Here is a 61982-nt window from a genome sequence, read left to right as displayed (position 1 = left end):
CTGATATACAGTGCTAATGGACTAACTGCAGGCTGCATTCTTCACCTCTATGAAAGACGGTCATTAATATGAAAAGTTTGACTTTCCCATAGCACTGCAGCCAACACCACCAAGTGTTCCTGTTTGTTGGCACACGCCTGTGAGCACATTGTAACATTTTCTGTATCTGCTGCTGCTGTGTAAATGAAAAGCAGTAACAGGACAAGCTAAATGCTTGTTGAAAGACACAGACACTTGCCAACAAGGAAAAAGAGATGTGCTGGAGGCTAGATTCAAGGTTTCTATGCCCTGGTGACAAGCAGCAGCCCAGAGGTGTTTGGATTTGTTCTCTATTGCCGCCTTCTGGCTGAGCAGGCCCAGAAAAACCAGCCGACAAAAACTCCTGCCTGTAGCCCAACTCAAATCACAGGTATTGCAGCACCGCAGCGGGCCCTGTCAGCTGGGGGGGTGTGAGCCTCACATTGTGCTCAGCCTGGAGGGCTGCTCTGCCATGGGAATTCCATGGGAAATGCAGCCTGCTCTCTTGAACTCAACGGGGCTATTCCAGCAGTGACTCCAGGAGTCAGTTCTGGGATATTTGTGAGGCAACTGTTGCTCCTTGGAATATGGTTATTTGCATTTTGTCCAAAGCTGAGTTAGGTAGGTCAAAAGCAGAAAATAATGGCTCAGTGCACAATGTTGCTGTAAGTATTCTTCTGATTATCTAGAAGGTATTATGATCTCCAAACCAAGAGTGGAATTTTGTCGTTGGTATATTTTCCTGAAAGATGTAGATTATGAGATTCACACTTCACAGGGGTAGCAGATTTATGACTCGGAATAGTTTTGGGGACAATGTGAGCATGACCATTTTGCATTGTTAAAACAAAACTGGGAGAAACCTTTCAGGGGCTGGGCTGTCAGGTCCAGTGCCAGCCTGGGACTGAAGGCCAGAGACCTCTGACAGAGCAACAAGGTCTTAGAATAATTTTGGAGCTGTCATTCTATCAAATCCTATCTCTATGATCCCAAAGTGTAGCTTCCCCTGTACTCGGCCACACCTTGAGTGCTGCGTTCAGTTCTGGGCTCCTTAATTCAAGAAAGACATTAAGGTATTGGAATGAGTTCAAAGGGCAACAGAGCTGGTGAAGGATCTGGAGCACAAGTCCCACAAGTGGCTGAGGGAGCTGGGGTGTTTATCCTGGAGAAAAGGAGACTCAGGGGAGACCTCATCACTCTCTACAACTCCCTGACAGGAGGGTGTGGCCAGGTGGAGGTCGGGCTCCTCTCTCAGGTGACAATGATAGGACTAGAGGATAGTCTTAAGCTGCACCACGGGAGGTTTAGGTTGGACATTAGGAAAAATTTCTTCACAGAAGGGGTGACTAAACGTTGGAATGGGCTGTCCAGGGAGGTGGTGGAGTCACCATCGCTGGAGGTGTTTAAGACTGGACGTGACAGTGCCATGGTCTGGTTGACAAGGTGGTGTTCAGTCATAGGCTGGACTCAATGGCCTCAGAGGTCTTTTCCAGCCGAGTTGATTCTGTGATTCTATGTAAAGCCCTGCCCAGGGCAGGCAAGGCAGCGAAGCTGGCTCTCAGACAGGACACCCTCGCCTGGGATTAGATTTAAGAGCCCTAGCAGCCGTGAGGCGGGAAGCGCAACCCTCGCCGCCCCGTGGCACAGGGAAGCCCAGGATGGCTACCCCCGTCCTCATTCCTCGAGCTGCCTCTCGGGAGGCCGCCCCCGTCCCGCCGCCCGCTCGGGGCCGGCCCTGCCCCCGCCGGGCGGGCGGCGGAACGGAACATGGCGGGGCCCCTCCAGCCCGCGCTTCCCCGCCTTTCCCCGCGGCGGCGCGCATGCGCGGTGCGCGACGGCGAGGCCGTATCCCTCCGCGCGCCCCTTCTCCCTCGATGTGTGTGTTAATAAGGTAATTCCCGCGCCCATGGTAAGTGCCCGGAGCCCCTCCGGGCCGGCCCGGGCCGCCCCGCGCCGCCTCGCGCCCGCCCGCGCGCCCGCGGCCGCCCAGCGCCGCGCGGGGCCGCGCCACTCCCCTCCGCCCGCCGTGTCCCTCCGCCGGGCGCGGCGCGGACTCTCGTGTGGGGCTCTCGGCCTGCGGAGCCCCGACTCGGTGCGGCGGCGGCGGTGGCGGCCGGGTCGGCAGCACGGTAAGGGCCCGTCCCCGCGCCCCGTCTCTCCCTCACCCCCCCCGGGCCGGCCAAGCCTTTCCAGGTCAGTCTGCGCCTTTGTATAGGGCCCTGTTACCGGATGTGGAAGTTGATCTCTTCGCTGGTAAAAAATAATTCCACTTCCCCCGGAACCCGGCGCCGCGGCTCCCTCCGCAGCGCCCAGCCCAGCCAGGATTTCCTGTCGGGGAGAGCGGGCGGCCGGCCGGCCTTCCGGGGACCCCGCCGCGCGGGGGGCGCGGGCGGCGGGCAGGGCCGCGGCGGCGGCCTGGGCGGCCCGCGGGGCCGCGGCGAGCGCGGCGAGGGGCCCGGGGGCCGAGGGGCAGAGCGGGGCCCGGCTCGTCCCGCGGCTCTGCCCGCCGGGCAGCGCAGTGAGGGCCGCGTGGGGACGGCCCCGGGCCCCGCGGGGGGCGGGTGGTCGGTCCGTGCCCCGGCCCGGCGCCCCCGGGGCGGCGGAGCTGCGAGCCCAGGCTTGGCGCCAAAGGTGCTCTGGGGAGAGGCGGCTCGGGCGGGACGGCAGCGCTTCCCCGCCGCAGTGCCCCTCTCCCGGAGTCTGTAACTCGTGCTTTGGACTCTTAATAAAGCGTATGGTGGGAGTATAAACGTGGGATGAGGTGTTACAGTGTGGACTCTTTTTTTCCTATTCTCCCCGGTAGTCAAAGTAGTTTCCGTTGGTGGGGCACTGGTGAAGTCCCCTGTAGGAAGTCGGCTGCGCTTACAGTTCTTGAAGCATTTGTATGTTTTCCTGTAACCTGCTTACTAAGATAGCTTACGTTTAGTGGGAAATGCTGCATAGTAAAGTTAAATATAGAGTTGTGAATGCTTGCCCTGTAGTTCTTTAGCCTATTTGCTTTTAAGTTATTCATTACTTCTGAAGTATTACTGAGACTAAGCAGTTTGGTTGAGCTGTGTATGCCCACAAAAGTACTTGTAAGGGAACCTCAGTCTGCTGTGTGAGTGAGGTTAAGAGTGTATATGGCAGATCAGCACACACTACATAGAGATGCTTGTTCGTGACCCACTTTCTTTGCTGAAATCACTTTGTTTTCGAGTTGGGTTTTTTTTAGGCCTATGTGCTAGACAGAAACTGTCGAGGAAGAGTCCTTCTGATATAATGGATGCTGTAGTTGGAAGGTGGATGACTTTTATTTAACGGTATTTCAAGTTTCAATTAATCTGAGACATCCTCTTAAGGCTGTAGTACAATTCAAAGGCTAGATCACAAGCACTTAGATCCTTCGTGTTGATTGTAGCTGCTGTAAAGTAACCTTTTTGGTATCTAGTGCCAAACTTATTTGTGAAAGCTTTGTAGCTTGTTGGCAGTGCCAACACAAATCTTGGTGCCAATGGTTCGCCCTTGTTGCATAATAACACTCTTTAGGTGTTGCAGATAATGACCAAATCTGTGCTCTCCTTTGTAAGGAGACGACTTTCCTACCATCTGTATTATTTAAGGGACTTGCATTGTTGATGAAAGCTTATTTAAATCAATGTATGAACCTAATTGGAGGACAGACCTGCATTAGTAAGGGCTTGAATGTCTTCTCCACTACGCTATTCAACAATGTTTGCTTTTCTCAGATCAGGTATTTTTCATCTGGTGCATGTCTGACATGAAGGTCATGTTGCTGTTGGAACAAACTAGAGAGAAGTTAATTAAAAAGTCATAGGGGAGAGCTGAAAGCACTGGAATTAAAGCTGATTGCGACTGACATATTAGTGTAATTTTCACTATCATGATAGAAATGTGCATAGTCTAAGCCTATGATATTTATATTAAAATTTGAAGTATCACATGTGAAATTATTGTCAAAGTACATTTGATTCCCTCAGGAAACAATACATGAACTTTTTGAGCTTATCCCATTCAAGTTGCTGTAATCGCTGCTAATTGATGTGTACAGTAAAATCATGCCAGAGTGTTTAAGTGATGCTAACTAGTATATGCTGTGTTTCAAAATATTGTTGACCCTGGTATGGACAGGCACATAAAATTAGCTAGGAATGGCAATTCTGAGTTTCTGCTGTTAATGTGTGATGTTGGAATTAGTACGATGATGGCATTTCTGAAGGTCAGGTCTGGGGAAGCAGGTTAATTTTTGTAATAGGGGAAAGAAGGACATTCTGAAAGGGCATTCTTTTTCCAGATGTAATGGATGTGAGAGATGGTGAGTCTCCAGCAATTTTCCAAGTACACTTCTTCCATGTATCACTTCAGTAGGGAAACCTCTTTAATTAGCCTTTAATGGAACTTTGTCCTGGAGTTTTTAGGAATGATTGCAAATCCTTATTAGGCAGGTAGGTGGGTTGCATGGAGCAGTCCATGCTCCTCTAGTGGAAGGATGTCTCTTCCAGGAGTGTACTTAGTACAAACACTGGCGGTTGCAGGATCTCTGGGTCGGCAGATGTTTTGCAGCAGCTGTTTTGTGCCTGTTGATTTTGACCAGCTGATGCTCAGCACTCAGTGGTAGAAGAGGAACAAGGCTGGGTCCAGGATCCTTGTGGCAGGACACCAGTCTGAAAGATGCTGCAACATTTTAAGCCAAACTTAATTTTTCTTTGGATCGCAGACTTTGCTGCTCCGTTGTCTGTAGGCTGTGGTGTGGTAGCCCAGGTATCCCAAGCTGCATGTTTTTCAGCTCCACTTGCTCCCCATGGAGCCCATTTCACACACAGTTCCACCTAAACTCCTGCTGAGTGCTATTATATACCCCTCTGATATATCATCTTCAGAGTTTTATAGAATGTATAAAAACTTAGATCTAAGATGGATGCAAAAAAGTAGTATGATTTTCTATTGTACTGAAGTAAAATAGCAATAATACTTTGATATAAGTATTAATTACCAGTTACTTGTGGCATCTGGCTAATGATACTGTACAGAATGCATTGCAGTAGTGAAATGTGGAAGTTCAGGAGGTCCAAAGAAGTCCAAAGCCAGCAGAAGCTCTCCCCGATTTACTCAGTTGTAGACAAAACCCTCTGTTCACACAGTTGTGTAGGAGCTGTTAGAAGTCTGAAAACACAATCAGATTGCCATAAAAATAACTATAACAGTCTCAAAACTATTTCAGAGCCAGTGATGTTTTTATTCTCTGAAAGAGTCCTCATGTAAAGTGTTACACAGGTGTCGTGCTGGCCAAGCTAGATGGAAACAATACCGGAAAGAGAACCCTCTAAGACAGTTCAGTAGAGTTCATTGTAACACACTGTGGAGTAGCAGCAGAGTCCTGCTTTGAAATGGTAATCTCATTTCAATTTTAAATATCTAATTGTATTACATATATAAAACTTTGCTTGTGATAGTGTCACTGCACTATTGTAGTGTTACTAAATGATCTCACTACAGCAGCTGAAAAATTTTTCTGGAAAGGGAAATTCTCACACTGCAGACCCTTCTTGGTATGTTCCAGTCACAGCAGCTGGAGGAGTGTGGGGCATGTTACAGAGGGGTCTCTTGACCTCACAGTACTGGTCCTTGGAACAGTCTCCCAAATAGAAATGAGCTTTGGGCTGACTACTCCTGAGAAATTTTTTGAATGCATTGGTTAAAAGTGACTGAATGTGCATGAGTTTTGTTGGAAAGGCCTCTTCGTTTGCTGTTGTTAGTGCAATAGTGACATAATGGGATTTTTATTATTTTAGTTGAACAGTGTAATTTATCTTTCTTCCACTAGATGGCCCAAGCACGCTTCCAAATACCCCATGAGAACTGCAACTTAATTAATTTTTAAAATAAATTCGTGTGATTTTAACTGAAGTTAAAATTCTGCATCATGAAGCATATACAGACTTTGGTGATGCTTTGTGCTTGTTTAAAATACAAGCACTGTATATCAACGGAGAGAGCGTTGGTTAATGTAAGTAATACGTGGTAATGAAGGTTTATGTTTTTCCTTGATTAGAACATTTCTTATTGAGTGTAGTACAAGGCTGTTTATTTTTGCATTGAGATGAGAACTGGTGTACTGGCACTGACAGTGTGTTCAACGGTAATTGTTCAGAGAGGCTCTGAAACGGTGTTGATCTCGGGCTGCAGTTTGTCCCTGACATCTCCTGGGAGTGAGTTGCTGTATTTTGCAGGCCACCATAATTTTGGTTTTTTGGTGACTTGATTTTTGCTACATAGGGTTTTTGTAACAACTTTGCAGGTTGTTTCACTGGTGTACAGGTGTGGTCAGTGGGTTCTGAATAGGTGTGTTGTTAAATGTATGGACTGTAATTTAATGAATCTATTTTTGTTGTGTAATAGACATCAAGTATAAGCTTGTTATCATGACTGTCTTTTTGGTTAGTGGAGAAAGAAAGGTGTACACTGAAGGCAGCTCTTGCTGTGAGTGTGGTTGGACACTGGAATGAGGCTGAAGAAGTGGTGAGATGTTCATCCATAGAGAGACATTCAAAACGCAACAAAACCAAGCCTTGAGCCAGCTCAGGGTCCCCTCCAGCCTCAATTATTCTGCAATTCCAAAAGGAGATTTTATTAGTTGCTTTGCTCTACGGCTGTTTAAAACAAAATTAAATACATGGAAAAGGGATAGTTGCCTTTCTGAACTAGTTCATAACGTCAGTATTTTGCATTTAGTTCCAGCTTTCCTTTTGCTTCTGAGGACCTTGATGTGGTGGTATTAGACCAACAGAAAAAGTATGTGTGTCTGCATATGCTCTTTTCCTTCTTAAATTGCAATCCTCAATGGGGGGGGGAAAGAAACCATATAAAGGGAGTGCTATATTCCTTCATTTCACTGCTGCACTTGCCAAATGTCATCTCTGTCCTGTTATTAGTTTATATCGTTATTCCCAGTGTCTCTCTGTAACAGGGATGATAGATTGCCTCTTTTTCTTTTCCTCAGGATCTTTCCTAGATTTTCTCTTCTGCTCTTCAACAGCAGTTGTCCCTTCCTCTGCATCTGACTGTGATCCTATTTTTCATTCCTTTTCCCATTGTCAGTATTTGTCCTGTCCTGCAACCTTCCTATTTCTCTTCTCTTTTCTGACTGGAGACAAATCAACATGTCCATGTGTACTAAAAGGATGGACATAAATGGAGTATTTTGGTGAAAGGGATGGTGCTGCCTGCAGTCAGTTCTATAGACAAAGAGGTATAATCTGCTCTGATTCATGGCCCTACTGATACATGGTGAAGTTCTCCATTTGCAGTATTTTGGTCTTCCTTTCTAATTTTTTCCAAAGTCCATAGCTTTCAGTTTATTGAGCAAGGGACCACACAGAGTTTGCCAGTTGAGCCAGAGAAGTTTTTAAATACATTGTTTTTGTGATATATGTGTATGTTTAAGAGGATTTCTTTCCAGAGGTGATATATTCTACCTTTGTGTAGGAAATTGGCTGCGTGGCCTTCAACTGCTGTTATGAGTAAAACAGACTTTACTTTGCATGTGACTGGAAACTAAACTGATGAAAGCAATTCCCTTCTTAGCAACCTGGTAGTGGAAAACATAGCTATAGGACTAAAATGTTAATGATATATCTTGGTTAGCAGCATGTGTTAAGGTTTAGTTCAGATTTTTTTTACTGAACAAATTTAATAGCGAGTATGAAATAGAGTGGGTTTAAAAATGTGTATTTCTAGGAAATCTTTGATGTAACAGAAAGAGATAGGTGTCATTTGTCTACCTGTATTTTGGCATGCTCTGTATTATATGGAACTTGGCTGTAAGAGGATGTTATCTAATCACGATGGGAGGGTTTTTCAGCTGGTATCTGAGTCATGTCTCAAAACTTTGCTTGGTAACTACAGACAGTTGAAGCAGGTAGTGGTATTTGTTTTCAGTCAAACACTTCATACATCTGGTGTATGTATGTATGTATGTAGTACAATAATATGCTTGTTGTGTTGTTTTGCAACCGGGAATACAGAAATTATACTTTAGGGTGAACAAAAATAGTGATGGACGAGATGTCAGGAAGGTGTTGTGTTTCATATCTATCTCAATGCGTTTACATAGTGGTACCTCTTAAATGCGTGTGGGCATTTTGGGTGAGCGGATGCAGTGCCTCTGGGTATGTGACATGGCAGCCACGATGTTGTAGTACCCTTTGAAAGCTGGACAAAGCTGCAGAAGGTTGCAGAATCAGGTGAGAGCTTCTAAACCACCTTCTGCTATAAGAAATGTGCATCCAGTTCAGTTTAAAATTTAACTTCACAGCTGCTGTGGTTACAGCATTGTAATACTGAAATCTCCACCCCAGTATCAGTTCTGTTTGGCTGGCAAAAGTAATTCTAAAATCAAGCTGCTTATTGTGATCAACAAAGCTCGTTCCCATGGCTGGAATGCCAGCTCCAATTTTTTAACTTTTCAGAGTAGTTCAGAAATAATAATTGAAAAAAAGAGCAGCATATATGCACTTAAAATAGTATTAATATTTCTGTTTTGCCTTTATATTCCTGTATGTCCCTCACTAGATGTCACTAGTAGATTTGGGAAAGAAACTTTTAGAAGCTGCACGAGCAGGTCAAGATGACGAAGTTCGCATTTTGATGGCAAATGGAGCACCTTTTACCACAGACTGGGTAATGAAAACTTTTGCAGTGTTTGGTAGATCATCTTACTTTTCTCACGTGAAGAAGAAAATAGTATTGTTACTATTATGCATTTATATTGCAATTCTTCTTGGAATTCTGCAGTCACATCATCTAATGTCTAATTTGAAATTAAAATTGCCTGTTTCTTCATATAACCTCCTACTGATTTTAGTAACAGACTGTGAATGAGCTCATTCTGGTGACTTTTAAGATGAACTTTGGAGTTGTTAATGGGAGAAAGCAATAATCATCATCCTAGTTATTGTGTTTATGCATTTAGTATAGTAAGAGGTCTGAATTATGAAAGCAGTCCCAACTGCCTAATGTGTGCAGCTGAGAGTTCCCTGATACAGGGGCTCTGAGTTGTCTTTCAGAGGTGCATATTTTTGAATAGGTTATATAGAGAGGTCAGGTACCTAAAATTCCCAGGGTATTTATAAGCTCTTAAGAGCCTTAATCTGCTTAGTGACCTAACTTTCAAATTAACTCTGTTTTGAGGAGGAGATTGGACTTAAGTGACTTCCGAAGGTCCCTTCCAATGTTGATATGGTGTGACCAACCTTAAAAATGGGGTTAGGCCCCTTGAAATGTTACACTTCATAAAGACAGAAAAATCACAGAAAAAAGGAAACAACAACAAACTTTCCCTACTCCTCTTCATATTCTGTAAAAGCCCCAACTGCTCCTTTCCTTGAGACTGCAAGGGAGAATGATTTTTAAGTGCTGGCTTGACACCTGGGTTTGATAGCTCCAGAATAAGAAGAAATACTTCATACTGGCATCTGTTAAAACTCCACATTTTCTGTTACATTCCAGCTGGGAACATCTCCACTTCATTTAGCAGCACAGTATGGACACTACTCAACCACGGAGGTGTTGCTGCGAGCAGGTGTAAGTCGGGATGCCAGAACCAAAGTGGACAGAACTCCATTACATATGGCAGCATCAGAAGGCCATGCCAGCATAGTAGAAGTCTTACTTAAGGTGAGCACTGCTGAAACAAGTCTGAGATGGGAATATTGCAATGGTTTACAATCAGATATTTGCAATTTTCTTTTAGTCATGAAACTAAGATTGAAATTACATCGACAGTTGTACTGTGTGCATTGGGAGCTTTGTTTTCCTGTTAAACTGTAATTTATTTTAGCATTAAAGTCATCAGGATTTCAGGTGAATTATTCACTGCTATTTCAAAATAAGTCTACTCCCTAATTTGACATTGTGTTTAGTAAGAGATTTTAGAACTGAGATATGCTTTAGGAACTCTTTAATCCTTTGAAGTAAATACTTCATTTGGTAGTTAGATTGAAGTACTTTTAATGAACTTGTAAATGTAAGATATCAAGGCATTCCTGGTGGAGAAAGACAATTTTGGGCTCCATTCTGGTCAGATACTTCTAATGACATAGTTTATGCAATGATCTTGTTTGTAGCATGGTGCTGATGTCAATGCCAAGGACATGCTCAAAATGACTGCACTTCACTGGGCCGCTGAGCATCACCACCAAGAAGTTGTAGAACTCTTGATAAAGTATGGAGCAGATGTTCATGCTCAGAGTAAATTTTGCAAAACAGCATTAGATATTGCAGTAGACAACGGGAACGAAGACATTGCAGAAATATTACAGGTAACTTTTGATTCCTGTACTTGATTACACGTCATAAACTAAGCTTTTAATATAGCAGTTGTGACACTATATAATGACTGATAATGCCAAACTCCAGTCTAGTTGACTACATGGAGATGAGATTAATGTTAGTAAACATTGCTTGGCTGAAGAACATTTTCATCACCTACAAAATCAAGGATATGTATCCTTTATTTTCTTAAATTTCAGTGTTGTAATACACAGAACAAGGTGGACTCTTCACAACTGAGGTGTAAAAAATTAACTCCCTACTCTGACAGTATGTTTTGACTATACCCTGGTGTTCAGTTAGCTTCCTATATGGATATTAATCTCCTAACAATTGGAGATCAAGACAGGAGAGAAGAGATGACAATTTTTCCAGAAGCAGAAAAGCTAGGATTGAATTGTTGGAGAAGTGATTGTGATCAGGATTGTAATAGATACTTCTATGGAAATGTGTGCTCACTGTTCAATACTACTGTTAAAGGCAAAATAAGTGATAAGCATTATTGAGAAAATAATAGAAAGCAGATGAAAAATACCATTATGCCACTGTATAAATCTGTTGCTTCCCTGCATCTTGAATTGTCTGAACTTCTGATCTGTCCCTTCAGCCTGCTCTTCATTGCAGAAAGGGTAAAGAGAAGTTAATAATAATTCAAAGAAAAACAAAAAGGACGCTGCCATGTACATTTCATAGCAATTGCTGAGCTGTCAGAGCAGATTTTCATGGCCTGTGTCTGCCCCAGCAGTCTTGGTTCTTCAGGCTTCTGGTTTAGATATGTGAGCTTGTGTATCTGCAAAAGGGCCTTGTCTTTATGTGGTCCTCTTTATTTAGAGTAAATGGTAGGGAGAAGTAGTGGTGTGTTGTTACACTTTTTGTCTTTAGATTTCTGCCAAAAAACCCCCGTTTATGTACTTGGAGACGTGACATGATGTGTGTGTATTGCATGAGTATAATGAGAGAGATCCTCCCTGTTTGTGTGGAATGGCAGTAATTGTAGCTCTTACACAAGGTAAATGACTGCTTTTTTATACCTGCAGTTGGAATGATGTGATTGCCTTTGTGTCCTAGATTGCAATGCAGAACCAAATCAACACAAACCCAGAGAGTCCGGACACTGTGACGATACACGCAGCAACACCACAGTTCATCATTGGACCTGGAGGGGTGGTGAACCTAACAGGTCTGGTATCTTCTGCAAATACATCCAATGGAACAGGTATTCAGATGCCTCTAGGATAGCCACTAGGGTTTTATGCTTTGATTTTCACACTTAGTGAAAAGCTTTGAGGAAAAACAGTGGTAAGAATAGTTACCATGTTCCTCTTCAGTGTTTTTTATGTGTTGTAAATACATATGTGCCTAAAACAGCAATCTTCACAGAGCTAAATTATCAGAAGTTGTACTTGCCTAACAAACAGCTTCAGAATAGCACCTAGGTTCAGCAGAGTGCTGCTGAAAATTGAGTGTGTGTTAGAAGCTTCAGTGCAATAATAATAGAAAAAGAGACTTTAGTGGTTTTAAATTTATCAGCTAACTGTTTTTCATTCTACTAGATGAAACAGGAGTGTCTGCTGTACAGTTTGGAAATTCATCAACATCAGTATTAGCTACGTTGGCAGCTTTAGCAGAAGCATCAGCTCCCCTGTCTAATTCTTCGGAAACACCAGGTTAGAAAGCATTTAACCTAATTTAATAATTAAAAGTACATAAAATTCAACTTTCCTGTGGCACACAAAGTGGTGTGGTAAATAGTGCTTATATGGATATAGGTACAAGAAGAGAGCAAGGAATGAATAATGACCATATTTATGGGGCTGTTTTTCTTTTATATAGAGTAGCTTCACTTTAGACAAAATCTCCACTTTTCCTTCAAGGTTTGAAGAAGTCCTTGCAATGTTTCCTTCCAGAACTAAAACCCCAATATTGAATTTGAAACAGAAAAAGATCAGAGCTGTTTGCCACAGCACCTAGTATTGGCACTTGCAGCTGGGAATTTTCTGTGACAGTGGTCTTTCTTACTGCTGAGCCTGTGCTTGGAAGCCAAATCAAGTTCAGTACACCATCACTTATTCATGTGGGACTTGCTGTTTTGGTTTACTGAATAAACACTCTGTGAATGTTTAAGCAGTGCTATAGGACAGTGATCTCTGAACATAAAGATCTTCAGAAGACAGTGACTGCAGTCATTATTTAAACTACAGAGTGATTTTTCTGTGTATGTTATATTGTAATTAATTTAAAAGATGAAAGCTTCAGGGTTTTATCTGCCTTCTCTCATCTTGAACCTCACAACACAGGTCTATAGGGTTTTAATTTCATCTTGGTAGATAGAAAGCACTCTATTGTCTGTTATTTTAATCAAAGGCTTTGCTTTTACCCTGACAAATTGAAAATAAAATACAGAGTTAGTGTGCTTGAATTTCTTTGATTGTGTTACTAGTGATCTTGCTCTTTGTCTCAGTATCTTGTTGTTTTAAAAAATAAGAGTGGTAGCACAAGACCTGAGTTGCAGCATATAGTGCAAGCTGTGGCATATGAAGTTATATACATAAAATGTTTGTTTTACTTTTTAAGCTTAATCTTTCTTTTTCAAATCTGTAAAAATGTCAGCTTTAGTCTTGTTTCATACTTTATATAATAAAGTTGTGGGTGTGTTTGAAGTACTGATGCAGTACAGACAAAGCTCTGAGATTCTGTAGAGGTCCTTCAGTTTTTTACCATCTTAAAAACCGTTGTGTTAAGCAGAGAAATCTGGGCTGGGTCCTGATGTATGGGTGGCAAGGCATTGGTTGAGAAGTAGTTTCAAGGTAGTATTTCAGGTTTAATTTTTTTTTAATTCCTCTATTAGTGTAACTTAGTCCAGCTTATTTATTTATAAGTAAAAGTTATTTGTGTTCTTAAAAGTAGCTCTTCTTGCTGCCATGTTAATACGGAACCCAAAGCATCAATTTTGAGTGGGGTATATCTATTAGCAAAATGCAAAAAAAAAATTATTATATTGAGCAAGGTAGACTAGGACAGTGTTGCATGTATTTTTCATAATGTGAGTGCTTTATGTTGGTCTGGTGAAAGATTTCTATTAAAATTTAATACACAGTAATGTATTAATTGAGGGAGGGTCAAATTTAAAAAGTTCTGGAAGAAATTTTTTCTCAGTTGTACCAAAATGCATTTGAAATTACAAAGTTTAATTTATAAACTGACTTAATTTCTTCCCTAATCTGTTGATAGTTGTGGCCACAGAAGAAGTTGTGACTGCAGAATCTGTGGATGGGGCCATTCAGCAAGTTGTCAGTTCTGGAGGTCAGCAGGTTATTACTATAGTTACAGATGGCATTCAGCTGGGTAACCTGCATTCCATTCCAACCAGTGGAATAGGGCAACCCATCATTGTGACCATGCCAGATGGACAGCAAGGTGAGTTCAGACTTGTATGATTCCAGATTGAGGAACAGATTGATTCCAGTTTTAGTTACAGTAATAATAACGACTTGTTAGGTGCAAATAGCTTGGACAATTTTGTGTACATTGAAGAATTCTTATACTACAGAAGACTCAGACGTGAGCTACTGCAGTTCAGTGGGTTAACACATGTCAGCTGAGTCTCTGCATTAGAAGAGAGAATGGAAGAATTACTAAACTGTATGGAGGAGAAATGGGACATTTAAGGAAAAAGTGATAACTCCTTGCTTTGCCTTCAATAAGTTTGATTCTTGCAAACTTGTTACGAAAACTAGAAGGTGGAGTAAAATGAAGCCTTCTTCCAATACTTATGCTGTTGCCTTGCCGGAAATACAGTGGGGAGGTGAGGCTTGGATTTAGAAATCTGATGCATGAAGCAAGCTGTGCAAGTCCCATGGAGTGTGTTCTTAACAGGACAAATGTCAAGTTTTAGAGCAGCAGTGACAGAACCAGTGAAGCCAGGGTGACACAAATGTTCCTGTTGGGCCATATGTACTTTGTAGAAGCTGTTAGTGTGATAAGTGCTATTTTGAATGTGTATGTTTTGGGTGATTTCTTTTAAGGATGCTCTGTCACCACTACTTAGATAAAAATGTCTCCTCTGGTTTCTTCATAAGAACTGCCAATGTGAAGCTTGGAGAGTTGTACACTGGAGACTGTAGATCTCAGTAATGAGGAATTTTAAAATTCTTTAGTAGTGTACAAGCAGCTAAAATTTTAGTAAATTTTCACCATACTGACTTTATAATGCACTTTATTATATAACTGTGTTTTCAGAAGGAAATGTCTCTGCGTTTTGTTGCTGTTATAAAAATTACTTAAGTAATATGAGTTTTATATAGTGCAAATATTGTTTGAAATAAATATGTTTACACGTACAAATATGTCTTCAGTATTAACAGTCCCAGCAACAGACATTGCTGAAGAAACTGTGATAAGTGAAGAACCGCCAGTGAAGAGACAGTGCATTGAGATTGTTGAAAATCGTGTGGAGTCTGCAGAAATAGAAGTAAGGAGTATATTACATGATCTGTGTTAAACAGTGTTCAGCACTGAGTATCTGGTTGTGGTTCAGCTTAATTTCTGTGTTACCACAGAACGAAATGTGTGAAACAATAACTTGTTCAGTCTCTCCTGTTACTGAAAGTTGTCTTTTACAAAGTTGTAAAAAAAAAACAGGAGGGCTGTTTGCTTCATCCTGTGGTCATGCATGTAGAAGTGACACTTGTTTAAGTATGTGATAATGTAATTTTTTTTGTTTTTACTCTACGGTCACTGACTAGTTTTTAAATTTGGGCACCGATATATTATCGAGTGACTTGACTCTTTCCGCTGGGGATGAATGAGAGAACTGTATCCTCATCTTTCTGTTACAGCCACATGCTTGTCCTGATTGTGAGATCATATTTTTAGCAATGTTTCCTTTCCATTCATGATATCTAGATAACTGTTGATGGAAATGTGAAACAGTAAGATTCTGTGTTTGTCTATTTTTATCTGTATGTCATCCCCTGCCTTTTTTTTTAATTGCGAAGCAATTTACTGTTACACAACTTCGCACTATCCTTTTTTTTTTTAAACTATAGTGCAAAAGACCTACAACTGTGGAGAGTGCTTTTCTTTTTATATGACAAATAGCTGTAGCCGTTCAGTTTAAAAATGTAGCTTTTTTTATATTAGACACAATAGGTCAACCATCTCATTCCTTCTCCTGTTACTTCTAACTGTGCTGACCAGTTTTGGTCAAAACGTTATGAAAATTGCTGTCTGCTTTGACTAGACTGTAAGTTCTCATTTTGTCAGCTCCATGATATTTCGTTTATCTAACATTGTAGTCTCCAACTTCTGTTCATATTATCAAATTGTGCCTAATTGAATACTTTTTGTTGTACAGTGTGTACTATATGTTATCCATATCTAATAACAATAATTACCATCTCTCATCTCTTGCTTTCCCTGTCCCTAAGTTGTCTCATCAAATACTTTTGTCCTCTGCAGCTTTGTGGTCATTACAGATTATCCTGACAGTTGAAATTTTCTTGCTGCATTTTTTAAAGTGTATGACTGTTACAATAAAAGCATTTTTTTGCTCACACTTTTAAAAATCTGCCTGAATTATTCGTAAAGGAAATTATGTTTCCTTAAGTATTTTAATAATTCTGTTAGGCTAATTTAAAAAAATACAGATTAGTTAAGGAATAAATTGATCTGTTCCTGATTAGAGATAGTTGGTATAACACTACCAATAATTCTTTTAAGGGGATTACCAGTTGCAATTTTGTATGTTGAACACATTTCTCAAATATAAAAAGAAGTTGCTTTAAATGAGTTATTTTGCCTGTTACTTTTAAGTGCAGGTTTTGATGACTGATCTTTCCCTGCCTGTACAACTGGAATTGCAGATCTCTGCCTCTGTGTGGAGGACAGTTAACTTTAGGGACCTTATCGTGGTTCACAGGGGTATGGTGCTACCTTGCTTTGGTAGCAGTGACATTAAAGAAGTGCACGTGAAGTCATTTCACTTCAAATTTCTTTGTCACAGGCAGTGGTAGATACTTGAATTTGGAGAGAGTGGGCCCCCTCTCCTCATTAAATTATTTTTAAAATATTTTAAAATATAGAAATAAAGAAAACCTTAATTATTTGGTTTCTTTGCCTCACACTGATTCATTCCTTTATTTCATTATAAAGAGTTAATTCAAGGCTGAATCCTTTCTTCAGCTGTTTTAAATTCATAGTGTGTGAACAGTTAACTGTAGTTTCAAAGTTTCTGTAAGTTGAAAATCCTCCCATTCATGTGAAGTAACAAATTTTCCTGTGAAAGTATTGTGAAATGACTAAAGCGGTAGTGGTGTTTTTAAATTCTCTTTTCTGGCTCTGTTAAGTTCAAACATTTTGGCTCATTTTGAAGAGTGACAGTTTTCCTAAGCAGTTGGATATTTTAAACATGGGATGGCAGCAAAAAAACCCTGTCACACAGATACTCTGTTTTTCATTTCATGCATAATTCATTAATGTACAGTGATTTTTATTTTCATTCTTTAATTTGACTGTTTTTCACATGATGTATGTTTGAAAGGTGACACACACGCATTAGAACCAGGACAATAATTTCATTAGACTAAAAAATAATCATAAACTAATTCTCCTAGTGAATTCATGTCCCTGTTTTTTTCTGTTGTTCAAAAGAGTGGTTTGGTTATTTTAGTTATGGGCTTTCCTGTTGTCAATATTTAGACTGTTAAGAAAAGTTACATGTAATGAAGAAAATTCCCAGATAAAATGGAAGATTGCTTAAGGGCACTGAGGATCCTCTAATTTGATTTTTACCTGGCTAGGTGTTTATATGATACTAAAGGACTTCAGATCTTTAGAAAGCTTTCAGTTGTGTTCTAAAGAATGTCCCAAGAACACTGTCTGGGTTTGATTAAACTAACATCAGATACAGTCCTCCCTATTCTAGATGTCAAAGTTAAGGAACCACTTTTCACTGAGTTCACTGTAGATAATTGCTCCCCTGCAAGCATTGAGTTCTTTCCACTGCCATCACACAATATACTTGGCCTCAGTTCCTTAACTCATTCTGTTTGTGTTGGGACAGTCTAAAAGGTACTTGTGTTAGCTGCTGGACTAATCTACGTGCTTTGAATTGCTAGTCTGCCTAGCAGATACTGGTTTTATCTTGGCCTTGCCCTTTGAGACTGGGGTTTTTCCTTTTTTTCTTATCCCGTCCTTAATATGCTATACTGCTTGTGGGTACACAGCTCTAGTTCTCTCTTCTGTGGGAAATACTCTTAAGATGTGGTCTGAGAACCTCTCCACCCCCAAATGTTTGCAGGGTGCACACACTCCATAGCAGTGATGGCCTCTTGCTGTTTGTAATGCACCGCAGAACTACTGGCTGCTGAGCTACCAATGGTTCTTATTCTACTGCAGCCCACTAGATAGAGCAGCTTTGCTTCGTGGCAGTATTAGGTTTCTGATGGTTTTTATAAGACAAATTCATGGGATAGATAATGCCCAGCTCAGTATATCCCAGCCCTCCAAAGGCTGCTTTCCACATGTAGCAGGATCAGCTATTTTGACTGCTTCTTTGACAATTGTCTTGTAGCTTTTTGCACCAACACTCTGTTCCACGTGGCTGTTTTATGTAAGCTGTTGGCTCCCCTCATACTACAGAGATAATTTACAGCAGTAGCAGTGTATTTTGCTTGGACTGGTGCTGGAACATCGTTGGTGTGTTTCAGATCCTCTGAGGTGTAGGCTCTGCTGTTCATGTGGCATCTGTCAGTCTGGTTGCTACATGGATTGACTGCTCATAGAGTTGCTTAAAAAGCAAAATGCAAATTTTCAGAGGTGGAAGCTGAACTTCCTTTTCAAATAAAGTAAGCAAGATCAGATGAGCTCTCATTTGATTAGCGTATGCTTCAAACAAAGCAAACCCCAGCTTGCTGCCTTCAGCTCTTAAAGCCCTATGGAAAAAGAAGTTGCACTTACTGTTCTGTATTCTAGCCAGCCTTTATAACCTATTAATAACATCTCTCCTTCACCTGTTGTTTTTGCTGTACAGGTGCTGCTGTTAGGAATGATCTGATCACCTGTGTCATTGTATTTCAGCACATTCAGCACAGCATGTGACTGCTAAATGTGACTGTGACAAGTACTGAGAACAGTAGTGAGTTGAAGGGAGGCAGAGTATTTTGTATTTTTCTGACCATGAAAATATGTGAGTGCATCAGAGATGAAGAATAGGGAGTGGGGGAGGCAAAACTTCTAACAACTGTTTGAGGTATTAAATGGGAATGTGGTACTGAACTGCTGGGATGGGAATAAGCTGAAAAGGCAACTTATTTTCACTGGGCCTCAGTTTTTTGATAAGTTTTGTTTTTCTGGGAGATGGCTTGCTTTTCTGACAGCCTTCCTTCCTGCTCCTGTTTAACGACTACAGTGGAAAGAATGATTTTAAATCTAATACTACCTTACTCATAAAGTATGATGCACTTTAATGAAATTGTATTTGGTTGAAGATCAAAACAAAACTATTTCCCAAGCAAATTGCTTTTTCAATTGGGCTCAGTGCAGCATCAGACAAAATGACAGTACATACATCACTGGAGATGGAAATGCATTCTCCTTAGTTCCTAAGGCAGCTTCAGAGGAAGTGGCATTTCCCATATGATTTTGCTTGGAAACCATTTTATACCCATTCCCAACAAACTTGTATACAGAACTTCTGCAATTACTTCAGTAAGGATTTTTTCAGTTGCTGCTTTTGAATTGAAAAACCTTATCTGGCTAAATGCCTGTTAATTCATAAAGATGTGATATCCTTGGGGATGTAATCATAACTCTGAATTGCATTGAATCAATCACTGTTTATAGAGACCAGTGAGATGTGTAGTTTGGTCAGTGGGCAGCTGACACTCTCCAGCACAAAGAGCTGTTAGGTAGCAGTTTTTCATTATATTATCTGATTAGAAATAAAACAGCAAGGGACAATCCTGTTAGATTGGATTCCAATTTTTAAAAGTAACAAAGGGAATTGAATCATTGGAGAAATATTAATATATTATGTGAATATTTAATCACCATGCTTCCACTTTTTTTATTTAGCTCTTTTTTGATGAAGACTTGAGTGGGACCTTTGCAGCTCAGTACTCAGGTTTACTGTATCCACAGCTGAAGCCTTGTTGTGGGAAGTTGTCTGGTGTTATAATTCATGTCTGATTTGCACAGCAGCATTCATACAGGTCTGCCTGAGTAAGAACTGAACAGTTCCTACATGATACCCTAACACTTGAGCTGCATGTAAAGGAAAAGTATTTGCCTTTTTAACTTGTATGTGATACTTATTTGACAAAGTATTGCTGGTTCTGTTTCTAATAGGAAAGAGAAACTCTTCAGAAACAGCTGGATGAGGCAAACAGAGAAGCACAAAAATACCGTCAGCAGCTTCTAAAGAAGGAACAAGAAGCAGAGGCCTATCGGCAGAAGTTAGAGGCAATGAACCGCCTCCAGACTAATAAAGAAGCTGTTTAATAAAAAATGAACACACTGCAAAGCCTGTTACTTTCAAAAACCTGCAGTACAATCTTGAACTGTACATGATATAGGTACAGACATGGGATTTCATGATAGAGAAGATGCTACAAGTTGATAACTGGACTTAAGCCGTGAGCTCTGATTAATTTCTTGTAACATAAAAACTCTGAATTTAGAAATTGTGAAAAGTATTTAAAATTAAATACTGTAAATAGTTGGTTTTTTTACAGTTTCAAAATAAGTTGATAAATCTTTTTGAAGGGATCCAGAAACATGAAAAGCCAATGTTTTTGTGAAATTTTTGATTTTAGTATGAATCTACTTCTGAAAAACAGAACAGTTTTAAGGGTGATGTTGATTTAAGCTTGAAAATTGATTATGTGACAAAATTAATTAACAGTTATTTCTACATGATAACAACTCAAACAACTTCTCTGAATAAGACATTTCCAGGTGGAAATCTTTGTACAGCTTTAAGTAGTTGTCTCAGATTCTCTGAAAACCATTTTTGGGTTTTTTTTATTTTAGGTGGTGAAATTTTTATATTTAATTTCAGATATATCCAAGTAGATTTACATGTATATGAAGCTAATATTTTTTAAACTTTTCAGTTTGTACATATGCTGCATGTTTTTATAATTTCTACACATACATCTTGCATAGGTATTTTTCAGCAAAGATGAGAAAAATTATGAGAAAAATGTTTAGCCTATAGGTCATTTGAAGTAAGCTAGCAGCCAGTTTTATCGTGGATGGTATATTTCTTGGAAGAATGTAATTTGTAATTAAGAAGAACAAAAAAGAATCTTAATTTACATATTAAGAGGCAAAATTTGGTAGTGGAGGCATTGAAACTTCACTTTGTGTGTCTTACAATTTTCCTGTACAAACATTTTAAAGTTCAGTAATGAATAGAAAAGAATGTCTCCACTGGAACACAAATAGTAGTTATTTTAGAATATTCCTATTGATCTCTCTTCCCCAATAGCCTTGAAATTACTTCAGTGATACATTTTTTTCTGAACAGACTTTTGCATTTTAATTATGCAATTGGACAAGTAATTTTTTTATGTTGTAGTGATGCTTTTCCTACCCAGCATCATTGTTCCTCACTGTGATACTGTGTTTGTGTGTGTCTGTGCAGTGATCTATTATGCTTAAAATTTATATGGCACGTTACATCTTCAGCGCATTGTAAAATCTTTTAAAGAACCCTTTCCTATACTACTTGAGGCAGGTAAGTGTTATTGTCTCAATTTTATAACTGGTATAAATGCAACACAAGGGAGTGGTAAATGACTGGCTTAACACCACATGAACCTGTGGTCACCTGGGAATGGATCTCAGGAGTTCCTGGCTTCTAGTTCTGTGCTTAGACTGAGCTGCCTTAAGACTGTTCAGTGCTGTGTTACATTAAATTTTGAACTACTGTGCAGGTTCGTTTTTTGTAAGATAAAATTCTTTGTGCTTTGCTTTGTTGTTCCATGTTCACTGCTTTTATGGAATTGTTTATATAAACTTAAGCAAAAAGTCTGGTTTATCTATACTGTACACGGAAGAATTACCCTTAAAACTGTACTCTGGCCTACTTTTTCTATTTTACAATTAAATATCTTTTCCACATATATATAGTGTAGAATCAATTCCATTTCAGTTGTTTTGTGTATGCATTAGAAGGTCAAAACTTTTGTGTTGGGCACTTGGAAAAACATGAAGAAACAGTTTTAGGCTTAGAATGGCCTTAAGTGTTGGGAGGGAGAAGTGGGCAGAGAATTGCATTGTACCGTACAAAACTTTGTCAAACAGATCAAGATTTGACTTGAGTATATAGAATTGGCAGTAGGAAAAAATGCTAAATATCCTAGTATCGTTACATAGTTGGTAAATTTGATCCTGGTTGGCAGATTTGACCTAAAAATAATCAAAAGATAATAAAAATGAAAAACCTGGTGGTGAGTTTTAGAAGAACTATTTTCAAGGATATAATTATGGTGGTACTAGGACTTGAAGAAAGCCTTGTGCAGTGATTACCTGGAAATTGCTCTGTTTTAGGGATGTTTTCCGGAACTGTCCATAACGTCACTAGCAAAGGCAGAAACCAGTTAGTCGAGATAAATGTGCTGCTTAGGCATTGTTCCAATTGAATTATTCCGTGATCAAAGTAATGTTTGTGTCCTCACATCCCACAAAATTGATGACAGTGTAATCTCTGTGAGTTCTTAATAATGATAAGAGTCTCAGTCTGAGTGGTGAGTGTGGTAACGTTCACATCCAAATGGAGAGTTTCCCACGGTTGAGACAGCACAGGCCTTTGTAGCCAATAATGAAATGAACCTTTTCTAATCATTCTGTTTCCTGTGAGCAAATATTCTGTTCCTCATTGTCCATAATGAAATCCTAGTAAGTGCAAGGTAGCTATAACAAAACCTTATTTATCACCAGCAATATTTACCCTACCTGTTATTCATTATCACCTATTTTCTAGTTCTGAACAGGACCTGCTGTTCGTTCTCTTCTGCACAGAACAAGAGACCAAGCTGATGAAACTCACCTTTGAGCAAGGCGTAGGGTATATGTCACATGAAATATTTATTGTATAATTTAGCTCTGAAAACATTGTTAAAAATATTGTTCCTTATTTGCTGTTCCAAAGTAAAAACAAAATGTAGTTAGCTACCATCTGTTTCTTTGAACAGATGTCCATATATTTTAAGTATTAGTTACTTGTAATGAGCTAGAATCACAGTTCTGGGGAACTTTGGGTTCTTCTTGAGTTGGTCCTGTGCTTGATGCACCTTCTCACCTTCCCTGTTTCCCTTTATGAGATCATTTACAGTAAAGCCAAGAGACGTTAATAAATTGATATGAAGTGTGTGGGCAGCTTGTTACTTATCTCCTGATGTTTCCAGAGAAATGTGAGAAAACAGATTAATATGCATATAGTATTTTTTTTCACTTATTTAATGCCTTTTTATCAATTTGGATTTTTTTATTTCAGTACATTAATCTGATGTGTGTGTATCAGAGCATCTTTGTCATATCTAGAAAACAGTTCCTTCTCAAATATCTAATTGCAACAGGAACTAGGAAGGGTTTCACACTGTTCTGTAGACATTTTGCTGTGAGAACAATGTAACAGCTTTCTAGAAAGTGTTTGGGCTGTGTTTGGGTACACGAGGCAGCGAATTCAAGCTGCTCTGGCAGCCAGTTCTCTTCTGTGTGACGAGAACAGAAAAACTGCTGTCGTGTATCAGATGAAGGCTCTGCCTGATCTGGTGTCCTGTCTCCAGCAGGGTCTGCCCTAAGCAGGAGCCTAAGGTATAGCAAAAATAGGGCAAGAATATATTGTACTGGTAGTAGTTTCTCTTCCTGGTGCTTAGTCCACAAATCCTACCTCTCTTTGCCAAGGGCTGCTTGGTACAGTGTAGAGCAAGTGAAGATGGTAAGTGCTCAACAGTGAGTACAGTGTCAAAGGTTGTGCTGGCAGAAATAGGTCAGGATGTGTTTTCAGGCCCTAAAACTGGAACAAGGGGGAATCTACATAGCTGTCCTTTCAAACGGAACAATCCAGGTGGAGGACTTGGAGAAATTCTGGAGAGACAAGACCAAATCCCAGTTCTTATGTGTATCATATGTGAGGAAAGCAAGCATAATGAGGGGAAAAATATGCATTTTCCCAGCTCAGCAATCTAGGGTGATATCCATGGAGGAACATCACCCTGGTTTGTGTAACCTGCTCTGATCTGGAAAGGCAGGAAATCCACTGAGAAGATCATTGCTGCTTTGTATTGCAGTTCTGGAATGACAATAACTGTAAAACCTTTCCTTTTAGCAGCATGGGACTGACAGCATAAAGACTGAAGATTTGTGGGGATGTAGGTATATTCTTATTGCTTTGGGAATTATCAAAACAATTCTTAAAAAAACCTCCTTCCCTGTCTGCAGTGTCAAATTTGTTCTGTGCTGGTGCCTTGTTTTAATGACTAGCACAGTAGTTGGGTGTGCTGGTGTTAACATCTGCTGGCTTTTATTTGGGTTTGGAAGTTCTTGAGCTTTTTCTTTCCCACAAGTCTCATGTTAATGTGGCTTATATTCATGACATGGATTACTCTGAGACTTCTGAAAGATTGACTGAAAATGGGAAAGGGTTAGTGCAGAGGCAGCTCCTCTTAGCAATACACTATCTTACACATCAAAAGGGCACAGATGAGAACATGAGAGATTGTAAAAGCCCTCACTTGGGAGGAGTTAGATAAACACTCACCAATAACCTGCCTACGTTAAACCTTTTCCAGAATGCGTGAGTCTGAGAGATAAAGGGAGCTATAAAGGGGGAAGCAACCAGGAGGGCACCAGAGGGAACTGCCCACAGCTCCCAAGGGGTCGTGGCCCAGGTTTGGAGGTGCTTCTGTAAGGAATCAGTATGGAGCCAGAGGAGTACAGACAGAGAGGTGAGTGATCCTTGGCTCTTGCAAATAGGTATCACTTGCTCATGGAGATCAACTATGGTAGGGCTGGGAGTGGTCCCCAAAATTAGGATGGGCTATATACTCTTTATTTGCACACATGTCCTTGAGACTTGGATGTGCTGAGGCTGAGACAAAAATGTGTCCCAGGATTGAGTGTAAATTAATGGATTTAGAGTCCATGGGTAACTTAGCCTTTTTGGTCTTACTTTTAAGATAGTGTGGGAAAGCTGCAAAACTGTAATTCTGAATAAACTATTGGTAAGGGTTTATGCACAGTGGCTTTTCCCCAGCTGACACTGTGATACTGGTACAGTTCTGGAGATGGGGAACAAACTTTAGTTCCGGGGTAGAGGAGATTGCCTTAAAAAGTAGAGAACAGGTGTGGAGCTATGCAGCTCTTTTCAGAGGATGCAAAAGGGAGTATGCTATAGTGACAAGGAAGTGTAGGGCATTATGAAAATTTAATTCCTATGAAATGCGCTTTCAGTTAATTTTTAGGCAAGAAAGTCTAACCTCTCCATAATCAAACAAACTGTACTTGTACCCTGACTGTGTTTTTAAGGTACATTTGAACTATTCAATGATGACACTGAAATAACTCTGTGAGTCTGTTCTGTCCCCATGAAGCCTGTTCTGGAAGCTGTGTCCCTATGTTATTATATGGGACCAGTAGGGTATAGGAGGGAGGTCAGTTCCACTGGCTGTGCTGGGAGCAGTATTCCAATGCTAATGACAGATTGTGTGGAGTGCTGGTACTGCTAGGTAGTTTTCATATAATTGAAACTCAAAACACTGGTTTGCCTCTTCCAGGGAAAGAGATGGTGGATTACATTTGCCAGTACCTGAGCAATGTGAGAGAGAGACGGGTGACTCCTGATGTGCAGCCGGGTTACATGAGAGCCCAGTTGCCGGATTCTGCCCCAATGGATCCTGACAGCTGGGACAACATCTTTGGAGATATAGAGAAGATTATTATGCCAGGGGTAAGCAATAAAGTGTAATCATGACAGGAAAAAGCCCTTATTGCCTGGGGTGAACACCAAATCCTGGGAATGCACAGGTTCTGCAGAACATTTATCTAAGTAAAGTACCCAAAAACGTAGAATAAGTCTTGTAGACATGTCCACAGAAGGATTCCAGGGATTACTGTTGTGTTCCTACCTATAGTTTTAGGGGCTAGACTGAATGTATTTTTGACATATGTTATACATTAAGTCATATTTGCTTATAGGGAAACAAATTCACCAGTGTCAGAAAATCATTAGCTTCACAATGTCTCTACCTGCTGACCTGTATAATATCTATTTCAGAGATGTGGAAACTTGGGCACAGCAGTTGTGTACATGTAAGACCTGTCTCCTGTTCTTTGAATGTAAAGGTCTTGTTTCTCTTATACATAAGTACTGCAGATTCTGCTAAGGGAGTTGATATTATCAAATTACATGTTTTATGTAAGAAGTCCTTTCAGAGTCTATTCTCAAATTTTTTTATAGATGTTTGCAGAAACTCGGTCTGATGTAGGAGAGGTATTCACATTACACATGCTTATGCTGATGTCCCACATAGAAACTCCTTCAGGTGTATAGAGGGGGTTATATAGTTGTAGATTGCTATGTGTAGCTACTTACTTTGTTTGACAAAATGAGCAACTTTGTTGCATGAATTCCCTTTATAAAGATAAACATTTTGATAAGTCTTTCTGACTCTGGTCTTTTGAACATGGCACAACATTCTTTCCTGTTCAGAATCTTTGTCTGTCTGTTTAATTCAGATAAATGCTTTTGCTGTTGTTTGGAATTTATCTAACAACGCCAGAGTGTTAGTGCTGCACTCCTATTGATACTATCTCTGCAGCTTTCTGCTAGCAGATTTATAGTTGCACATATTATGTTGCTGTGATCCTTTTCCATCACTTTAAAGATCTAATGATAATTGTTACATCTCATGCAGAAATTTGTGACATTTCCAGATTTAACTTCTATATAATTCTGTTCTAGGTAGTCCATTGGCAAAGTCCACACATGCATGCCTACTTTCCAGCTCTTACTTCCTGGCCTTCACTCCTTGGAGATATGTTGGCTGATGCAATTAACTGCTTGGGATTCACATGGGTAATTTTTTTTTTTTTGCTATTTTAGATATTCATTTCCTGTGTGTAATATGCAAGAGCAGGTCATAGTCGTTCTTTCTTGTTCTCTGAGTCAGTCTAATTATTTGCTTTAACCAACTGTATGTTGTTTGCATAAGTGAAAAATTCACTTAAAAAAAAAAACAACTCAAAAGGTTACGTATTAGTAAGAGGTGAATGAAGAAAATATACCACTAGAAATGTCTGTTTTCTAATTTTTTGCATATCCCACTGTGAGCATTGTTCCCTATCATCCAATCTCAGTGCCAAGATTGTTACACAAGCACTGCAGGCAATAAAGCAACCACCATCCATTACTGCAGGCTAGATTGGGCTCCAGTCCAGTTCTCCTGCTCCTTTGAGAGAACACATTTCCTATTTTTCCTCTTCTGAAAATAATTGTTGGTGGCCTGGCCCAAAATACCTGAGTATTTTGTGTCCTCCTGCAGCAGCTACACAGCGCTACTTTGTTATAACTCTGCTTACCTCAGTAGCCTTCTGAAGCCAATTTTCTCCCCAGTGGTGAAGTTGCTGAGATTTTTAGGTGTGTGTCTCTGTGTAACAAAGCAGTAAAAGCTCATAAACCTCTAAGAAACTGATGGGTATTGTCTCCATGTAGTTGTATCAGATCAGCTCATTGCCTCCCTTAGCTCTCAGCTGGCAGAGGGATCAGCACCCAGGGTGAATTACAGTCTGATTCTCTTTTTTTAAAATTTTTCTAGGCCTCCAGCCCAGCCTGTACAGAACTGGAAATGAATGTGATGGATTGGTTGGCCAAAATGCTGGGACTTCCAGAAAAATTCCTGCACTACCATCCTGACAGTGTGGGTGGAGGAGTATTACAGGTAGGGGACATTAGAGGAGGTCTCATCAATGTTTTGTTTTCACTGAGGTGAATTTCCCTCTGGGTGATAGTTTTCTTAGAGGCAAAACCAACAAGATTCTCTGTATGGGTCTAAATAGAGACAAATCCCAATTTGGCATTATTTTCCCAAATTTGAGTATAACATAGAAGATTACAGAATAAGAATTGCTATTGCTTTTAGTGCTAACTGTGTTAGAGATGAGCAGCAGCTACTCTTGTGGCCTTTCTAAGGATAAATGAGAGTCAAATTTCATTTCTTCAGTCTGTTTCACATCACCAAATTATATACTGAAGTGATTCTTACGTAATTAGAGAAGGAATCCTTGTCACTGTCCTTCTACCACAGTCCTTAGCCACACAAAAAAAATATTTTTCCTTTTTATCATGTCTACTTTGTGTCTCTGAGAGGTGCAAGATCAAGGCCTGAACCTTACCTCCTTTTGAAAGGCTTAAGCAAGTATCCCGTGGAATCAGTGTTGAGGTTCTGTGTTGTTATAGGGGGTTTTGCTTACATTTTATCTGTAGAACAAAAGGAAAATATGATTTATTTACTCCCCCAACTCAGTCCTGCACATAAAAAATATACAGCAGTTAAAAGGCTTCATTTTGTGTTGCTGGCCCAGAGAGCTGCTCATCAGCTAATGACTTTCCACTGCATCACAGAAAAGCAGTAGTAGGAATAAAAGAGGGGGTGGGCAGCTGAGTACTGACTTCAGTGAATCCCTGGCAAGATAGCAATGAAGTAGCAGTTGCAGTAAATGAGCAATGTCTTTGCAGAGCACTGTGAGTGAATCCACCTTGGTTGCACTGCTAGCAGCAAGGAAGAACAAAATTCTGGAGATGAAGGTTTCCGAGCCAAACACCGATGAGTCCTCGCTCAATTCTCGCCTCATCGCTTATGCATCTGATCAAGTAGGTTCTTATGATTACAAAGAAAACAAATGTGCTCCTGCTGTCTCACTCAGACTATGCAATGTGAACTCTCATTTCTCTACCAAAAGGCAAACACAGGAATGCCTCACAAGCATGAACCAGTTCCTCTAATACTGCTTTCTGCAGATGAGGAAACGAAATCAGTGTGAGGCGAGGTTTTGTAGGGTCCTGGCAGTCCTCAGGAGGCTGTTCCACATGACTCATTTCTAAACTTCCTTCCTGTTTTTCACAAAGCCTTACCCCAGTAACTAGGTGCTGATCTCCTGCTGCTCCAGCTCTTGTTTGTTCGCAGCCTCCTTCCACTCAGAACAGGCACGGTCAAGGTGCTGTTACCTCAGTGCTGCTCCTGGCTGTGGGCTCCACTCTGGGCCTCTGCCAGCAAACCTGTTCTGTCCCTGGGCTCCTGAACTAAACAATTGTATTTGCATGTGAAAACTGCAACAGGAGAGACTAAAAGGACTTTTTCTTATGAGATGTTTGGGGGATTTATCTTCTTATGGCAGGGAGGAGGGAATAAACTGGGGATGATCTATTTCTAGAGGCTCCTTTAAGCACTGAGTTTTGATAAATGGCCCTTCAAACACAAGATGAGGATGCCTATCACTATATTTGTTTTAGAGACAAGTACCCAAATAAATGAAGCATTCCTTGGAATTACAGTGTACTATTTCTGATAGAGACTTACAAAGAAGTTACTTTCAGACTTGTATAATATGGATTACAATAAGGACATTACCTCTGCATTTCTTGCCACCACTGTCTTTTCATAAGGCCATAACTCACCACAGCTGTTCAGCCTCAGAACTTGAGTTCTTACTGTTTTTCTTATTTTAAAGGCACATTCTTCTGTAGAAAAGGCTGGCTTGATTTCCCTTGTGAAGATAAAATTTCTGCCTGTGGATGAGAACTTTTCCCTCAGAGGTGAAACTTTGAAGAAAGCCATTGCAGAAGACAGAAAGAAAGGCCTCGTGCCAGTCTTTGTATGTTCAACTTTCTGGCTGAGGGTATTGGCATAGTGTTGTATTTTTAATGTCAAGATAAAATTACATCTGAAACATTTCTTATTGTGTTAAAATACATCTACTGAATGTTAAAATGTATAGAAGAGTGTCTGTTTTATTGAATGTAAATTTTGAATGTTTTGACTGTCTACCTAACCTGCCCACTTTTAAAGTGCTGCATCCATTTATTAGAAAACCCCAATCCATCTTAACAGATTTTGTTTCTTCTAGGTTTGTGCAACATTGGGTACAACTGGTGTCTGTGCTTTTGACAGTCTCTCAGAACTGGGTCCAATTTGTAAGTGTCTTTTTTTTTTCCTGATTTTAAACTATGAAAGCATATAAAAGATAGGGAGACTTTTGCATGCCAAAAACAAGAAGAGTAGAAACACTGATCAGCTGAGTTTTTCAGACATATCTCAGGGATCGCTGAAGTCAGTACAGGACTTTGCAGTGATTTCTGTAAGTTTTAGATTAGGATGCTAAAACACATTCTATTCAAGATGGATGAAATTTGCCAACTGATAAATCTTTAATGTGGTTATTCAGGAAATACAGACTGTGCAATACTGTTATGGGATGGATACATAAACATTTAACCTAACAAAGGAGTTTTGAAAGTAGATTCTAGTAGGACATCCTTTGGATCCACCAGTTTCGTAGGTAAATTTGTCATGATTGCAGATTCTATTCCAGCATCAATTCTGCCCAATAGCTTTGGAAGACCTGAGGTGCTTTCTCATATGGGTCAGATTGTGGCTTCTATTTCTGGGTCCTTTTTGCTTACCCCGCTGTCTTTGTTCTGGCTTTGTGCAACTGAGTGGTACTGGGGAATTTCATGTAGTAAAAGGGCAGGGGAGAGAAGTCAATCATTAAGAAGTCCCACTCACATCAAATATGAAATAGTGAATTTTGTTGTAGTGTCCACCCGATTTCAGCATTATCCTATATTTTGGGGTTATGGATCCACAGCTTTAGAATAAAACTAGATTGTCAATTGTTTGTCTGCCTCCTCCAAAAAAATGCACCTGTTTTTTTCAGAGAGGAGAGATTAAGCATGCACTTTGATTCCTTATGTCCCTTACATAACAACAATCTCAATTCCATCAGGTGATGCTGAGGGACTCTGGCTTCATATTGATGCTGCATATGCAGGAACAGCATTTGTATGTCCTGAATTTAGGCTGTTCTTGGATGGAATTGAATATGCAGATTCCTTTACTTTTAACCCTTCTAAATGGATGATGGTTCATTTTGACTGCACTGGATTTTGGTGAGTAAAGGCAAAATGCAAGCAACACCACAAGAATAACATGCAAATTGCAAAGTATTTCTCTGCACTTATTTTGCTAAACCCAGTTCCTTCTACAATTGATAGGGTTAAGGATAAATACAAATTACATCAAACCTTCAGTGTTAACCCTGTCTACCTCAGACATGCCAACTCAGGAGCTGCAATTGACTTCATGGTAAGTTATTATTTAAGTTGATATTTTATATTGCATATAAAATGTTCAAACAGACTGTGAAATTCCTCACACTCTGGAGATGCTTATCTTATAGATGATCTGATTACATAAATCCAATTATACTTAGATCCTAATACAAAGTAAATAATAAAACTTTAAAGTGATCTGTGGTTATGAAGATTGATTATAAAATTGCTTTCAGATTGAAGTACTTAAGATTTTTACACAGATAGAGATCCAACCTTGCCTTTTTAATGAGAAGGGTCATTTCTGTGCATTGTGTTGCTGCAGTAATTCCTACTGATGCCATTTTGGCTGAATTTCTTGTATCTCTGACATGTAATAAAAGAGAGAAAGGAGTAAGCAATGGAAACACGATGCTCTGAAACAGCAGGAGACTGAATTACATTTTGCTTCAGATTAAGGTATTCATAGGAGAGCCAAGAGGCATTTCACTTTAGATACCTCTTACAGCAGATTTCAGTACAGTAATACAAAGGAATATTCACTGCCAATTATTTCTGCTATGATCTCACCCTAGTCCTGAAAAGATAATTGTTTTCTTGAAATCAATAGTGCTTTTCACTAGAGTGCAAGTGGAGGGGAGGGATGGAAAAAAAAGACATTGAGTCCCTCTTGTGGTTAAATCGGATCCTGCATGTGATTGTGTAGCTCCCTAGAAATACTCCTTTATATGTTTTCTCTTTTGCTTGCAGTAGGTGCTACTTTGTCTGGAACTGCCTACCCCTGTATCAACTCTTGTTCAGGATGGCAGTTAAATATGCAAATTACAGGAACTGAAGTGAGCACTCAGTCCTGAAGTGTAAATGGCCACATCTTAAATTGATCATGCTCTTAAAATGCAAAAAGTTGTTGTTATTGGCTGATAATTAACTTAAAATTCTAATCATGTCTAGACCATAGACTAAGGGGAATAGCCAAAATCTTATTTTTGCAAATAATTGAAAAATATGGAGACACAGTGTTTCTTTGATGGCTGTTTCCTAGGCTTAGCAGATATTCAGTAATATGACACTACTTGTCTCAAAAGAGATTTCTGGCCTGAACCTGAAGCAATAGGTGTAGCAGTGTAAGGGGAACCCTCCTTTCTGTTGTTTCTGCACTCATCGAGGCACTGTTGTGTTTTCACAGCACTGGCAGATTCCACTGAGTCGCCGATTCCGGTCTTTGAAGCTGTGGTTTGTGCTTCGCTCGTTTGGGGTGAAAAAGCTTCAAGCTCACGTCCGACATGTATGTGAATTAACAGTGCAACCATACATGTGTTATGTTCATTTCTTGGTAGCTGAGATTAATAAGTTCAGAGGTTCAAAGATGAGTAACAGAAATCCTCTGACATGCAAAGCTTGCATGTGAACACTAAACGTGTGCTCTTAAGTAATCTGTAAAGATTAACTGCGTAGACAAAACGTTTCCTGTCCCCTTCTTGGAAGCAATAGGCAATGGCAGGCGAGTTGGTAAGTCACAGCCTTCTGCCTGTTACTGAGTACTAATCTGGAGGAGCTTTCTTTGAGGCAGCTGTTTGAGAGGCAGGCTGTGATGAAAGGCTGAACCCACCACTGTGAAAATGTACAGGCTTAAGTCTCTGATGGAGAGTAAGTACAAGGATCGTATTGTGGATCAATGGTTGCCGCAAAAGGACTCCAGTCTGAGAAGGCACATTGTTTTCAAATGTTCTTCTAGAAAATCCCTATGTATAGTCCAATTACTCATGTTCATTGTCAAGGGTTTGGGCAAATAGACAGACTTTAAAATTCTTTACTTTGTTGTCATTCTTCTGTTTTCTGCTATCCATGCATTGAAATGATGTGTTTTAGTAAGGAAAGAAAGTCTTTTTAACTATCTAATTTAGTGTTTTACAGTGGGTTTGTGACAAACCAATATATAACTAGGGTTATAGGTTAATCAAGTTTTTCTTAATTATAGGGTACTGAAACAGCCAAATTCTTTGAGTCCTTGGTTAAAAGTGATCCACTTTTTGAAATTCCTGCGAAGAGGCATCTTGGACTGGTTGTATTTCGGCTAAAGGTAATGATTAGACCTTTTGTATGTCTCTTTGGAATGAATTGATCACAGCTGATCTCTCCCCAGATGTTAAGAACTGTGAATAAACTTTCATGTAAGAATTTGTGATCGCAATTCTTAGAGATGTTTGGATGTCATTGGAAATTCTAACTGTAGTATTTCTTTTAAAACAGGGTCCCAACTGGCTGACAGAAAAACTCCTGAAAGAACTAAGCATTTCTGGCAGGCTCTTCCTCATTCCAGCGACCATTCATGACAAGTTCATCATTCGCTTTACTGTAACGTCTCAGTTCACAACCAGGGAAGACATTCTGCGAGACTGGAACATCATTCAACACACTGCAGCCCAAATTGTTAGCCAGAATTATGGGCTGCACTGCATCAGTTCTGATGATGGGGCAAGAATCCCTGCTATGGTAGTAGAGCCCAGTTCTGATGCCATTAGTAATGCTTCCCAGCTTTGTCTAGATGGAGGGAAATCTAAACCACCTTCCAGAAAAACAGTAGTTCAGCCTAAGAAGTTATCGGTGAGTCCCAGTACACGTGTGATTAGTCAACAAGTGAAAGGTCAAGGGGATCCTCTAGATGACTGTTTTCCAGAAGATGTCCAAGATGTTACCAAACATAAGTTAACCTCTTTTTTATTCAGTTATTTATCTGTTCAAGGCAAGAAAAAGACAGCACGTTCCCTTAGCTGCACCAGTGTGCCAGTGACTGGTAGTCTTGAGCAGTGTAACCCCAAAGCTGCAGCCACTGACAAGGAGGAGTCTCGTGCAAATGCCAGGGTTCTTTCTAGCCTGCCTGAAGACATGATGATGTTCAAAAAAAGTGCCTTCAAAAAACTAATTAAGTTCTACAGTGTCCCAAGCTTTCCAGAGTGTAGCATTCAGTGTGGCCTTCAGCTGCCTTGTTGTCCTCTGCAAGCCATTGTTTAACAAGTAAGAGAGCTTAGTCCTTAGAAAGAGAACCAAAGTTTGCTTAATCACATGCAATACCACGTGTTCTTTTGTTCAATATGTAAGCAGTGGCAATGACCACTGAGAAAATTACTGTGCTTTTACTGGTGAAAACCTCATGTATTTATAGATTAAAATGTCAAATAAATCTTGTAGGCATATAACATGAAACCCTGTGTTTTGTAGACTGTGGTAAAGAAAATGCCAATTTCTGCCTTATCCCTCCTGGTAATGGGCAGTTTCCAGCTGGTAGGTGAACAATTTTGACAAAGTATACTGGTTTTTTTGATACCTTGACTTGAGCTCTTTAGACTGCTGTGAGGATCTGTGTGTGCAGCCAGTGCCAACATAGTTCTGAACTATGCAAAAAGAAGGATGTAACTTCCCCCAGATATTTTTCTGCATTAGGGCAATTTTAAGACTGACAGTTAAATGCAGCAGCCCTGCCTTTGCATCTGTGCTAATCATGTACTGTGCACAGGAGGCTTTATGCAACCATGTTGCAAGAGTAGTTGCCCTTGCAAAGCACCTGTGGCCTTTCTCAGCATTACCTAAGGTCTGAAAATCACAAATTCATGAGGAAAGAGAGTAGGAATGATACTTCACCCTCTTTTATAATAGAAGAACTAAAGGGCATTAGGGAAGAAAGAGTCTTTTATGCAGCAAACAAATGTATTGCTACAATAGGCCAATGATTTATGTATTTTTCAAAAAATAATGAAAAAAATTGGGGGGAGAAAAATCTATTAAGGAGAGATTTAAATTCAGAGATATTTTGAGTTAGGAAGCACAATGATTGCTAGGAGATTATTCTGGGAAAGCACTGCTAGATGCTTGCTGCCTTCCTTCCAGACACCTACAGTCACCCCATCTTGAAGGCAGTGCACTCCAACAGATGGATCTTCCATGTGATCCAGAACAACTGTTCTCAAGTTATATAAACAATGAGCCTGGTTTATCAGAACAATGTCTGGACCCTTATACAACATCAGCTAAACTCGTCAGCTAAGATAAGAGTTGGAAAAGTTCTGTTTCATTAAATCAATCTCATATTCACTCTTTATTTCCGATTCTGATATTTGCTAATATTAATAAATAGGATTTCATGGTAAGCTTAGAATAACAGATGCTTTAAAAACTGAGTATTGCTAGATAGTGGCCCTTGCAGTGGCAACTAGAATTCAACAGTGTAAACAGTAATTATGTCAGCATTACTAGGCATTTGGATAGCCTCAAAATTTGAAACAAACTGCACTTCTCCAGTTCCTCTTATTTTCTCTAACGTTTACTCAGCCCTAGAGACCTGTGTTTAGTCAGTGTCGTGTTCCTTCTGATACTTTTAATTTAACACTAAGTTTTGTTTTGTTCTCTGAAAATACAAAGCAAAGCCCTGTTATGTATTAGTCTGTGCTGCACACTGGGACAATCTGTTTTTCTTCAGAAATCCCAAGGGGTGAAGGTGTGTTAGTCCACTGCTAGATATAGTTTTGTTTGTTCAAGTAGTTCTCATTATTATAATACTTTTAACAGGTAACTGCTAATGCATATGTTGTTTGAGGTTAATATATCATGAAATGTGTCACATATGATGTGGCATGATTTTGAAGTGGCTGGTACTTTTCTGGTTCTTAAGTTATTTTTCCAAAGGAATTACTAATCCAGATGGGTTATTTTTCGCTTTACTAACGTTAAGGACTGCCTTGGTGTATGCTGATGCTTTTGCCCAAACAGCTGTCACTTGCCTAGAAATTGCAGTATGTAAACTTCAGTGGTTTTGCTGAACCAAGCACCAATTTCAATTTTGTTAGCCAAGGGACAAAAAGTGCTTTTTTTATTGACTCAGTTGTCTGCTAGGTTTTATACTTCAGTGGGTGCTCAGTTAATGGGTTTATGACTTCCCAGGGATGCTCCATTTCCATAGTCTTCTCATTTCCAGCTTTCATCCTCCTAATGCTTTATGGAAGTACTTGAAAACCAGGTACCTTTCTGCTATAGCTCCACAATAGCTGACATTCACAAAACTCTGCATCAATATCCTCCATGGGGGATGGATTGAATTTCAAGTTGCCTGCAGAGGTCACAAGCGACTGCATAATTTAAACTTAGATAATAAACTTATATGAATTTAACTTATATAACAAACACCTCAGTATTTTGAAATGGGGGCTCCAAAATTAACCATCCAAAATAAATAAATAATTACATAAAAATGTAATATTTTTAGCAAAGTATTACTAACACTTGTTACTGTCACAGCTTGAATCTGAGCTCCAGCCCCAGTGAATGATGCACAGGCACACTGGGGGGGTTAGTTCCTTCATATTTGTAGGGTGCAAGGAACTATGACTATGTGGTACTGATTATTTGCCTGTTTCTGCCACTGTGTCAAGCAGTGCATAGGTTCCCCTTGACTTCAGCTACGAAATCCTAATTGGTCAGCACTTGCTTATACTCAGCTTTAGACAATAGAAATCTGTTTCATTAACAGGAAATACAGTTCATGAAATTTATTCACTACTCTTTTCTCAGTTTCTGTGCTCTATTCTCTCATTTGCCTTTTTTCCTGCCTACTTCTATTTTCAGTTCTTTGTAAGGGGCTTGTTGCTACAGTGCTCATTTGCTCTATTCATAGAGCAGGAAAGGAAGTTAAAAATAAAAAAAGCTAAACCTTGTCAGATCCTATAGAGCTCCTTAGACCTGGGAAAGAGACTTCCACTCTGCAGGTGCCAATATCCAAGACTTTGCAGGGTTTGCCAACAGGCAAGGATATTTTGCTTTGATCCACGAGATGTCACCAGTGGGCAACAAGTAACTGGAAATTTGCATTAAATTGGGATTCAGGCTCACCGTGCAAGACAGGGAGCATGGGAAAGCCCAACACTCCTCATGCTGCTAACCACAGGATGCTCCAGGCTGCAGCATTTTCTGTGCAGACAGCCTCCTCTCTTTTCTCTTCAGTTTTCTATTTTGTTATGATTTGATGGGAGATTACACTGTAATGGTACAAGACAGCATGCAGCATTCTAGCTAGCTGTGTGACAGCAATCATACCACGAAGCAACTCTTACTTAATTACTGGTGAATGGCAGAGAGCTGGGATTCAGAATGGATGACTTGTGGCTTCAGAGAACCGGTGTAACAGGCCAGCTGTGTTTGTTCTTTCCTTACCTGTGTCACCTGACACTCCCCACTGAAGTTCACAGCTGGGTGTTTTTCAGGATTGCTAAACTGAAGCCTTCAAGGGTAGTTTTTCAGTTTCAAATGTCTTTCTGTCACATTTCAAATTCACAGCTACTACAGTTTCTATTAAATGCTTATTTGCAGTTTTACCACAGTTTTTCTGGAAGGTTTCAATCAGATGTGACAGGTTGACCTGATCTAATTCATTGGTGCAGCCAAAAGGGGTGATTCTGTTTCCCTGTCCTCCTTATGTGACCTCCTAACTCCACTGCCTCCCTTGCTCCAGCTCTGGTGCTCTCCTGACAGTTCAGTGATGAATTCAGCTCACTAAGCCAGCAGAAAACTGTGTTTTGCTGGGTGAGTTCTCTGTTGACTCACTGAGTAGAACTGGCTTTTTAAGGAATCATATTAGTACCAATATTAGGACTAATACATAGGAAGGAATGAGGAAGTAATAAGCACCAGCTTGATCTCCCTCCCCTACATGCTACATCCCAAATTCTCCCTCTGTTCCCTCCCACCTTAGGAAGGAATGCAAGGTGTCTATTAACCAAGCAAAATAATTTTTGTAAATGTAAGAACCAAGTTCTTAGTCTATGGAGAGATAAATCACTGAACCTACTCACGGTGGAGTTCAAAGCCATTCCATTTTCACCCTCCCTGCCTGGCAGAGGTTCAGGAGATGAAGGTCAGTGAAATACATGCTCTGGCACTACTTAAACTGTGCTAGCATCAGCAGTTTATTGGTATTTTTCCATATCTTTCCCAACTTCTGAGGGATGATGCTTACAAGTCTGTAATGCATCAGGATGTCTAGTAGGTCAGCTAGGTGAGCTGAATTGACATCTTTGTTCACTGAAATAATTTGCAATCATAAACTTTGAAAAAAGTCTCCTTCAAAAGGAGTGAGCCACTCCTGTGACTAGAATTTCCAAGCAAGTTTTGTCTAATGAATTACCCAGGTCCCTCCTAAAATCAAGAAATCTTGATGTTATAGGGTGCCTTTACTTTGCTGCAGCTCTTTTATGTTCCTTTATGTTAATTACATTGCTTTTGAAAGATAAAATGGTGCAACCTGGCTGGAACTAAACATGCCATGACTTGTTAGACAAAACCATATTGACAGTCCAGATTTGTGTGCTATATGCTTCTGTTCTTCCTAAATTTATTGGATTTGAAACCTCCTTCCTTTTCAAGAAATTGGAATTTTGCAGCTAAGAATTTGTTTTCCTAGAAAATTGCCTACTGAATCTCCTTGCAATACCGTGTATTGAAGCTAAAAATCTTAAACTGTTTTGGATTGAGTGGTGAGCTTGGATTTAGCTCTCTGCTCATTTATGACTGGCTAAAGAAATTCTGGGTGAAGCTGTCTGAGTCACAGTGAGACACATCTTTCTGCGCAGAGGTGTTAGAAGCAGCTGCTATGAAATTCAGGGAACAAAATTGTAATAGTCTACAGTGACACGTGAGAGTTTCCTGGTGTTGGATGGTAACTAGATTCTTGGCATTCTTGTCTTCCTTGGATGGACATGGTTGGGATTCACCAGAACAGATGTGCTTTCCAGGATCAGTGAAGGGAGCTGTCAAAGCTCAGGAATTGGCTCCTCTTCTAATACAGAAACTCCAAAGGGAGCCTTGCTCAATTCTCTCTCATGAAGTTGAGAAAATGTTTCCATCCCATAAATAGATTTTGAATTCTGTAGGCTCATTACAGATACAAAGCCAAACTGCTTCCAGAGCTATACCAGCAGAAGTCAGTTGAGAGTTCAGTTTGTTGTGTTACTTCAGGTATCCTGGTCATTGCAAGCAAGCTACTTGTGCTCTCCTCTGCTGAGGACTTGTTATCTGTCAGTAATTGGAGTGGCCAAGGGGAGATGAAAGGGCAAGGATTAAGAAAAAAGCTTGGCTGAGAATTTAAAATTACTCCTTTCCACCAAAGTCTGACTTCACTTTTTTTCACTTGTGATGGAAGAGTAAATGACGTCCATGTGTCCAAATCCAATGTTGTTTTTTTAACCACAACTTTAAGCTTGAATCAGATTCAGCATAAAATTCACTATGAATTTATTAAATCCTATGAATGAGACACTTAAATCAAAGCCTACTTGTATAACTTTTTACTGTCCTACCATCAAGGCAAGATTATACTCAGCAAACTTTTCAAAGGCAGTAGAGTATAAGCAACATTCACAGGTGCTGCCAACAACAGAATCAAGTGGTGGAATGTGCTTATCAAAGAACAGTGTTTTCTTAGAAAAACGGGAGGGGGGAGAATATGCTTTGCTCTCACAACCTTATGTACTGAGCAGCAGCAAACTAAACAGAGAAGTTCTGCCCTCTAGTTCAATCTAAGGGTACTTCAGCCCCTTTCACACGAATAAATTGCATGCATATGCTAGAAAACAGTAGCTTGAGTAATTCCTCAAGAAACTGCATAGAGTGACTGAGGTTCTGTGGCTTATTCCTCTTTTCAAGGAATCTCTTCAAGGCATTCTATGGTTCAGTGTAGAAAGGAGAAGCAGAGGAAAGCTGCTTTTTGTACTCCCTAAAGTAAATAAAAGTCTAATAACTTTGGTGCCTTGGGCTGTCCTCTCTTGAAACTTGGTATGGATAAGAAGTTATTGGAGAGCCAAAGCTTCCTGTCTCTTCCAAGAAAGAAAATGGAACAAATGCTAAGTATTTCAACAAAAATCATGGAACCCCCCTTCAAATTAGGAAATTAGTAGCTTACTTGCAGTTGCTTCTCACATAATGGTTAAAGGAGTCATAATTTGTGAAACGGTTGTTCAGATGTATAATGTGATATGGCTGCAATTTTAACTGCAGTGAAAAGAAAACTGGATGCAGTTGTTATTTCAGGGGCACAGCAAAGTTATATTAATAATTTCAATAAATATTGTTCTAGAAAGATGTGAAGCAGTTTCCCAATTTTAAATGCTTATGTACAGCAGGCTATGTTGCAAAACCATATATTTGAGATGCAAGTGATTTCAAATGTACTAGAGCCATGAAGTTCACTTGGCAGACCTGAGAGAGAATATCGTCACAGAACTGACCCTAGAAAATGTTGGCAGATCATGTTACTGTACACATGGAAATGCTGGTCTGAATGAAATCTATCCCACCAAGTGAAGTGCCTCTTGCTGCATGAACCTCCAGCATTTTTCAGTAGTTAGCACTGCACTGCCTCTGGAAATGACACAGTGTAAAATGTCATGGATTATGGCCACCGAATCCTTTGCCTTCACAGAACTTTCGTCAGCTCTGTCACCTTTCTATAATAGAAACGTGACATCTAAAATTAAAACAGGTATTTATGTGCTGGTACTCATTTATATGCACATACAGTGTAGCTAATCACACTGTGGATTTCTGCAAGCTCTGTTAGGAAAAGAATTTCATTATCAAATCAGTCATTTCTATGATGTAACATGGTTTGTGAGTAGCCAGAAGGACAGTGGAAGTCTTACCTACCTTCCTGAAACCAGGTGGATATTTTTATTTGAGCAAATTTTATTTGCTCAAAGTTCCAAAGATTTGGTTTTTTACTACTTTTAAGCCAAAAGTTTTGTCTAACAATTATCTCACTAGATCTCTGTCATTGTGTTTTCTATTTTAATTGCAGCTTGTATCTCCTCCCCGGCCAGTGTCCTGCCCTTCACATATGTGCACCTCTACTACCTGTACTGTTTCCTTTGCTCAGTTACTGAGTCTTGTTTTGAGTAGGGATATATAACTGTTTCTCTTCATCCTTTTAGTATTTTGGCTACTTGGTTCCCAGAAAAGGAGTTACATTATTTCATAAATTATCAGACATGCTTGAAATTTAGTGCAATACACTAATTTGTGAATTATAAAGTGAACTATATACTTTGAAATGAATTTTGATTGTATATGTGATTTGATTGCATTTTGCAACGAAATTTTAAAGACATTTTAACAGAAAGATATGAAGAGCAATATTTGCAGAAATAAAATAATACACTAGGAATTGACTTGTACCAATGGACTAACAACCTTAGAAAATTGTGATCTATTGCTACCTAAGTTTCAAATAGAAAACATCTACATAAGTCATCTGCTTTCAGTCATGAGATGTTTTGATTTCTGAAAGACAAGGAAGGTTTTAGCCTTGCTTCCAGGAACAGAAGGTTACACGACTGTGGGTTGTGTATGTGCATATATATGTCTGTATCTGCTCCCTCCTTCCCCTCCCTGTAACTTGAACCTGTTGGCTGCTTTCAGACAAATTTGAGAAAGGGTCATAGGTCTTAATGGTATTAAGTTCCTACAAGTTCTGTGATAATAGCTGAGTAGGGATAAAGAGACCCCTGAAGTGCCCCAGCTAACAAAAAGGAGGCAGAGCTGTCAGATACCAGTGTGTCCACATAATGGAGACTCCTTACAAATTCTGATCTGTGATTATATTAAATGCCATCCAGTTTATGATTATGATTTATCATTTACCATATGAATTGCACAAAAAGATAGGAAATCTCTTTCACTTAGTTCTTGTAGTCACAGGAGTGTTTCATTCTGTGGTCAAAGCTCCATTGTAGCAAACTGTGTTCGGTCTGATGGAGAATTTGGCATTCAGTGTGTCACACAGTGAAGATGTCCTGACAAGAAAGAACACAAAATCTTCCAAGAATTACACAGAATTGACTTGTGGGGAAAACTACAGGATTTGTCCCTCCATAAAAGACAAAATAGGCAGAACCCATGTAAAGTTTGTCAGGAAATTTAAATTGGGCTCAGTGAAGCTGGGATTAGGGAGAAGGGATTTCCTGCCATTTTATGTATGTAGCTTGTTTGATTGGATAAATATAATTATGTATTTTGAGTGTGAAGAATGACAAAGCAAGATTTATATTATTTAATTAAAATTGAAGTATCTTTCAAAGTACTTTGAAAAGAGTACATTGTTTTTAGCTCTTTTTATAGATCACAAGTAAAAGTAAAATATTTTAAATTAGAGAAATTGTTTCAATTATGTGTGGGAAAATATTTTTACTGGTTTTGGAGTTCAGAGTTGACTACAAAATTATGACCTTAAATGAGGAAAAAAACCCACCCTCATTTTAATACTTTGAGGTGCATTTATTCTTTTCAATTGGAACAGTCCAGACTTCTGAAGTTTGAAACTTCAGGAAGTTTGAAACTTGCTTTCTAAGAAGCAAGTTGAATTCTTCTGTGTTGCTCCTGATAGCTAACAGATAAGATTTGCTGTGCCAAATTCTCTTCCTGTGGGTGCAGTCTGTTGGAATTTAGCAAGCAGTATCCTTTTTCAAGGCACTAGAAGGAAGGCACTGAAGTCTCTCATGTTTGTATTTCTGAGCAGATTAAGTTTCTGTAAGTAAGGTAAAAACTGTTGAGTATATGTAAATATTAAGACCAGCTCACATAGATATCTTATACCAAATTGGTTTAATAGGTAATATAACAGAAATACTGGTAAGAAAGGGTAAGCTGTTCCTTAACCTTAAATATCATGTTCCCCAAGTGCTTCAGGCATGTTGCTGTACCACATTACAAATCTAAACAACAGCAATTAAGGACCTCAATTCCTGGGCAGATGGAAATTCATATTTAAGCAGCAGTATAATCCCTTGAGACTTCTGTTTCTCCAGTAGAGATGTGTTAGAGATAAGATAGGTAAAACTAAGACCAGACACTGTCCTAAAACATAGATGAGTTTATACTTCAATCCTCAGTAACACTGGTCTTGTTGCCAAGGATAACTTCTCTCTGCTATGTCTCCTGTTGCTTTTTCTAGTTCTATAGTTTTAAATTAGAATTTTACTACTTAATATCTTATTAATATCTTATTCTCTCATGCTGCTGGTCCAGAATTTTGCTCTTCATTAACTGGAACCACGTTGCTTTAAATGGATTACCTCATTATCAAAATGAGATAAGCCTGCAAGGCACCTTATGTCATTCAAAAATGATGGATAGAATATTACAAAGCATGCATTGAGCCCCATTAAAAAAACCAAATCACCACTTGCTAGTTAATATTTATAGGCCAGATCTCAGCAATAGCAATGTGAAGCTCCTTTTTCTGTTTCAAGTTAAAATTCCATACTGAGGTGAAGTCTGGAGGAGAAGAAAATATATTTACTAGATCAGCACATAATTTTAAAATAATTGGCAAGATTTTGGTTAATGAGCTGAGCTTTCAAGGTATTCCAATAATTCTAGCAATTTGTGTAATAACATTAATGATGTGATCTTTCTAATAAGATTTTTGGTCCAAAAAGCTCAGTGCCTGCTAAGTCAACCACATGTTTAAGTAAATTTTTTGTATTTGAATGAATGAACTTGGTTTGCTATAAATTTGAATAACCATCACTGGTGGTGTGCTACATGATTTATGTCTCTGTTAAAATGTACACAGGTAGATCAAGTCCTTCTTGTAGAAGAGGAAGAAGATAAAAAGAGCTGCCTAATACACAATAAGCAAGAGGACTCTCATTTTGATGCCAAAGAAGGGACTGTAAGGAATGACACTTCCATACACCACAGATGCAAACTGTATGAGGTCGGTATTGGACATGAAGGAACAAAAAATGTAAGCAAAGAAATACAAATAAGTAACTGTTTAGGAGACAAACAAGGTTTTTTGTCAAGTGATCCCGAAGATGGTCAGGCGAGGACAGAAGTGCAGTGATACCACTAGAGTGCATTGTAGATGGTTAGTGCATGGCCAGCATTGCAGGTATCAAGGCCCACGTGAGGGCAGTTTGGGGGTCAAATGACTCGTATAAAGGCTGGGAGGAAAATGCTATTTACCATGAGTGAAGGTCTCTAGGTCAGACCATAAATGTGCCAGTTAGGAAAAGGAAAGTGTTTCTGCTTTGATTGTACTTAGATGAAGATTGATTTGTGTCCAGGAGGAGCTACCGCTAAAAAAGAGAGAAACAGACCTGTGAGATATGGGAAAGAATGCTTTCACTAAAAAAAATTGTGAGCAGAAATGATTCAGTCCAGAAGAAAAATAAAAAAAATGGTATAGCATTCAGCAAAAGCTTGTTGCAATTATGGCAAGGATAATTTTAGGGACCCTGGAAAGCATCAAACCCATGTAGTAAGTAGGGAAAGAAGTAGTGTGCAGAGTCAGAAAAACTATGTAAACTGAGTTGATAAAGAATGATCCAAAGGTCCAAAACTAGCTGATAAATTGAAAAGGACAGAAAAGGAAGCAAGACCTTTGGATTTAGCCACAAGCCAATCATTAATTTTTTTAGAAGGTCAATGCGAGTAAAGTGACCTTAGCAAAATCAACTGAATCTTATAACAAGTATTTGAGCAGAACTAGCATAAACTTAGGGCTTGAGGTTTTTTAAAAAAAGATGACTGGTAAGTAGGAATTAGACAGCATAAAGAAAATTCCTTTTGAAATTTAAAAAGAATAATCCTTTTATACTTTTTGGTACAAGAATAGTGTTTGATGTAATTATGTTACAAATGATTCCTAAAAAACTGAGTGATTTATAAGAAAGTTCTGCAGTCATAGGAAACTGGGTAACATGTTCTTGGTATCATGCTAACTAAAATAATTAACTTTTCTCCAAGAACTATGTAAATTCACAGAAAACTTGTACTGTGCTATTTGTCCTGGGAAGGTGTAGTGTTTACCCATGTCAGAAAGGCAAACTGCTGAATGAATAATCACTTAGTAGAATAAGACTTGCTTACTTGTATTATCTAAGGCATGTAAAAGCTGTGGCTGATTTGCTGTATTCTAAACATTCTATTACGTTTTAATATATGTTACTACTAGTGATGTTTTTCTGCTGTAGGTATGTCTGCTGAATTCTAGCACTGCCTGTGATCTTGCATATACAAATACTGTTAAATATTGTGTCTGTTCACAGCCGTGCCCCACTGTACCAGCTCTGGAGAGCTGGAGGGGTACTGAACAGGGCACTGCTTGGGTGATAAAGGCAGAAGCAAAAATCACGTTTGAATAAAGATGCAGATTTTTTACAACTTTAAACGGAATAACTTGGATAAAAGTAATTTTTGCTGTGTCTGTTTTTCACTTTTGTAAGGCAAAACCAGATGATTTAAAAGTGAACTTATGTGCAAAGTTAAGAAAGTGCAGAATAGCACAATCAGGCTAAGAGGAACACACTAAATATGAGTAGAGCTGGTAGCAAACATTTCTCCTTGTAGACAGCATTTCTGTTGAGTAGAAGTACTTTTGAAGATATGTCTGTTGATTTTTTCAGAGAGAGATTTTTGCAGGGAAACATAAGTATAGGTCTGTGAGGAGCTAACTGGTTTAGGTTTTAAGTTGATTTTTCGTTGTATCACAACAAAGATTTTGAGAAGCCGGAATTTGAAATTTTTTAGGATATTCTTGAAACGGCCACTCAATAATTAGAGTTAAAATATTTATAGGTGAATCACAAACTCTTTAGGTTGTGTAGTCTAAAAATCTGAATTCTCAACACATGAAATCTTGGAATTTTTGGTAAAATTGAACCTGTTTACTACATGTTTAATGAAGAACACGCATATTTGATGACTAAAAATGACTGCATTACGCACTTCGGTACGCTTTTTAGAGCAGCATTTTGAACGTGACTGGAAATCTCCAGAGGCAGATTGCTGCTGAAGAGCCCTTCGTGGAAATGAAATCCCTGACGGCAGCTGCGGGCGGGCGGTGCCCCCCCGACGGGCTCCGCTCCCCGCGGCCCCCGGGCGGGGCTGGACGGGCCCCATAAAGGCGGCGGGGCGGGCGCGGGGCGCAGTCCCGAGGGTGGGCGCCGAGCCGAGCCGAGGCAAGCCAAGCCAAACTAAGCTAAGCTAAACTAAGCTAAGCTGAGCTGTCCTGTCCTGTCCTGCGCTGTCCTGCCAGCAGAGATGCTGCGAGTGCGGTGCTTGCGCGGGGGAAGCCGCGGAGCCGAAGCGGCGCATTACATCGGCTCACGGGTTGGTGCCGCCGCGCTGGGGGCTGGTGGGGTTGAGGATGCCCCAGGGGGACGGGGTCCTGTGTGGCCACTTAGTCGGGGCGCTCCGAGTGGTGGCAAGAGGGTGCGGGACGGCTGCGGGCTCCTCTGACTGAGGCTCGCCCAGCATCCACCCGGCTCAGCAGCGCAGAGTTCAGTGACTCCATTCGCCACTGTCAGAGCTGTGCTTCTGTGTCATTACCCTTCTAAACTGAGTGCGTTTTAAAAGGCAAAATGTCCTTTACGCGTCTAGTAGGCTGTGAATAAGTTAGAACGGCTGTAACAAGCTGTGCTTCTGTTAATGCTCCAAATAGGGTATGTTCCTTCGGGATTACAGTGTTAAGGCACTTGTGGGCTGAACCCTCACTTTTTGCCTTTTGTAAGGGAAGTATAATTTTTATTCTTGTTTTTATTTTAAGCTACAAAGAGTCTTTACAGGATGGGTGCAGCGAACTTTCCAGAGCACCCAGGCAGCCACGGCCTCCCAGAACACCTGTGCTGCCGATGACAAGGCTACCAGCCCTGTGCCTAAAGACTGTCTTGTTTGCTCATACAATGAATGGGACCCACTGGAAGAGGTCATTGTGGGAAGAGCTGAAAATGCTTGCGTCCCACCTTTTTCTGTGGAAGTTAAGGTAAGCAATAAAAAAAAATACACTTAAATAGAAAATGATGTGGGTTTTATACATACAATTTGCTTAAGTGTACAAGGTATGATGTTCACTCTTGAGGATTCTTCTTTCAAAGCAGTTGTTTATATCTGTGAAACTTTACAGTATAGCCATGTTGGTGAGGGATGTGCTTTTTCTTTTCACTTTTAACTGAATGAGCTGTTTTAACAGAAGTCACTTATAGAGAGAATCTCTAACATGTGCAATTTGCTCTAGTTATATAGATCCGATGCTATCAAAGTATACACACTAGCTTTTGAGGTAGTAAAACTTTAATTTGGCTTGAAACTAAGTAGGGTTACCACTTTAAAAAAAAAGTGTAATTTTCTACTTAGTCTGAGAAAAATTGAATTCTATAGCTGTGGACTAGTAGGACTACTGTACTAAATAGCTCTGAAGTAGCTCACTGCAACTCCTGTGTGCTACAGCCAGTATTGTGGGGAAATACATACTCTTCTGTTTTTCAAGATTTTTTCTGTGCCTAAAACTGAAACAGCAACCTAAATAAATCTGTGTTTCTGTGCTCTCTGAAATCATATATTTTAAACAGTAACACTCAAACAATGGGCTTGCTTCAGATTTTTGAATACTTTACCTGGACTTCAAAGTTGCTGTATATGTGTGTTACCTGCATTTGTGGGATGCTCTTGATTTTGTTACAGTACAGCACTCTCTCCAGGGAAGCATGTAATCCATGGCTATCACAGCAAAATGAGCTGGGATAATATTTCTGCCAATGGCAAACAAAGATACTGAAAATATATTTAAAGTGCTGGAAATGGTCATCTTGGAGAAGTTTGAGATGTACTAGTGGAGAAGACTTCTCTTAGCTCTTTTTATGTTTCTATTTCTTTTTTTTTTTTTTTTTTAAGAATCTGGGCTATGATTCTGGGCAGAACTGGTTGAAGGAGTGTGAATGAATTTCTGCAGCTTGTTAGTTCTAATGCCCAGACAGCAGAGTAATCATTTGACTTACACTGGGACATTTGAGATGACATCTTGTGCCAGTGAGCACAATGAAAGCTTCATTACTGACTTCATTATGACTTTTATTTACTCCTTGAAAGCTGCAGCTCAGTTACCAATCTCTGGAATCCTCTTTCAGACACTCCAAAGACATTCTATCAGCTTCAGAGAAAGAAGTGAACAAGTGTTAGCATTTCTAATATACGAGTGTATGTATATGCATCTATATAAGACTGACATAATGAATGCACAGGAGGAGTAAGGGAAAAAATGTCTAACTTTTTTACATTGTGACATTCAGTGAAGCAAAATTCTCTTCTTGAGTAGGGGCCAAGGGCTTGCTTTAGTGCCAGAAAAAATAGTTCAAGTGTCTAACTTGCTGAAGTGTGACATGCTATACAGGTTTTACTGCCTCTTGAGCCATAACTACTCACATGAGATCAGAACTTCACTTTCTCATACGTGTGATATCAAAAGCTCAATGAGGAATGTCAAAGGACAGGATTACCTCTGCAATTCCAATACCTTAACCTTAGGGTTAAAGCATGCTTTAGCTTTGCTTCATGTCAACTGCCAAGCCCACAGCAGGTACTGGGAACAGACCATGCCAGCTGAGATGTGGTTTCCTCTAATTTTCTCTACTTTTGTCATAAATTTTGCTGTAGAAACTGCAACAGTAACTTTACCTGGGGGATGTTGCTGAGAAATTCAAACAGTAGTTCGGTCCTTCCTTGACTATTACTATTAATTAACAGATGAATTATTGTTCAAATCTCCACGTGGCTGAAAGATAAGGTGTGTATGTGTGTGTTGCTCCAGTGTAATACTATAGCCAGAAATCCCTGTTCCTGCCCCTGTGAGTAGCAATAGTAGGGTTCATGTGTTTCACATGCCATCTGCCAAGTATACATGAGGGTCACTGGTTATAAAAACTGCAGTTTGAAACTAATGAATTTGATTCTTATAAGGAAAATTTGAAGCTTTGGACCTGAGACACTTTAAAGAATATATCTCAAATCATAAGAGTTTGGTGAATGCTTGTGTTGAGGTTCAGTTTTAAGATTGTATGTAGGTTTATTTACCAAATATTTAAATGCAGGAAGTATGTCTGCATTCAGCATTCTTGTACTTTGAGACATGGTTTTGGTATACACAAATCCTTTTGCTGTGATGTGAGACTGCTGTGCTTGGCATAAGAAGGAGGAAGGAAGGAATTGAATAGAGAGCCCTGCATATCTGATGAATATTAATGAGCTGACACTATTGCATATCCTTTTCAGGGTTTGAAATGGTCTATGTAGGTTATGTAGAGGTAAATACACTATTTGGAAACATGGGGAATCTTAATAAGGAGGTGAACAACTGCATTAATTAGGAAGATGTCCTTTTTTGAAATAGCACTTTAGTGAAAAATCTCACAATTGAGACTTCTGAAGTTTTCTGAAGCAGCTAACACTTAGTGAAGCAGTTGGACTTTATAGCTTTGTACTCAATGCTTTTCAGTATATTCTGTGAATAATGATGCATTTTTGGTGAAGAGGTATTATTAATACAGGTCACTATATCTTGAGTGAGAATATGGGAGTGTGTTTACTACTGAATTAGGCAAAAAGACTTCTGATTTGAATTTCTGTTTCAATGCCCTTAATTTAATAACTGTCATTACTAGTTTTAAGGTACATCTTGATAATGTCAATTATTTTCCACAAAAAAATGTTTAAAATATATAGCAACTCTTGGGAGCAATTCTGTTTCTTATAGACAATCTTTCCTAACAGCATCGCTTAAATTGCTCTCTAAAAAGAGTGAGTTTGTTTCAAATGTTGCTGCAGTGTCTCAGGTACTCTCAGACAGTAGGTTATAAGGTGCATTGAGGAGATCATTTAAAGTTCTTTTCTATGTCCTGGCCATGGTACCTTTTGAAGAGTCTGAACTGACTTGTATGTATATAATCAAAAGGGCCTGAAATCTCAACCCTGATTCGGTATGGAATACATGTCCCAGCCATATACCCTTTTCCCAGATATTCAGAAAGTAGGGAATATGAGTGGTGTTACTCTGTTGTAATTTCAAGATTATGCCATTGTATGGTTTCTCAGGTTTGAAAAAAACCCAGTACTAGAAGACACACATAAGAGAGGAGCTGCACCTCTCGGGGATGATGATATTCACATACATCATGGCTGGCTCTGAAAATAGCTTGCTTCACTTCATAGGACGAATTTATCTCATTAGCAGAACATGTTTCCATAGGAATGCTAAGCACTTCATGTGATCTCCATGTGACTTCTGACCAGCTGGCAAGTTTGAGGTGATCAATTTACCCAAGACCTCACTTATAGAAAAAGAATAAATTCCTTCAGGAGGGATGGGAAGAAGCTTCAGTATTGGAGGAGCAGGATGCCCATTCTGGGGCTCTCTGTGTAAATGTTAAGGTTGAATCTTCTTTCTTCTCTCTCACTTGTGTAACATGAGGGCAAATATCCAGAAATAGTAGAGAACAGAGTGGATAGCCTCGATTGTTAAAGGGGAACAGGCATGCCTTCAGATGAATGGCCCTGCCTGCTCAGGCAGGTTAGCACTGACAGTGCTAACACAAAAGGAACTTTATTGCATGGTTTTTGTTGAGAACATCACTCTCTGGGAGGTATCAGGACTGCAGTGTCAGGAGAGAACCTCATGTTTGGAGGAGCAGGTTCTTCTGCACCCTGTTGCTGTCCTTCCTGCTGCTTGGATGGGATGGACTCTGGTAAAAAGAAGGCCTCACCACTTGCTTACCTGTTCCTGACTCCTGCTGTCATTCCAGAAGGGCTCCTTGCACTTGCATCTCTGCTAACACTGACGTGATAGAGGAACATTGGATACATTGAACAGAAGCAGCATCATTTGTTTTGATTGTATGTCTGGATTTTCTTACCCATGAGAACTAGGACATTATTTTGAAATTTGTTTTTAATTTGAGAAGACTATCACAGGATTTCAGCAGAGGATTTAGGCCTGTAAATGTTGTATTTGCTTTAATCCAACCCTGACAGGTGAATTTAGTATCTTTGGCATCTTCTAGACTGCTGCTGTACCTGAAGTATGGCCCCTTCTAGCCAACAAGGCATGTTACCTGTACTTGGGATGGCTTTAGAATTCCTGATGTCACCATTGTGACAGTACTGAAGGGAGGTTTTAACAAGGCAACTACAGATGTTTGCATTTTGGAGATGAACTCAAGGTTGGTTTAATATGAAAACATATCTGTAAGGCCTTATTTAATAGCAGAGTCTATAGTGTTTGCCATGCTTGGTGTGTTTGTACAGGTGTGCTGTGATAAGGACCAAATCTTTCATGGCCACTTGGCAATACTAGTCACTAAATACTAACTGAAGTGTAACGTAGTCTCTTGGTTTTCATCTGTGGTTTAATAATAAGGCTTTCTGTAGGGATATGGCCAAAGAGAGGAAGAAATATTTATTACACTATTTAGAATAGTTTTCCTATCAATAGAAACAAGTAGCTTAACTTACTGATCCATCTGTATCCAAAAATAGAGGAAATGGATGAGGAAATGAAATGTCCTGAAAATCCTGTCTAAAAGTCAGACTAAACTTGCAGGTGGAAATCAAATGTGTACTCACTTCTTTATATTCCAGAATGGCTTTCCCTTTTTTCCTGCTGTTCCTCAGAGGACTTTTTTTCTTGGGCATCATGCTGCATGTGCAGTCCATTAGCAGCATTGAAGCAATCTGCTGGTTCAATGAGCCTGCTCAGCACACACAGCTCATACTTTATCACTGTATATAAGTATTTGTGAACACATCAGCCCCTCCAACTAGTCTGACACCTGCACTTACATAAGTTTAGTGACTGGACACAACTACACAGTGAAACCTTGCTGATGGTGTGTATAAGTAGAAAAATAGAAGTTGCAAAGATAAAAAATAAAGATGGCAGAGGGCTAGGATAAGGATTCTCAACCAGGCAATAATTGAGAATTTATGAAATATTGACACTTCTCCTTTCCTTTTTTTTTTTTTCCCCTGCCCCCTCCTCTCCTATTTATTTAAAAGAATCAGCAGGACATGAACAATTCTTAGGAATTCTTCAAAATATTGCAAGAATCGGATGTGAGGCACACTCCAACATGTTAGGGTCAAGAGCAAGAAAATTTGAACAGTAAGAATTGTGTCTTGGGCACCTATTTCACTCCAAAATAACTGATGCTTATTCTTTGTCACTTACATGTCCTTTTGTTTTAGGCCAACACGTATGAGAAGTATTGGGGATTTTATCAGAAATTTGGAGGCCAGAGTTTCCCCAAAGACCATTTAAAAAAAGCTATTGCTGAAATTGAAGAGATGTGCAATATTTTGAAAGGAGAAGGTGTTACTGTCAAGAGGCCTGATCCAATTGACTGGTCTGTGAAGTATAAAACACCTGATTTTGAGTCTACAGGTAAATATTCTTCCATTCTTGAAGGTCTTATCTGTTTAGCCCTTGCCTGAGACATTTTGGTTGTCATGTAGTCTGCCTTCTTGCTAGGAACAGGATTGTTGCCAGCATTAAGTGAGGTCAGCGATGGCTTTGTGTAGCTATGACTTGAAAGATCTGCAGGGATGGAGATTCTGCCTCCTGGTTTGCTGACGTGCTTCAGTGCTGCACGGATTTCCAGATGACAGAAGTTTGCCTGATAACTAACCTGAACTCCCCCACCAGCATCTGTTGCCAGATTCCCTTTCTATGTTGTCACTGCCACTGCCAAGAAGTGTTCATCTGTCATGTTTAATGGCCCTCAAAGTAGCTGTAAACTGTTACTGCTTTGTCCCCTACTTGCCACATGACAGGTCAAATGCTATCAGGCCTCCAGCTGTCAGGACAGCTCTTCATTGGATCCTAGGGTTGGATCCATCTTAAACTATAGAGGCCAAAATAGTTGGAGGCAACAGTTTTTTTTCAGGGACATCCTTGCTAGTATCAAGGAAATCTGAATGTCTCTTTACCTACTGTCCACGTTCCTCCATGTGTAGCACCATATGGCTTTTATTGTCTGCAGTGAGAGTCTGCACACTGGCTCATACTCAGCTTTCCAAGTGTAGTCCTCAGGCTCCTTTTACGTCAAATGTGTTGTTAAGTTGTTCTAGGGGAATTAAAATTAATTAGGGAACAGATAATGTTAATGAAAAGTGTAATGGGAGTACTTCCTGCACAGGTTCTGTGTTCCATCAAATTCCTCTTCGGTACTACTACTTTTTAAAACGATTGTATATAAAGAAATGATGTTCACTTGGAAAATTTGCTACCCATCATCACCTTTTAAAGTCATCTGGGTAAATCATAAGCATTTGTCTAGTTAATTTTCATTAACCAAATTATACAGTGGAAGCTTGATGGTGGATGGCTTTCTTCTGGCTGTGAATTTGTTGTGAGTGAGGCTTTGTGGCAAAAGTTGCATATATTTTGAACAAAAAACCATCACTTTGAAAAATTACTGAAGAATGTAAGCACCCAATATTATGTGCTGGTTTCCTGACTTTGCTAATGATGATTTTTGCCATAGAAGTAGAAGTAATGGTAAAAAGGAGGGTAAAAAATTAATAAGCTGAAAGAGCTGAGAAAAGCATAATTTTCTCATAAGTTAATGGCCATTTCCCTTTCAGGTATGTATGCTGCCATGCCAAGAGACATCCTGTTAGTGGTGGGAAATGAAATTATTGAAGCACCAATGGCTTGGCGTGCTCGGTTCTTTGAGTACAGGGCATACAGACGACTAATCAAAGATTATTTCAACAGTGGTGCTAAGTGGACAACTGCCCCTAAACCCACAATGGCAGATGAACTCTATGATCAGGTACTGCTCTAATTTTCCTTTAGAATTTCAGTTCTCATTACACAGAATTTTGTTGATAATTTCAACCTGAGGTTTCACAATACTGGAGGAGGGGAATGGTACAACTCTGGAGATTTGTGGGTTTTTTCTAGTGTTTGCAAACATGCTGTAGCCTTTCCAGCTGAAACTAAGTGTGTGCAGTTAGGGAATAAGGAACAGGAAGTTGTGTCTATTGAATTCTTCTGCTTTGAATTGTTTTGGTTACGGGCTGTAACTGAGCATTACTAAGGAGGAAGGAATGCTAAAAACACATCACAGAGACTACTTTAAAGAATTAAGATTCCCTGAGAATGTCCATATATCCTGAGTGCAGGAAAGTGGTTAAAATACATATTTTGTCACAGGAAAAACCCAATTCATAATACTTGTTTTGCATAATGATGAGTATTTTGAAAGTTACATAAAAGAAATAGTGGAGGATCTAAACTGTGAGTATTTACCATCAACATTTTTAAGTGAATAGTATCTTAATCTTTCTAATAATTTTTACTTGGACAATTTTTGGTAGTTTCCTATAGGTCCCCAAATGCATTGGAACCTTAGTAATAGCATTTACAATAAATGTAGTAAACTAGTTGTGGAATGATTATGACTTTCTGGGAACAGTGACATCAATAATACAAAGAAGTCTTTGTTAAAAAAAAAAAGTACCTTAGAGTAATCTGTTAGAATTAGAAAACTTCCAGAGCCTGTTCTAAAGCACAGAAACCAATTAGTTGGGATTTTTTATTTGTGCTGGGTTTTACACTCCACTTGTTCTTAATTGCCTTGTTTCATTTTAAAAATATTTGAAGTAATGAAGATCTACCTTCTAGTTTGACGTACTGTTCCATTTTAAAAATGTGGAAAAGCGGGGAGCCCACTTTGTTTAGGAATGGCTTGCCCACTTTTATTAGGAATAGCAATACTAGTATTGCTGTCCCTGTGCAGTGATGTCTTGGAGCGATAGTTAAACTCCACTGGTAATGAACACTTCAGATCCAGAAGCCAGAATATTATCAAGACAGGGGTTCTGAAGAGCAATTAATTTCTTGGTATAACTATTGTCTCTTATCAGCTGGTCTTGAATGTGCTTAAAACCTTTCCCTTACACATCCACATTTAGGTTTTCTTTTTTATTCTATAACAAGTAAATAAAAACACCTCCAAGGAACATACTAGCTATCAATATTAACATATTTTCTTAATTTCAAAATACTCTTCAGTAGCAAATAATTTAAAAACTTTCCCTTAACCTCTCCAACCTCAAGTTGTTATTGCTTTTTTCTACAACTAGAATTATCCAATCCACTCTGTTGAAGACAGGCATAAACTGGCTGCTCAGGGAAAATTTGTAACTACTGAATTTGAGCCATGCTTTGATGCCGCTGACTTCATTAGAGCTGGAAGAGATATCTTTGTACAAAGGAGCCAGGTAAACAAAGCTTTCTTTCAATGGTTTTGCTATCTGTCTTAATGATTGATACTTTGTATCTTTTTAAATTCCCGAGCAGCATTCAAATAAGAGTGCTGACAGAAGAAATTGCTATTCATAGAATGTTTGATATATGGGGTAAGACTGTTTTCCAGCTAAGGGGTTAGCTAAAGGCACAAACTTCTCTATTATTTTGGCTTTGAATATTTGATTAAATAAAACCTTAGACAAACTAAACTTGGATGCAGCTTATAGTCTAGCCCAGTGGGAGTGAAACTTCCAGTGAAACTTCCTTTGTCCTGTTTTCAGGTTACAAACTATATGGGTATTGAATGGATGAGGCGACATCTTGCACCAGACTACAGAGTGCATATAATATCCTTTAAGGATCCTAACCCTATGCACATTGATGCCACTTTTAACATCATTGGACCTGGTCTTGTGCTCTCTAACCCAGACCGTCCCTGCCACCAGGTAAGACTATAGAAGAGGAGAAAGTGTTCAAAAAGGACTCAACTGGATTAGTTCCCTCCTGGGTAATTACTCTTCCACACGTTTTATATACACTTGAATAATATTAAATTATTGAATTTAAATAGAACCCAGGTAGTTGTTCAGGAACTTATAGATGTATTTGGATCTTGACTCCAGAACTTTCTCAGCAGTGCAATGACCATTGTTCTTCCTCAGTTTTCTGCTGCAGCTCTTTGTGCTTTCTTAGTGTGAATGTAAATGGATGTGCTGTGTGTTTCTTTCTCTGTCCATGGTTAAATATGATGGCAGTAATCCAGTTTGTAATAATGTATCAAAGCAAGTCCCTAAAATATACTACTACTTCTCTGAACACTTTCATTACTTAAATACTTTAATTGAATCCAAGGAGAAAATGAGGGTTTCTGCTACTCAGAGTGATCTCCCTTCTCATTCCTATTTTGGAAGCCTCTCCTTTAGTGTTGTTTGAACCAATGGCAGAAAGCTGGTAGTGGCTCAGGCATTCAGCTTTGAATAACTGAGCAAGAAATACATCCTGCAGAGTAGGAAAAAGGAGAGACATGTAAAACCTGCTACAACACTTTGAGAAAAAGCTACTATTGCTGAAGAGCACAATCAGAAGAGAAAGGCTTCCAGAGAGTAAGAGCTCATCTCTGGTACAGTCATGTTACCTGTACAGCAGTGCTGGAGGATTTTTGGGAGGATCCCCATGACTTCAGGAGCTGTACAACCACATGGGAATAGCTGAGCTGATCCTGGGTCGGTGGGATAGAGCTGTGTGCCACAGAGATTACGGAGCCACGTGCATAGCTCTTGGAAGCAGTCTCTTCTCAGCAAGTGGTTTCAATGCAAATGGTCTAATTGAATTACTGCCTCTTTTAATATCCATTCTGAGAATATAATTTTTAAAACAATAATAGTTTTTTTCCTCTCCTTTTCCTTTCCATTGCTTTTTTTTTTTGTAATCTTACTTGCAAGAGGAGGTTCTTGGCCTTCCTGTGTTAAACCCACGTGCTGGGACTTTTTTCACAGAAAATGGCTGTCTATGCAGATAGAAAAGATAGATGCAGCTTGCTTTCATAAAAACTGACTTGGCAGTTCTGGATGACCAGGAAGCGGTGGTGGGGGTGTGTGTGAATGGTGTGGATGAAAGGGAGCTTTTCTTGAATGGTGCGGATGAAAGGGAGCTTTTCTTTAAAATCCTTGCGGGCCAGGCTGGTTATTGAGTGTTTGGGATCAGAGCTCCGCCTCGTGGTAACACTTGAATGAAGAGCTCTTCCAAGTATTCAGACAGTGAAGTTGAAAAGTCAATTCTCCTTAGCCAAATTATCCTCCTCTTATTTTTAACTTAATTGTGTAGTTCTTAGAGACACGAATTATTACTTAGGATGCCTTTACATTGTTCCCTTTGTTAAATAAACTGCATATTAAGTTTCTTATGAAGCATGATGGAAAGGTTTTTTCATGTGTTATTTCTGATGGGCTTTATAAATGCCAGTGTGATTCATATCAATGGATTTTACAATCATATGGGAAGAAATTATACTGAAGATAAAGATTTTAATATGTTTGTGCTGTTACTAATATATTTACTTAACAGGCTCCAAACTGCATGTGCTACTTTTGTCTTTAACATATATTAGTATACCTAGCATATATAAACCCAGTAGAAATAAATGCTATTGGTATGGAAAGTTTAAAAAGGCTTTAAAAAGGTGCTTGTATGAAAACCGGGTTTGTAGATGGAACTTGAATGAGGGCAAGAATAGTGAACTGAGCGAAGGGGATGTCATGCATATTGAAATAGCCTGAGGAAATGACATAAGTTGGAGGACATAATACTCTAAATACACTCTTGAGAATGTAATTAAATTGCTCTTTCAGATTGAGCTCTTCAAGAAAGCTGGCTGGACTGTGATCCAACCTCCAGTGCCACTCATCCCAGATGGTATATTCACTTTTCTATGGATTCCAAGAGTGTTCTGAAAAGTATTAATATGGGGCAACATTGGTACATACAAAGTTGATTCTCATGTGTTTAGATCACCCACTGTGGATGTCTTCTAAATGGCTCTCCATGAATGTCCTGATGCTGGATGAGAAACGTGTGATGGTGGATGCCAATGAGACATCGACTCAGAAGATGTTTGAAAAGCTAGGTATGTCCTAACGTACTTGTACATATACCTAAAGTAAAATGATCATGATACCAGCTATGCACATCAGGGTAAATGGAGGTTTCACTTAAAATAGTCAAAGCAGCCAGCACTGGAAAAGGTATTCAAACTTTTGGGTTAGTAAGTAAGAATCATTCAGTGATTTTTCTCCTGGATACTTCAGTCATATGAATATGGGCTGCTTTTGCCCCCTATCACTTCCAGCAAATCAAGGTATGAGTAGCAACTGAAGTTATTGCTAGCAAGCTTTTGAATGAGCTTTTTTAATGTAAACTGTCTGCTCAGTTTAGGGTCAAAATCTGTCTTGGAGAGGTTGAGTGCACATATTGCTCAGTGATGTTGAGCTTACTATCCCTTACTGCCAAAATGCTTTCAGATTTTTCTAGTTTCAAACTCATTGTACTTTAAACTGTCAACACCACTTAACCCAGGTATTTCTGCTCATTTATGGAGAATCTCAGTCCTGTGAGATGTAACCTCATGATGGCATGGAATTCCTTTAGATATGCAGTGACAGGAGAAATGTTATTGGACATAAAATCTCTAAGTCCTATTATGCACAGCTCACTGCAAGGACAAATAATATGGACTTAAAAGTCTGTGCTCATGCAGTTAATTTGACTGCTTCCATGGTGCTGGGAGCAAAGATGTAGGTAGTTCTACTTGTGGCTCATAGTTGGTTAGTAAGAGAGTAGCCAGATTGCTTGATGCTACAGCTGACTATTGCTGAAGGATAAGTATGTGGTGATGCAAAAGTTGATGGGGTAGAATGAAGACTTGTGGGTAGATGAGAAGTCGGGGGAAGTAAGAGATCATTGTAGAGTAAAAGATAATACTTCCCAGTAGCAGAAGACTCTTTAAAAGGGAGAAAATTTATGGGAAGGAGAAAATGATCCAAAGGTGGAAGATAGCAACTGTGAACCTAGAACAAGGTTTAGTGCCATGGGTGTGAGTGCCCTTATTGAAGCTTCCTTAAATCTGAGATGATTGCAGGTGAGAACCATGCTATTCAATGCTTTAAGGTGCTTTTAAAGACTGACTATACACCCTTTAGTGAATCACTTAACTTCTCAGTCTTAGATGGCTTTAATTTGCTACATGACCAAGGAGTTGAGGATTTATAAATGCTTGAAAGTACTTTAAAAATGAGGCAACTAATGCTAATCATAGCTTATCTTTTGCACTTGAACTTCACAGTCTGTGTAAGTTCTAAATAAACTCCAGCAGTCAGTAAGTTCCTAGGACTGAGATGGGTCTACTGAGAAAAAACTATTGCTGGTCTGGGTGATAGATTCTACTGAGCTGATCCTGAAAGTACCAAGAAGCAAAAAGGCAAACTTTGCAACAGAGAAGTCTTCTGATCCTAGTCTAGCTGTCAGGGCTTTGTGTAAGCTGAGCCACAGCTGAAACATCAGATCTGAAAAGAAGTGGGAGGAAGCTTAACCTAGGTACTAAGTGTAAGAGTCTCTTTTTGCTTTCAGAGAAAGAGGGACTCAGAACTATCTACTTTGAATACATCTGTCCTTGAAAGGCACTTGAAAGAGCACATTCAGTGTCTGAGCCATAAATACACAGATTTATGCAAATGTGCCCATATCATATATTGTAGCAGAATTTCAGCTAATTCTTCACACACTGCACAAACTGAATTTATCTTTATATTACTGGCACATCATAACACATCAAACACTGGCTGTGCTCCAGGCACTGTATACACCTAAGGGTATTGCTGGAATAAAGAAGCCAGCTATGTTCCTAGTTTGTTCTCTGCCTAGAATTTGGGAAAATAAATTCTTAACAAACAAGTAGGAAATACCTTCCCTACTTACCATATGATCTGATAAACTATTATCTACTGTTCCAATCAGAGCTCACCACATGAATTTGAGGTTTTAATTTTCAAGTATGCACTGTATGTTTCTTTCAGGCATTTCCACAATTAAAGTGAATATTCGCCACGCCAATTCCCTGGGAGGTGGTTTCCACTGCTGGACCTGTGACATCCGCCGCCGTGGGACCCTGCAGTCTTATTTTGACTAGTTAGGAACCAAATAGGTAGCAATGGTTCAGCTTCTAAAATAGGCATAGAAAATGAACAAATCAATGTCACTTCTGCTAAAATGACTGCATGAGCTCTAGTGCTTGATCAGTGGTGTCCTCACAGTGGTCTGGTAAATGTTTCATTCTTAAATACCCTTCACTTTCAGCAGGATAATTGAAACTACTTCCATCAGCAATACAGGTTTTCTGGCTGCCTTTTTGAAAGACATCCTTCATCTCTGAAGCCTTTTCACGTTGGCTTTGAATGTAAAAGCTTGACAAAACAGCTAAAAGGCCTTGTTAGAATAGCTTGGCCACTAATATTGGATATCTACCTCTATCTAGTTACTCTATCAAATAGGCAGCTTGAAATGTGAAACTTGAGTAAACTTTCCTTATTCCTTTTAATCACTTTTTTTCCTAATATATTCATGTCTCATGAAGTTAAAACAGATGCAACTGTATAGATCTCTTATGGAACCAAGTAATTTTATAATGTTTTTCATGTTGAGCCATACAGATATTTACAGAGAGTTTCCAGTATGATCTAACTTCTAAGACATGTTCACTTCCCATGTACTTCTGCATTTTCTTCTGATGCATGTCATGCACCTGAATACTTTTTTATATTGCTTTTTGTATTGCTGAATTTGGGTTTTATTTAACTTTTATTCTGCTTGTACAGGTTTCACACTGAGTTGTTTACATAACTTAAAAAAAGGCACAAAACAAAACCCCAAGGACTAGCCCTCCTAACCTTAAACTTCTGACACCTTACAACCCTGTCTTCCTTCAGCTGTACCAGATACAGAAAGATGTATCAAAACATGCCAGATGCCATGAAGGAATTTGAGTACTGATTACTGACTATGTACTTTTTATGCTAATAAAGTTTTTTGCATTCTCAGTTTGTTTTTCTGAAAATGACTAAGTATGAAATGTCTGGATGGAGACAAAATACACACGTAACAGACACTTGTACAATGCAGAAAACCTTTGTAGTGTGTGGTTCATATGGTATGTTTCTACTTCTGTTTTTCACATAAGTATGACTGGTGGGGGAAAGTAACACTAATAGATGTTTCTTAAGAGAATGTGGAGGAAACTACTTTTACAATGCAGTGCACCTTGACAGAAAAGGTGTCAGGTATGACATGCTCACGTATAAGCTGTATGTCCATATTTTAGAGTTGGGTAGGGCTAAACTGGTCGAATATCAACAATCTAGAATGCTTTGAGACATGCCACATTGGAAGATCTAATTAGGCAGCTGCCAGCACTTGACCAGGATAGAGATGGTCCCTCTTTTCTCTCTAAAATCAAGGCTCTTTGGACAACGGGAATTCATCTGAGTCTTCCTGTAACCAGGATATGTTTTCCAATATTGGCACTGGAGCTGGACAGCTGCATTAGAGCAGTACACAGAGCAGGTCCTCTTTCCCATTGTTCTGCAAGCTGAAGTGCCCAAATCATGTCTGTGTCTCTCTGATATCACCAGGTATGACTAAAACCGTTAGAAACTGGCCAAGTGTGGATTAGTAACCAGACACATGTACCCTGGATGCCTCCAGGACTAAGGAGACTATATTTGCATACAATGTTATAGAAGAAACTCTGACTTTATAAACATTTCAGCCTTTCCCCATCTGTTTTGTTTATCCCTTATCAAATGCTCTTTTATTAAAATCTGAAACTACGCACACAGTAGCAAGACTTTCTGCTTTGATACCACCACTGCTTCTGAAGATTTTTTTTTTTTTTGCTGTCAGTAATACAAGTTCTTTTACCTAATCCATGAATGCTTTGACTGATTTGGGAATAGACTTGTCTTTTAAGTCATCTTTCCTTCAACAAGAAATTCCGGGGAGTTGTTCCATATGAGCTTTCTGTTCAACAGTAGTGCCAGAATACAAATTGTAGAGACACACTACCAGGAATGCACTGACAGGAGGAGGCATTACTACCATTGTTTTGAGACAGAGGACAATCTGGTGACGTGAATATTTTCAAGACTTTTTCAGACCTGACTTCTTCACTGACCATAAATCAGTAAGTCAGTCAGTCCATTTCCGTGTTACATTGCAAGAGAACTATGCTTGGGTACTCCATAAGGTACAGCAATGGTTAAACAGTAAGTGCCTGGGAACTGCTCCAGCCTACAGAAGCAAGGATTATTTGGGAACCCTGTGGGATTCTGTCTAAGCCTCCTGCAGCACAAGTCCAGGGAGGACAAAGTTTGTATCTCTGCTGGAACAGCAATATTTTCCCACCAGTACAGGGACCATAAGACTATTCACAGGTATGTTTACAAATGTCCCTGGGGTGGATATGCATGTCTGTATTGCCAAATGTAAAATTGCCCTGTCTCACATTTTCTTCTGTTCTATCAGTGTTATTTGGAGATTGTGCAGCTATAGGAGAGAATTTATGAAGTGGAATGCAATGATAAAAAAAGTTCAAAGGTAGATTTTAAAGCTCTACTGGGCTTTCTG

At 39.5% G+C, this 61982-nt stretch overlaps 3 protein-coding genes across 11 annotated transcripts; all 3 read left to right on the top strand.

Annotated features, from left to right (window-relative positions):
• Nucleotides 1–1820: 1820 nt before the first annotated feature.
• Nucleotides 1821–21476, top strand: GABPB1 (GA binding protein transcription factor beta subunit 1). Of its 7 annotated transcripts, none has more exons than XM_017804986.1 (9): nt 1821–1909; nt 8590–8697; nt 9526–9693; nt 10143–10337; nt 11416–11563; nt 11901–12014; nt 13579–13764; nt 14703–14818; nt 19696–21476. In XM_017804986.1, exons 2-9 carry the CDS (start codon nt 8590–8592, stop codon nt 19846–19848), a joined length of 1188 nt encoding a protein of 395 aa, XP_017660475.1. In that variant the 5' UTR covers nt 1821–1909; the 3' UTR covers nt 19849–21476. The 7 variants fall into 7 exon arrangements, with proteins under 7 accessions (XP_017660475.1, XP_017660477.1, XP_017660474.1 ...); XM_017804988.1 differs by lacking the exon at nt 1821–1909 and adding an exon at nt 2044–2147 and having other exon boundaries at nt 11416–11527; XM_017804985.1 differs by lacking the exon at nt 1821–1909 and adding an exon at nt 2044–2147.
• Nucleotides 21477–21589: 113 nt separating this feature from the next.
• HDC (histidine decarboxylase) lies at nt 21590–45566 on the top strand. Of its 3 annotated transcripts, XM_017804980.1 has the most exons (15): nt 21590–23726; nt 24147–24302; nt 25131–25303; nt 26318–26431; nt 27171–27293; nt 28091–28225; nt 29083–29226; nt 29479–29545; nt 30358–30520; nt 30626–30716; nt 31869–31967; nt 32661–32762; nt 32933–33286; nt 43296–44257; nt 45472–45566. In XM_017804980.1, exons 2-14 carry the CDS (start codon nt 24275–24277, stop codon nt 43566–43568), a joined length of 1866 nt encoding a protein of 621 aa, XP_017660469.1. In that variant the 5' UTR covers nt 21590–23726; nt 24147–24274; the 3' UTR covers nt 43569–44257; nt 45472–45566. The 3 variants fall into 3 exon arrangements, with proteins under 3 accessions (XP_017660469.1, XP_017660468.1, XP_017660467.1); XM_017804979.1 differs by lacking the exons at nt 43296–44257; nt 45472–45566 and having other exon boundaries at nt 21590–22420; nt 32933–33918; XM_017804978.1 differs by lacking the exons at nt 43296–44257; nt 45472–45566 and having other exon boundaries at nt 32933–33918.
• Nucleotides 45567–45661: 95 nt separating this feature from the next.
• Nucleotides 45662–60397, top strand: GATM (glycine amidinotransferase). Its single transcript, XM_017804989.1, has 9 exons — nt 45662–45838; nt 46275–46490; nt 51740–51935; nt 53138–53328; nt 54644–54781; nt 55091–55255; nt 57158–57221; nt 57316–57432; nt 59378–60397. The coding sequence occupies exons 1-9, from the start codon at nt 45770–45772 to the stop codon at nt 59488–59490; spliced, it is 1269 nt and encodes a 422-aa protein (XP_017660478.1). The 5' UTR covers nt 45662–45769; the 3' UTR covers nt 59491–60397.
• Nucleotides 60398–61982: the final 1585 nt, after the last annotated feature.

This window comes from Lepidothrix coronata, unplaced genomic scaffold (genome assembly GCF_001604755.1).
Source record: "Lepidothrix coronata isolate B3197 unplaced genomic scaffold, Lepidothrix_coronata-1.0 Scaffold11, whole genome shotgun sequence".
Lineage (NCBI taxonomy): Eukaryota > Metazoa > Chordata > Aves > Passeriformes > Pipridae > Lepidothrix > Lepidothrix coronata.
This window is presented reverse-complemented; position numbering and strand designations above follow the sequence as displayed.

Bases quoted from the DNA above. Each gene is read 5' to 3' on its own strand.
- GABPB1 (XM_017804981.1), top strand. From the start codon at position 2,775: ATGAGGTGTTACAGTGTGGACTCTTTTTTTCCTATTCTCCCCGGTAGT. The intron at 2,901-8,589 runs GTATGTTTTCCT...GTCCCTCACTAG, and splicing joins TTACAGTTCTTGAAGCATTT to ATGTCACTAGTAGATTTGGG. The intron at 12,015-13,578 runs GTTAGAAAGCAT...ATCTGTTGATAG, and splicing joins TAATTCTTCGGAAACACCAG to TTGTGGCCACAGAAGAAGTT.
- HDC (XM_017804979.1), top strand. From the start codon at position 24,275: ATGGAGCCAGAGGAGTACAGACAGAGAG. The intron at 29,546-30,357 runs GTAAGTGTCTTT...CAATTCCATCAG, and splicing joins CTCAGAACTGGGTCCAATTT to GTGATGCTGAGGGACTCTGG. The intron at 31,968-32,660 runs GTATGTGAATTA...TCTTAATTATAG, and splicing joins TTCAAGCTCACGTCCGACAT to GGTACTGAAACAGCCAAATT.
- GATM (XM_017804989.1), top strand. From the start codon at position 45,770: ATGCTGCGAGTGCGGTGCTTGCGCGGGGGAAGCCGCGGAGCCGAAGCG. The intron at 46,491-51,739 runs GTAAGCAATAAA...CTTTTGTTTTAG, and splicing joins CTTTTTCTGTGGAAGTTAAG to GCCAACACGTATGAGAAGTA. The intron at 57,433-59,377 runs GTATGTCCTAAC...TGTTTCTTTCAG, and splicing joins GAAGATGTTTGAAAAGCTAG to GCATTTCCACAATTAAAGTG.